The sequence below is a fragment of the Musa acuminata genome, chromosome BXJ2-4 (genome assembly GCF_036884655.1).
Source record: "Musa acuminata AAA Group cultivar baxijiao chromosome BXJ2-4, Cavendish_Baxijiao_AAA, whole genome shotgun sequence".
NCBI classification, from domain to species: Eukaryota; Viridiplantae; Streptophyta; class Magnoliopsida; order Zingiberales; family Musaceae; genus Musa; species Musa acuminata.
In genome coordinates this window covers 29,368,996-29,440,233 of record NC_088341.1, presented here as the reverse complement: position 1 = coordinate 29,440,233, position 71,238 = coordinate 29,368,996, and the positions used below count along the sequence as shown (strand labels likewise).

General features: G+C 38.5%; 6 protein-coding genes across 17 annotated transcripts in view; 4 read left to right on the top strand and 2 right to left on the bottom strand.

Moving 5' to 3' along the window:
• The window catches only part of LOC103982012 (serine/threonine-protein kinase STY13), an 8,908-nt gene extending 6,883 nt beyond the window's left edge, over positions 1 to 2,025 (top strand). For all 3 annotated transcript variants that reach the window (XM_065104460.1, XM_065104461.1, XM_009398805.3), the window contains one exon: positions 1,574 to 2,025. In XM_065104460.1, the coding sequence (XP_064960532.1) occupies positions 1,574 to 1,873 (300 nt within the window). In that variant the 3' untranslated portion in view covers positions 1,874 to 2,025. The remainder of the gene's footprint in view (positions 1 to 1,573) is intronic.
• A 718-nt stretch (positions 2,026 to 2,743) lies between these two features.
• On the top strand, positions 2,744 to 3,724 carry LOC135609084 (RING-H2 finger protein ATL74-like). Its single transcript, XM_065102173.1, has 2 exons — positions 2,744 to 2,788; positions 2,868 to 3,724. The coding sequence occupies exon 2, from the start codon at positions 2,944 to 2,946 to the stop codon at positions 3,475 to 3,477; it is 534 nt and encodes a 177-aa protein (XP_064958245.1). The 5' UTR covers positions 2,744 to 2,788; positions 2,868 to 2,943; the 3' UTR covers positions 3,478 to 3,724.
• Positions 3,725 to 7,063: 3,339 nt separating this feature from the next.
• Positions 7,064 to 11,898, bottom strand: LOC135610221 (protein FATTY ACID EXPORT 3, chloroplastic-like). The gene is made up of 7 exons (XM_065104459.1): positions 11,560 to 11,898; positions 10,496 to 10,886; positions 10,128 to 10,295; positions 9,635 to 9,681; positions 9,484 to 9,521; positions 7,386 to 7,487; positions 7,064 to 7,303 (listed from the first exon to the last, which is right to left on the bottom strand). Exons 1-6 carry the CDS (start codon positions 11,881 to 11,883, stop codon positions 7,397 to 7,399), a joined length of 1,059 nt encoding a protein of 352 aa, XP_064960531.1. The 5' UTR covers positions 11,884 to 11,898; the 3' UTR covers positions 7,064 to 7,303; positions 7,386 to 7,396.
• A 10,407-nt stretch (positions 11,899 to 22,305) lies between these two features.
• LOC103982008 (uncharacterized) lies at positions 22,306 to 26,123 on the top strand. Of its 3 annotated transcripts, none has more exons than XM_065104457.1 (7): positions 22,306 to 22,584; positions 22,666 to 23,191; positions 23,373 to 23,715; positions 24,519 to 24,617; positions 24,701 to 24,815; positions 25,646 to 25,881; positions 25,967 to 26,123. In XM_065104457.1, exons 1-6 carry the CDS (start codon positions 22,410 to 22,412, stop codon positions 25,858 to 25,860), a joined length of 1,473 nt encoding a protein of 490 aa, XP_064960529.1. In that variant the 5' UTR covers positions 22,306 to 22,409; the 3' UTR covers positions 25,861 to 25,881; positions 25,967 to 26,123. The 3 variants fall into 3 exon arrangements, with proteins under 3 accessions (XP_064960529.1, XP_009397075.2, XP_064960530.1); XM_009398800.3 differs by having other exon boundaries at positions 22,307 to 22,584; positions 25,960 to 26,123; XM_065104458.1 differs by having other exon boundaries at positions 22,307 to 22,584; positions 25,668 to 26,025.
• Positions 26,124 to 27,528: 1,405 nt separating this feature from the next.
• LOC135584384 (uncharacterized) lies at positions 27,529 to 43,101 on the bottom strand. 4 transcript variants are annotated; one of them, XM_065104454.1, is made up of 10 exons: positions 42,787 to 43,101; positions 42,432 to 42,709; positions 42,056 to 42,182; positions 41,723 to 41,800; positions 39,365 to 39,731; positions 39,147 to 39,259; positions 38,526 to 38,690; positions 38,274 to 38,410; positions 27,928 to 28,020; positions 27,529 to 27,848 (listed from the first exon to the last, which is right to left on the bottom strand). In XM_065104454.1, exons 2-10 carry the CDS (start codon positions 42,617 to 42,619, stop codon positions 27,689 to 27,691), a joined length of 1,428 nt encoding a protein of 475 aa, XP_064960526.1. In that variant the 5' UTR covers positions 42,620 to 42,709; positions 42,787 to 43,101; the 3' UTR covers positions 27,529 to 27,688. The 4 variants fall into 4 exon arrangements, 3 of the variants coding, with proteins under 3 accessions (XP_064960526.1, XP_064960528.1, XP_064960527.1); XR_010486076.1 differs by lacking the exons at positions 27,529 to 27,848; positions 27,928 to 28,020; positions 42,787 to 43,101 and adding exons at positions 31,274 to 31,288; positions 31,376 to 31,458 and having other exon boundaries at positions 42,432 to 42,764; XM_065104456.1 differs by lacking the exon at positions 42,056 to 42,182 and having other exon boundaries at positions 42,432 to 43,101.
• Positions 43,102 to 59,085: 15,984 nt separating this feature from the next.
• On the top strand, positions 59,086 to 69,879 carry LOC135584375 (RNA polymerase sigma factor sigD, chloroplastic-like). Of its 5 annotated transcripts, none has more exons than XM_065104450.1 (5): positions 59,086 to 59,713; positions 60,297 to 60,518; positions 69,011 to 69,190; positions 69,265 to 69,432; positions 69,539 to 69,879. In XM_065104450.1, exons 1-5 carry the CDS (start codon positions 59,147 to 59,149, stop codon positions 69,818 to 69,820), a joined length of 1,419 nt encoding a protein of 472 aa, XP_064960522.1. In that variant the 5' UTR covers positions 59,086 to 59,146; the 3' UTR covers positions 69,821 to 69,879. The 5 variants fall into 5 exon arrangements, with proteins under 5 accessions (XP_064960522.1, XP_064960521.1, XP_064960523.1 ...); XM_065104449.1 differs by having other exon boundaries at positions 69,265 to 69,459; XM_065104451.1 differs by having other exon boundaries at positions 59,088 to 59,713; positions 69,050 to 69,190; positions 69,265 to 69,459.
• The last annotated feature ends 1,359 nt before the right edge of the window (positions 69,880 to 71,238 follow it).

Here is a 71,238-nt window from a genome sequence, read left to right as displayed (position 1 = left end):
CATAATATGTTAGATTGCTATGTGAAAAATGAAAGGTGCAGAGTGCACAATTGAAAAAGTAGCTAGATTTGTTGTACTTGTATAAAGTAACTGAATTTGTTGTACTACCTATGAAAGTAATTAGATAGGATTTATCGATGAAGGTAATTAGTCTTTCATTAATGAAAGACTTTTGCATTGTGCATCTCATTACATTTTGCATTGTACCGAACATTCAAAAGGGTTTTTTGTGTAACAAACAAATAATAAAGTCTTGGAATAATCGGAATTGACATACCCCATGAAAATTAGTTTCATAAATCTTACCATTATATGTATAATGAAGAGGATTAATACTTTAATGATACTAAAGAATTATCCTAGTACCTGCTCAATCTTATGTATTATAAGATAGGGTTTATGCAGATACTAATATTGCAGATTGTATTAATATAGCAGATTGTAGAGTATTGTAGACCTCTGCTTCAACTATAGGTGCTGCTTCCATTTAAGTAATAATAATAGTCATACATGAAAAGTATTACTTGACTTGTCTGCTGCAGAATTACTTTAATTATCTTTTAATGATAATGTAATATTTGTTGTTCTGGTCTACGTCTGTATTTCTATTGGCCATATCAGTCTGACCTTCAATGCTTCTGTTGTCAACCAAAAATGTTACAAATTTTATGTTTACATTTGTTGTCAACTTTGCAGTAAATAGGCATTTCTTGTGAGTTGCTTAAATCAATGCTGTTTTACTTCAGTACTTGTATGAGTTGTATGGCAATGATAATTTAGCTTGCTAATAAAGATTCAGGTGCATGCAGAGCCAGAAACACATGGAAAGACAAGTTTGACTTATATAATTGGGAGGATCTGAAAAGCACTTAATAGATGAACAATGAGAAGATATGTTCAATTGCAATAGTAGTGAAAGTCAGATCTATTTATTGACAATAAGTGGTACAAGCATTATGAATCTCTGTGACCATATAACACTAATCAAAAGAGAGTGAGTTCAAGTGCTACAGCTTTATGAATCATTGTGACCATGTAACACTAATCAAAAGAGAGAGTGAGTTCAAGTGCTACAAGTTTTATGAATCTCTGTAATTATACAACACTAATCAAAAGAGAGAGTGAATAGTGCTACAAGCTTTATGATTCTCTGTGACCATACAACACTAATCACGTGAGAGAGTTCCAAGTGCTACGACCTTTCTGAATCTCTGTGAACTACTTTCCTGTAGTAACTTGGTAAATAAATAATCGACGTGTTTGGAGGATTGCTGACACTGATCCTTCAGGTGTTTGATTGTTGATTAGCAGGGACTATGTTGATGTAACTGATGGAATATGGATTAGTTGCCTTATTGTATGGTCACTGCCGTTTTGCTAGATATTAAAATGAAAACCCATTTAAGGTTGAATGTGCTTAGTGGATCAGAAAGTTAATTATCTTGGCCAGAGTTGTCACAAGTTGTTACTCACAACAACTACTACAGTTAATTCTCTGCTGTGCAATTTTTTTTTTATTTGTCTTCAAATAACTGGCTACTGACTTTGAGCTTGATCTTGTGTTCCTTTGAAGCAAATGCGCCCACCCCTGCCCGAGGATACTCCACCAGAGCTTGTGTTCATCGTGCAGTCATGCTGGGTGGAGGATCCGCATACACGGCCCACCTTCAGCCAGATTATTCGCATGCTAAATGCCGTCATTTGTACCCTCCCACCAGCACCAGCACCAGAACCACCAGAACAGGACACTGTTCCTGCTACGATGAGCACCAGAGGTACCATTACAACCACCACTTCCACACGCAGGGGAGGCAAGCTTTCTTTCCTTCGTCAGCTCTTTGCTGCGAAGAAGGAAGGTAAGAGTAGCACATAAGATAGTCGAGACTTATATTTTTGGTTCTGCCATGGGGTTGGCAGTGTAGATTACAAGTTATACAGGAAAATTCGGGCTTATGAAAACATTGTAAGAAAAATCAGTGAAGGAAGCAGTATACAAAAGCCACTCATAGCTAATTCTACTCTTCAGATTTTTCTCTTTGTTTCTGTGTTCAATTTTGCCTGATCATGGCAGCTAGTTGAGCGAGCAACTGGCACTGCTTGTGTAGGTCTGTGACCAAGAACATTTGGTCACCCAGTTTTCGTGCTTTTCATTAATGCAGTCTCCGCAGCATGTTTCAGAGTCCATACGTCAACCAATGCATACCGATGCCAAATCATAAATATGCCGATTGAATCAGAATTGTCGTCGTAAGATGATATCCTGGCTGACATGACATGCAGGTTGGCCCGAGTGATTTTGTCGATTTGAGGATATTTTAGGCATGCTTTCGTAGAATACTCGTTGTCGCTAAAGATCCTGGTTCGACCATCGCTAGATTCACACCTGATACGGTGGATTACGCTGTCGAGTGAATCTAACGTAGATATGTAGCTGGACTGCTGCTGCGGTCTCTCACCAACATACTGTCGATTGAATCAAACGCGGGCGTCACACCATATCAATCCGATGAGAGACACCGGATGATCTTAATGATTTCACCAACATACTGACCTGTGTGTCATATGCTTTAGTTATCACATCAAGGAACCCAACACAAGTCATTATGTTCCCCCTTTACCTGCTCCTATTTCCATCACCAAATCCACCTATTCACTAAATCCCCCCCCCACCCCACAAGTCTCACCAAGAGCACAAAGATAAATATCTGTCCTACGTGCCTTGCATGATTCCCACACAGCCGAGGCGTCCGATCGATCACCAGTGAATTCCAGAAAGAGGAAATCATAGGTAATCCCTACGAGTTCTTCTTTCTTCTTATCCCCGTGGCGTCATTTTATTGTCTGTCTATCTATCTTTACTGGTTTAGGCCAAAGAGATCAGTAGGGCTCTGACCATGATTCCAGAGCAGACCATATGAGTCGACCGGAGAGTTGGATAACGGAATGCGCCGGCTCGTCGATGCAGTCCCGGAGGCACCACTGCTGCCCAATGGAACAGAGCCGTATAATGAAAGCGACGGTGGCGCTGACGACAACTATTTCAATACTAGTTTGCTCGTCATCCTAGCAACACTGCTGCTTTGTACTCTGATATGCGTGCTTGGGTTGAATTCGATCATACGGTGCGCAATCCGGTGCAGCCACCGCCGTCACTTTGCTTTCGGAACTCCCGAGGCGGCAGTTGCCACCGGGCTCAAGAAGCGGGCAATCCGCCACATACCAATCGTCGTGTACGGACCGGAGACTACCGTCACGGCGACTACTGATTGCGCCATATGCCTAACTGAGTTTGCAAACGGAGAGAAGATTCGGGTGCTGCCCGAATGCTATCATGGATTCCATGTCAGGTGCATCGACGCATGGCTTGCTTTTCAGTCAACGTGCCCGACTTGCCGACACTCTCTGCTGCTTGACAAAGCTGGGCCCGAAGCTGGCGATCGGTTTCCACCGCCGGACGATGGCGTTGCGCTGAGATGAAGTGAGCTGACCGCGCGCGTGGCTAACTGAACTGAAGGGTCTCGCTGCACATTTCCTGTTGTTCGCTTGCCTCGAAGGACTTCATTATGTATGTAACTTGGAGAGCTCGCGAGTTTCTCGTGATGCCCCCCTTCTTTTTGCCTGTGTTTTAGTCTGGCAGGCTGGCTGATCAGGGAAATGGATCGTTGCATGGATGGATGGTACTTTTGCTTCCGTATATTATCTGTGCTATCTCCAATATCTTAGAATATCACTAGTAATTGGTGGACTAAATAATTATTTGACACTTTCCTCCAACGGAGCTGTTGAATCCATTCTCAAAGTCCTTCTTTTTGTGTTTTCCAAGGAAAACCCAAGTAGTTCAATATGTAAAAGAAAATTATGTGAGTGCAATTTAGGTTCGATGATCTGCAATCGAGCAAAGAGCCCTCAAAAGTGGCGTCACCAGTAACAGTCGCAATCAATTTAGGGTCGATATTAAGAGAGAAGAGAGTTGAGTTTAATTAAGTTCAGTGAAAAATAAAAATGATTGCTCCATAGAAGTGAAAGCAACCTTTAAATTGCTTCGCATGTCTCCATTCTTATTCTAAGCCGAGGCTATATACTTAGCACCGTGATTTTCCCACCGCCTGATTTTTAATTCTAATTCCCTCTTTAGCTTATTTTCTTTTTTTTACATGATTTAGTTGTGATTAAAGAATTAAATTTGATTCCTCTCTAATACTTTACAATAAAGTGTATTTCCCCTCTAATCAAAACAAAACAGGATACTAATATGACAATAAACTAAAAATTACTTATTTATTTATTTTAATATCTGCTTAAGTGTTTTGTTATTTGCTAAACAAGTTGAATTAAATATCGGGTTAGTATTTTGAAATAAATCTTTTATAATTATTATCATATTATTATTATTATTATTTGTTAATATTATAATTATTTCTTGATTGATTGTCCATGTAAATTTATAATTTGATTTGGATTTATAATCTACGTTGGACTTTTGAAATTTGTATTCTTTCATAATAGAAGTTAGCGAAGATATACATAAAGTTGACCACATTGTTTATATATATATATATATATATATATATATATATATATATATATATATATATATATATATATATATATTAGAATTGGTATTAGAGCAAGGTTCTCTTAATTGGATTAATATTCAAGAGAAATCTAATGGCTTTTTCAAGCAATCAAGAGGGTCACTCTATCACTCATCCTCCTATGTTCAATAAGATAGACTACACCTATTAAAAAATACGAATAAAGATTTTCTTACTTTCTATGTATTTTGATTTATAAAATATTATCAAGTTTGGATTTTAACTACGATAGCAAGGCATAAAGCAAAATGAAGTCTCGGAGTCAAAAACATAATTTTGTTGGGAGTTCGAGAGTTCGTCGGAAGTCCGGACGTTCGTCGAAAGTTTTGTCGGAATTGACCGAGAAGTCTTTGAGCTTGCCAAAGAAGCTCATTGAAACTCGCCAAGAAGATCGTCGTGAAGTCTAGGAGCTTACCGGGAGTCCGCCGAAACATTGCCGAGAGATCATCGAAAGTTCGCCGGAGGATTGTCGAAAGCTCAACGGAAGAAACCAGACTTATTTTACTTAGAATATGTCTTATGAATCGTAGTTAGCACATAATTAGAGTTGGGATTGGATGGTAATCCCATCAACTTTGTTAGGGGCCAACTAGGCCCGAAGTTGGGCTGGTTTGGACCGGATTCAAGGCCTAACTAGGATGCTGAAAGCCTGATTGACGATGGCATCGCCTAGGGAACAACACCCCAAGAATTCTGGGTGTGGTACCGCCCAAGCTGGGTGGTGGTACTACCGATAATGAATGCTGCCAACAGTGGTACCGTCCCTATTCGGCGGTGGTATCGCCCAGTGGCAAATCCTGCGGTGGTAGTACTGCCCAAGAACGATGGTGGTACAGCCAGTATCGAGGAAACTTGGGACGAGACCTTTTTAGGCTCCAAGTTTGAATCAACTTGAAGCCTATAAATACCCCTCTCATCCCTGGTTAACTAAAGCAAGTACAAAGAGTTTAAAAGTGATAAAACGCTGTAGAAATCTCTTGAGAAATTCCCTCCTCTTGCTTAAACTTGAAATTTTATTTAGAGAGGAGTGTGTGCTTATAAAGGTTGTCTTTTAAACCTATGAAAATGAGAACAGGAGTATAAGAAGGAGGTTGATCTTCACCTATTAAAGGAAGATCGATAGTGTATACCGGTGGCCTCGACGGAAGAAGAATCGGTGGAGTGGATGTCGGTCACGACGATCGAACCATTATAAAAATCTGGTTTACCTTTACTTTGAGCAATTTACTTTTATAAGCAAATTACCTCTCATTCTTACTATATTTTTACTATGCCTACACTCGCATACGCTTTCAATCTAAGCATATTTTCGAAATCGATTTTATCGTACGAAACGAAAGAATTTTCAAGAACCGACATGATTTTTACCGCTGCACTAATTCATCCCCCCGTCTTGTATTAAATGTGAATTTAGAAATATCTAATCTTAAACTTAAAAATGAGTTAGTTCAAAAATTACTAGATTACATGCTTTGAAAAATTAAAAGAATGACTTACTTGCTATAAATGAAATACTAAAACATTACTTAGAGGAGTCTATTAATAGTAATGATATAATAAAAAGAAAAACATATTTTGATAATTATTAAAAAATTTAAAATTAGAAATAAGTCACTAAATATGATTTTTGCTAAACAAGATTATGTATTTATATAAAAAATTATTGATTTGATAAGCAATAGCACACATATAACTAAATTTGTAAAAGGACCCACACTATACTCTATTAAGAAATATAATCATCCTAAAATAATTTATATTTTTTTATGAATCATAAATAATTTAAAGTTAAAATATAAAAAAGATAGATCTAAATAATATCCAAATTTATTATAAAAACTATACGAGGGACAGACTCCTCTCATCCTTAAATTAATAAGAGGGTTCAACGAGTTCAAAACTTTAAGGAAATTATTAGAGTGAGAATGTGAGAGAGAGAGAGAGAGAGAGTCGAAAACGACATACCTTAACCATGTTGTAAATATTTTTTTATAATGGTCAGTAGAAAGTAGGCATTTAATTGAAGGGGGATCAATGGACATTACTCTGGATGTGGAGAGTCAACCAATCCATCTATCAGTATGATCTCAATCATCTGTTGTATTAATCTAATGGGTCATTTAGTCGACATGCCAAACCCATGTGTGCCGATTGATGATGATGAGATATTTGATTATCCACGTGTCAAACCCATTATCACTTATAAATATGAAATAACTGCCCCTTTAAAGAGGTGGATTTCATTAGTCATTGACACAGAGGAAGGCATGGTTGTCACTGATAACATAGGCAAATCGAAAGATTATTATCAAACTGCAGCAATCTAAAGTCGCCCACACATCAACGTAACTAAGACTACAAAATATTTCTTTCCTAGTCCGGCGTAATGACTACAAAAGACCTCTTTGCAATCTGGCATGCATGTTATTTTTCGCTTACTTCCAGCAAATCGCAAAAAGCAGAGTATGTATAAACAAAATTTCTACAACTGATATGAGAATTTGAAGATTATGAGAAACCCGGTTCTGGTCTTTGGTCTTTTGTAAGTTCTATATATATATAATCTCGAAAAAATGAAAATGAAAAATGACAGGGAACTCCTCCAGCACTCGAATACTTTTGCAGACTTTAAGCTATTATTGCCCGATTGTGAGATAGAAACTTGGAGGGGGGACCGGAGCCATCCTTCAGACACACCACTTGGATCCCTGTAAAAACATAAAGAATGGCTCAAATGAAAATATTTTTGTAGCCAATACGTAATTTCCAAGATTTGGTGACCTGACTGACCTCTCCTATGGTCATAGACGCTCGGATCTATGTCCCAATCTCGATGCCTTTTCTTGACTGTCGATTCTGATTCTGTACACATAGAAAGCTACCATGGCACCACTGCTCACCAAAACTAAAATGGTTAGATACAGAAGTAAATCCATAACAACAAAAGACAAATATGAGATTCAAAAGTTACCGAATTTAACTATGCATATATAAAACAAAGAGAGACACAAGCACATGTATGCATATACATATTCTCTCCCAATCTCTTCTGCACTTGAACATTAAATTTTACCTTGTGGAACCAGAATGGGCTTTCAGTTTAAACCCTTCAATTAAAAGTACCCACACTGAACAATAAAGAGGATATGCTGAAGTCAAATGATTATCTTAAACCTGCTCGTTGCATGAAAGTCACATAGTTTATTTAGTTGGGATAAAGGTACTGCCCACTATCAGATAGCAGAGAACCAATTCAGACAGACAACTCTATCCTTGTGAGAGAAAGAATCCTTTTTTGTTCCACCAAAATCACATGGTAATTCCTCTGTTAGGAAGCAACATCTGTCACCCACTTGACAAGACCAGGATGACCAAACAGGGCAGCCTAAAAACTTTAACTGATTTAACAAATGCCAACAATTTTCTTAATATTTGGTTCAGACCCTTATGCCGCGAACCACCTCCATCTTTTTATCATGAGTTACACCAAATGCTCTCACCATCCAATCAAATTGTTAGCTCATGTATGGATTCTTTGACATCCACAGCTTTGTTGGCAAGGTTAGGAAGAGCATAGAGTTTAAGCATGCCCCCTAAAACAGTTGGACCATACTTACATGGACATGTACTGATATCTTTTCAAACTAGTAAAATAATGTATAGAGCATCAGTAAGCCCAGTACAACAGTTGGACTGGTCAAGCCAGCAGGACTAACATTTTTTTCTCAATTTTTTTTTTTAATGGCATTGAATAATAAAATACCATATATAATACATATCATGACCATGCGTATCAGCTAGGATATTATACTGTATCATGCATAATGTGAGATAATGAGTTAAGCAAACAATCACAATACGTTCATAATTGCGTGATGATGATTTAAACACATCTGAAATCTAATGCAACACCAACTTATAAGCCTAAAATCATATTAACTGGTGCCTAAGAAAAGAGCTTCTATTGACTAATATTGAAGCTGTCATTGTCAATTATGATTCAAAAACTTCATACCTTATGTGATGTTTCATGGTATTACTAAAGAAACTGAATATACTATTGTAAATATATACCAGATGGTACATGTCAACAAACTGAGGTTCCCTCAAGAATTAGGTTAGGTATTGAATCAGATTGGGACTAGCTAGGTGGGAAAAGGTGTGGAATTATACTAGTGGTTGCTATAATGGGTTAATACTAATCCATACAATCCTACATTAGTCGGGATATTGCACACTAGGTACAAGATGATCATTGTCTTAATAATTCATGAAATCACTATGACAACCCTTCCTACTTAGTCCATTAATGACCTAATTGACACAATGCAACATTAGGTGCTTCCAGTTAGAGTTTGTTTTATCTTGCATGAGCAGACAGTTATATGATCGGCTAAGCTGAGAAGGTTATTCCCTAGTCTTTATTTAGAACCCCGTTCACACTCCAACTAGTCTTTGTTAGAAACCTTTTCAGACTCCAATTCATCATAGCATGTTTCGGAGTTTCAGCAGAGTGCAAATGCTAGCTGATCATCACTGCTGAGTCAGGATAAGTTGTTATTAGTAATTAAGAGTTCCATGTGTAAAAGAACTTAGATCGAATACATTGAACATATAAAATGTTATCCATTTAGAAGTTTTTTTCTGGTCCGAGTTTAAGTCTATATATTTAGAGGTTACTTTGACTGGAAACCAGTACTTTTTATGTTCAAATTTGGAGAAGTTTTTTTCTCCGAGTTGCTGAGTTCTCTGGCTTCTATTTTTCCATCTAATCTCGTTCTACTCTGCTTGCAGTTGCTTCCAAGTATAAATTATAATTCTCTATAGTGGATATCATATCCCAAACAGTATCGATAAGAGCGATTAATTCAAACATCTTAATACTGACCTGATAAGAAGCATCAAAAGATTTAGAAATGATCCTCTCTGCAATATAAGAACTAACTCATCAGAACCAGTAAAACAAAAGAGATCTTCAGTGGCTATGATTTCCATTAATAGATTTAATATCGGCTTCCAATCAATGAAAAGAATTTCACCTGAGACCACAGGCGCCAGTGCCTAAAGAAGATAATAGCTGCAATTGCTGCACCAAGACATCTTAGCTCAATAAACGTGATTTTAGAGAACAATATGGTTGCGAAAAAAGAAAAAATAAAAAGTCCATCCAAAGATTGATTAAGAGGCGATTGATAATACCAACTGAAGTTTGACAATCAACAGAAGTAACTTTTAGTTTAAAGTAAAGGTTCTAACATCATGTTAAGGCCAAGTGTTAATTCTTTTTCCCATTAACACCCATCTCGTGCAAATCATTTGTTATTTATTTATCTTGACTATATCATGACAATAGTGTGGAGTCAGCCCCTTGCAATGGTTAGAATGAAAGTAAGTACATGTTTCAACTCACTCATTGACCAATAAAAGATATCTGAATATACAAATGTAACAAGTACTATTCCAGGAATGAGATCAGTTAGGTGCACCACTGAATGATGAAGTAAAACAATACTAGAATCTACACCTACTAACCAGTTTGGCTTTTCAGAAGAAGTAGGGTTGCTTTTCCACTTTTCCATGCCCGCAAGCTTGATATACTTAGAACAAAAATTGAAGTTCCAAGAATAATACCAAAACGGATGGCAGGAACACTTCCAGTCAGCATGAAGTGAAGAAATCCTCCAAGAGAAAGAAAAGCACCTGCACAGATTAGAATAACCCTTTTTGGTGAATAACAGCCAATAAAGAAACAACTTAATAATGTTTGAATGACCACATCCAAGCAGTACAATTGTATACATACGCAAGGAAACAGAAAGTTATCTAACCAGGAAAGAGAACTACGTTACAGGTACTTCCATGAAGAAATAAAACATATGGGCAGGTAGCCACTTACATACCATAAGGGATTCCGAGGTAAAAATCTCGAGTTGTCGCCATGCTTTTCAACTCATCTTTTGATTCATAAGCTTCTACAATGTCTTTGATGAAATCAGGAGAATTCTTTGCTGCTGCAGAAATATACCCTTTTCCTTCTTCAGATATCTCTTTTGCTACAATACTCAAATCATGTTGTGCTATATCTGATTGAATTTTCAGCCTCTCAGATGTTTCCATCAGTATTTCAATTGCCGTCTTGGAGAATACTTTGTATGCTGCTTGTGACATAGCCTTAACTCTATGAGCTTCTGTCTTAAATATTTCTATTAACATCTGCCATGCTTCTTGAGATACCCCAGCTTCTATCTCGTCTTCTCTCTTATCCTTTTCCACTTCGATATCCCTAGGATTCTATATATTAAAGATACCAAAATTCTGCCTCAACATATAAAGAATTTTATGGATGGTAAAGGCAAATTAACATGAAAAGCTATATGACGACTTAATACTATGTTGCCAACGAAATTTTGAAGGAATATACCAAGACCATATGTCATAAGTACTAAGTTATCTTTTAGTGGGAACAAAAAAACAATTTAGAGTTTACAGTTTGCTTATGAAGGAAAACAAATACTATATGGCTAAGTTAATTTTGTAAGCAACAGGGAAATATGTCACTCAAACGATAACTTGTGTCTATCCAAACACTCGCTTGCAACAACCAAAGCCGTAGAATTCACTATAAATCTTCCAATACGCACACAAAGATTGACAACTATTAAACGACATCCAAAATTTTCTCATCGAAACTTAAAATAACACAGATCTGTCATTGCACATTCATCAAATTCAAATATGAATCACAACCATCGTATCGAATAGTTAAAAGGTCAGATTTGTTCTGTTACGACTCGCCACATTTCTGTCAAGACGTTAATTCAAAGAAAAAATAGAAAACATAGAAATGCTTTCTATCAATCCCACAGGTTGACATATAGACTAGAAGAAAAGAAAGAAATAAATAAATAATCGAGAATAAATATACTTATTGAACACATCATCAGAGAATAGCAATTAGACTGACCGATTCCTCAGGCGAAGCGGCGAAGGGAATGATCCTCGGATGAGGCCCCAATCTGCTCTTCAACGGTGGGGAATGAGACAAACCTAAAGGGCATCGGATGGTTTCCGATGGGCAGTGGGAGGAAGAAAGAAAAGGAAGACGTGAGGCCTTGGTGGCTCTGTTTCCACGGAGCTTCTGACCAAGGTTTCCGAGAAGAAGGGAGCTATCGAGAGAAGCAGCAGCCATGGCGAGGAGGACCAGAGGAAGGACGCAGAACAGCCCAGGGAAGCGATACCGAGAGTGCGTAAGTGAGTTTATAAGGCCGGTGTCGCCCGTGGTCTTCATGTGTGTATATATATACACAGAGACGTCATCGACAGCTAGACTATGATCCAGGCCACGGAAGAGCCTCCGTGTTAATTGTATTTAGTTTCTTGAAACACGATTGGAGGTGTGCCACGTGTATATCAGCCTGCAGTGCACGACAGCGTAACGAGATCCGAGCTGTCACACAAACCACGTGTGCCAGGGATTACATTAAACAGGAGAAGAGGATAGAGCGAGACTACGAAGCTTAAGATAATATAGCAAATCCTTATACTGATGTGATCAGCCATTTTCTTTTTTTACTGATTGAAAACCGATTATTTTGCTCGTAGTCCGTCCAAATTGATATCTACTGCTTCTCTGTCTTCCAGCCTATCGGCAATTGTTTTTCCTTGCCTTGTCGATAGGGGAAAGACGTGCAAAGCCTCGAGAGCAAGCAAAGAACTGATGCCTGTACTTGCCATCACCCCTGAAGCAAAGTACAAGTGCCTCGAAGCAACGCATTGCAAAGAAAGGAATACCCCTTGTTGCAGTGCCTCCCCTCGCACACGCCTTGAATGAATCGTCGCCCGTCCGGAGGAGCTGGGCCGGATGGGCTTTATCCACGTTACTAAAGACTCCAGCCCAACGGACATTTCTCGCATATGTTGGACTTTGGCCCAACCATTCAGATTCGCGCACGCCCTGAAATAAAAGGAAGAGATGAGATGACGCAACTTGGCATGGAAGGGAGCTGATGTAAATATGTGAAGCTTTCGACAGCGCAGAGGATGAGAGAGACATAAAATGAGGATATTGCCCCTGCAATATGTAAAGCTTTCAACAGCTCAAAAGATGAGAGAGATTGCCAACGGCCGACTCGTTGATGGGATGCTTGTCCTGCTAAACACGGCAAACTGTCAAAGCTTCAGCAAATATGGCAATTAAGTGCGACCAAAAGCGTTAATTCGATAGCCAGCTCCCTTCTCTCACGTTGGCCTCGGAATCCAGAGGCCTCAGGAACTCACAAGATGGCAGCAACCACCCTTCCTTGGTCTTGGGAATCCAAACGCCTCAAGAACTCACAAGATGTCAGCAACCCGCTCAAGTGGTATTCGGCTTCCAAGCGCCTCGAGAACTCACCAAACCAAGTCCACAAACAAACACCATTGCTTCTTCCTCGTCATTACGGTGTGACCGCCGTCATGGAAGAAGAAGAAGAAGAGCGAAGAGGCAGTCTCGACGTATGCTTTGGCGAGCACCATACCACACTTTTGGATGAGTTCGAGCGGCTCACCTTCGAGATCCAGCTGAACCGGGCTATCCTCCGGAGGAGCTATTCCGAGCCAATCGCCGCCCGGACTACCCACCCGGCCCGGCCTCATCCCGCCCAGCACCCACCCAAGTGCGCGAAACCGTGGAGACCGCGGAAGCTCTTCAGAGCCCTGAGGAGGTTGTTCAAGCCCGCCATTTGCGGCCGTCGGACCAAGGGTCGACAAGGAGCTTAAGTGCTATACCAAATGAACCCGAGTCTGATCCAGCGATGAAGAAAACTGGGTTCCAAATAGTGTTCCTTCTTTCCGTTGTCACCCTTGTGATCGAAGTGTGTATATATACTGTAACATTTTAACATCTTATTCAGGTACATGAGTTATCTTTTCGAGAAGCCAGATCTTTATTTTCATCCCGGCCGTTTCTATCTTTAAGCATATTATGTCTCTGATTATCCAGTAAGTTGCATTTTTTCAATTCTTTTTCCCTTAGAAAAGGGTTAGACTACATGGAAACTAGATGTTTATGATACAGAATAATTCATTACACCTTTATCCTACAATTTTATAGGATTAATTATAGATAAAAATAATAATAATGTGATCGGTACCTTAATAGTCACATGCTCAACATCTCGATCTTATATAATCGATATCTTGGTACTACGTGATCCACACTTTGGTGCTATGTCGTTGGTCATAATAGTCATGTGGCCAACATCTCATTATTACTTGATTAACATCTCTATATTATGTGCTTAGTACCTCAGCACAATATAGTTGACACATCAACTTTACATCCACGACATTTCAACCACATATGATTGGTATGACATTATCCTCCAAACGTTGCCAACCACATCATAATTGTCACACGTGCTGCAAATTTGACGTAGCCAATGGCCACTCCCAAGAGGAGGATATCACGGTTTCATTCTGTATCTTCTGAGAAATCTCTTAAGCCCAACTAACAATCATAGTGGCCTAGTCGATCCCAAAGAATCCCTGCTACCCCTCTACCCATGTAGCTACTATTTCACAACAAAAGGTAATCAATACGGCATATGTTAAATGTGTTGATCAAGCTCAACTAACTAGGCCACGATGTTACGAACGGTCGTCGCGCACTCGCAACAACTTCGTTCAACGAATCGTTCGTCGTTCACACCTACATGTACAGCTTCTTGACAGCATGTTTTATCTTAGTTTTAGGTTATTTTGCTTGTAAAAATGTAATTTCGAACAAGCTGTAGCGTTACAAAGCGATCGCTCACCGAACCAAGCAAAATAGCCCTAAAACAGCTCCATTTTCGTGTGCCGCGAGCTGATTTTTGGAATCCGCCTCCGCTCACCAAAACGTCAGCCATCTCAGCCCCTTGGAACCCCCCGGGTGGCACAGGGCTGGATGGGGTTTCGGTATAATATCGGGCGTTGAACACTCCTTCGCAATTTCGCACGTTGCCTTGACGAGAACTTGTTGTCGCGCCCGGGACTTGGTGAGCAGTTGTTTGTGGGCTTGCAGATGTTCGTTCAACCTTCTAAAACCCTTGTTTTTCCCATCTCCCTCTTTTCTCTTGTGCACGCAAGGTGCTTGCTGAATTGCTTGTAAAGCTTCTCCTCTTTTCGCGAGACGTCAGGACTTGTTCGTCGCTCGTTCTTTCGAACTAATCAACTTTCTCTTTTATAGGTCCTTCGGGACCTGCGAGAGGTTGCAAGTGGGCTGATCTTTGCGGAGCAATATCGCAAGGGCGAAGCGCGACTTAGGCAACGCAAGCTAAGTTCGCATCTTTGCCGCAAGGGTGCCTCGCGACTTAGGCAACGCAAGCTAAGTTCGCGTCTTGGCCGCAAGGATGCCTCACGCCTTAGGCAATTCTAGCTAAGGCCGTGACATTGTAGTATCAGAGCAGGCAAGCACTTCGAGCGAGCAGCGAAGAAACTTCACAACTTTGCCATGGCAAAGCATCGTGGCGAATCAAGCAAGACGAGGCAAGTCGGACCCTTGCCCCAAGCAGCCGCAGGTGGGCTGTATGTGTACACTCGCTCTCATGATGTGGGAGCCGCTCAAGAGGAGCGCGGCAGCGAACATGATGAGCGAGAAGTTGGTTACTCTCCGCGAGCGGAGGAAGCGCAATCTGGAGCGCTAATTGGAAAAAAGAGTCACAAGGAGAGACTCACAACGGCAGAAACCCACCTGGATGTTCTTGAAGCAAGCGTGGAGGAACTCTACCATGGCCAACAAAGGCTTGTCAGGGTAGAGAGCTCGCAAGAGGAAGCGGAGTCTAGGATCGACAAGGTCGAGGCCCCTAGTCAACCGACTGTCAGATGACACCTAAGACTCTGTGCAACACCTGCAGGAAGTTGTGGCAGAACTCACTTCAAGGGTGACTATGCTCACTAGAGCACTAAATGCGGGAGGAAGCAACACCCGCGTTGCACCACCACAAAATTTGAGGGCACCCGAGCCTCATGGGTATGGAGGGGCCACAGATGCCAAAGAGCTCGAGAACTTTCTGTTCGACATGGAACAATACTCTCGAGCCGCTGTTGCTCTTAGTTCGAGCAGTTCTGAATCTAGCAGCGACGACGAGGAGTCGCAAGGACCCCGGATGGGAGTAATGCGTTTATTGAATGCCATGCGGGGTCAAGTGAGGGAGAACATAAAGACAAAGCTACAAAAAGCAGGAAGTAGTGAGCTGATGTATGTGGACATCAAGCTAAATGGCCAAACGACCCATGCAATGGTGGATACGGGCGCTACCCGCAACTTCATAGCCGATCGAGAAGCAAAGCGACTTGGGTTGATCTTGGAGAAGAGCCCAAGCCGAATGAAAGCGGTGAACTCGGAGGCCAGGCGAATCTCCGGGTTGGCGAAGAGAGTTCCCGTCAAAATCGGGACATGGAGCAGGAACACCAATATGATGGAAGTGCCATTGGATGACTTCTAAGTGATTCTTGGAATGGAGTTTATGCACGCGGCGAAGTTGATGCCAATGCCATTCTTGAACTCCCTATGTATGATGGGAGGTGACAACCCCTGCGTGGTTCCTATCTCTCGGAGAGGAACCAAGGAGCCCCAACACATATCAGCATTACAATTGAAGAAGGGGGTACGAAAAGGCAAACTAATATTCGTGGTGGCTATGAAGTTAGAGCCACTCGACAAGGAGGCCAATCATGAACCTGTTGTGGTGCTGAACGTCCTGAAAGAGTTCACTGACGTTATGCCACCCAAGTTGCCGAAGACTCTTCCATCACGCAGGGGCGTGGATCATAAAATTGAGCTGGAGCCAGGAGTGAAGCCTCCAGCAAGACCACCCTACCGCATGGCCCCGCTAGAGTTGGCAGAACTCAGAAAGTAGTTAGGTGAACTGCTAAGCGGTGGTCTTATCCACAGTTCGAAAGCACCATTCGGAGCTCCAGTTCTCTTTCAAAAGAAACAAGATGGGAGCCTCCGACTATGCATCGATTACCGAGCCCTCAACAAAGTGACGGTGAAGAACAAGTATCCCATCCCGCTCATTGCGGACTTGTTCGACCAATTGGACAAAGCAAGTATTTCTCAAAACTCGACCTTCGGTCGGAGTATTGGCAGGTGCGCATTGCTGAAGGCGACGAAGCGAATACTACCTGTGTAACCAGGTATGGAGCGTTTGAGTTATTGGTGATGCCTTTTGGCTTAACCAACTCTTCGACCACGTTCTGCACTCTCATGAACCAGCTATTCAATGAGTATTTGGATAAGTTCGTGGTCGTCTACTTGGACGATATCGTCGTCTATAGTCAAACACTCGAGGAGCACGTTAAACACCTTCAGACAATTTTCAAGGTTCTCAGAGAGAACACTTTGTTTGTGAAAAGGGAGAAATGCTATGTTGCTCAAACTGAGATCTTATTCTTGGGGCATCGAATCAGTGATGGCTCCATTTGGATGGATAAGTCAAAGGTGCAAGCGGTTGCGGAATGGCAAACTCCAAAGAAGGTGCCAGAGTTGAGATCCTTCCTTGGTTTCATCAACTACTATCGACGCTTCATAGCGGGATATTCGAAGCATGCAACTCCACTGACAGAGTTGTTGATGAAGGAGCAGCCTTAGAAGTGGTCTGATAAATGTGAAATAGCATTCCAAGATCTGAAGGCTGCTGTTTTGGAAGAACCGGTGCTCAAATTGCCAGACTATGGAGAGCTCTTTGAAGTCCATACAGACACTTCAAACTTCGCTATTGGGGGAGTACTCATGCAAGAGGGTCATCCGGTGGCCTACGAGAGCCGCAAACTCAACGAGACCGAGCGACGATATCCAGTGCATGAGAAGGAGATGACAGTAATAATCCATTGTCTACGAGTTTGGGGACACTACCTCCTCGGGTCACGATTTATGCTGAGGACGGATAACATCGCTCTGAGCTATTTCCAAACTCAGAAGAAGCTCTCCCCAAAGCAGGCGTGATGGTAGGACTTCCTGGCTGAATTTGATATGGCAATGGAGTATAAGCCCAGGAAGGCGAATGTTATGGCCGATGCGCTGAGTCAGAAAGTGGAACGCGTGAATGCTGTACAACTGGAGAGCAAAGGCCAAGCAAGTCAGTTACACTCCAACTTCCTTTTCAAGATCAAGGATAGACTGTATAGTGACCCCCAAGCAATCATCCAGATGCAGCTCATTAAAGAAGGCAAGGCCCGACGATTTTGGGTCCAGAGGGACTTGTGTACACAAAAGGGAATAGGGTTTATGTTCCTCGGGTGGACAATTTGAGGCATGAACTCCTAAAAGAGTGTTACGATTCCCTTTGGGCTGGACACCCAGGTATTCATCGAACGTTGGCTCTCATGGAGAGGGCCTTTTACTGGCCGAAGATGGGGATTGATGTGGAGGAATATGTTCGAACGTGCTTTACTTGCCAACAAGACAAAGTGGAACAATGGAAGCCGGTGGGACTTTTGGAGCCGTTGCCCGTACCAGAAAGGCCGTGTGAGAGCATTTCCTTGGACTTCATATCAAGCTTGCCACTTGTAGGGAGACTCGAATCGATACTCGTGGTGGTCGATCGGTTTTCAAAGTATGCAACTTTTATTGCTGCTCCCCTATACTATTCAGTAGAAGAGGCGGCCAAGCTGATGATGAAGGATGTGGTGAAGTATTGGGGAGTCCGACACAATATCATCAGTGATCGAGACGCTCGGTTCCTGGGACGATTCTGGACCGAGCTATTCAAATTATTGGGGTCAAAGTTATACTTCTCCACAAGCCTCCACCCATAGACGAATGGCCAGACTAAAAGGATAAACTCGCTCTTGGAGCAATATCTTTGGCACTATGTGAGTGCCAACCAACGAGATTGGGTGAAGTTGTTGGACATTGCCCAATTCTCCTACAACTTACAGCGGAGCTCTGCATCCAACAAGAGCCCCTTCAAGATTATTACAGGACAACAACCGTCAACTCCTCACACCATGGCAATTGGGTATACTAGGAGTAGTCCGTCAGCTTACCACTTCGCAAAGGAGTGACACCGAAATGCAGATATTGCGCGGGCTTACTTGGAGAAGGCAGCAAGAAGAATGAAGAAGTGGGCAGACTTGGGAAGGCGAACGCAAGAGTTCAAGGTCGACGATTTGGTGTTGGTAAAGCTCCAACTAGCATCACTCCAATTCTTCAGGAACAAAATCCACAAAAGATTGGTGCGCAAGTATGAAGGGCCCTTCCCAATTATCAGTAGGGTAGGCAACGTCTCCTACAAGTTGCAGTTGCCGACGTGGTTCAAAATTCACAACGTTCTTCATGCCAGCAACCTAAAAGTCTACCACTCGGATCCGCAAGATGCTTCCCGAAGTGTTCCAACTCGGCTACCTCCCACCACTGCCTCATACGAGAAGCGAGTTGAAACCATTCTGGCGAACCGTAAGATAAAGCTACCCAATGGAGCTGAGCAGACAGAGTACTTGGTAAAGTGGCGAAAGCTTCCTCGAACTAAAGCCAGTTGGGAGCTTGAAGATGCCCTACGACATGAAGAAGCAATCATCAACAACTACCAACAAGTGTCGACGAGGGCATCGATAGTTTAAGTGGGGGAGAATATCACGAACGGTCGTCGCGTACTCGCAACAACTCCGTTCAACGAACCGTTCGTCGCTCACATCTACATGTACAGCTGCTTGATAGCATGTTTTGTCTTAGTTTTGGGTCATTTTGCTTGTAAAAATATAAGTTCGAACAAGCTACAGCATTACAAAGTGACCACTCACCCAACCGAGTAAAACAGCCCCAAAACAGCTCCGTTTTCGTGTGCCGCGGGCTGATTTCTGGAATCTGCCTCAGCTCACCAAAACATCAGCCATCTCAGCCCCTTGGAACCCCCCAGGTAGCACAGGGTTGGATGGGGCTTTGGTATAGTACCGGGCGTTGAACACTCCTTCGCAAATTCGCACGTTGCCTTGACGGGAACTTACTGTCGAACCCGGGACTCGATGAGCAGCTATTTGTGGGCATGCAGATATTTGTTCAACCTTCTAAAGCCCTTGTTTTTCCCCTCTCCCTATTTTCTCTTGTGCACGCAAGGTGCTCGCTGAATTGCTTGTAAAGCTTCCCCTCTTTTCGCGAGACGTCGGGACTTATCCGTCGCTCGTTCTTTCGAACCAATCAACTTTCTCTTTTACAGATCCTTTGGGACCTGCGAGAGGTTGCCAGTGGGCTGATCTTTGCGGAGTAATATCACAAGGGCGAAGCACGACTTAGGCAACGTAAGTTAAGTTCCCGTTTTTGCCACAAGGGTGCCTCGCGACTTAGGCAACGCAAGCTAAGTTCGCGTCTTGGCCGCTAGGGTGCCTCACACCTTAGGCAATTCTAGCTAAGGCCGTGACAACGGGGAAGGGGTGGGAGTTGGTCGATCACTTTGATATTGTAGTCAAGTGATGGTATCCTTCCCATCTCCCACTATCTTGGGAGCTCTCGACCACTCGAGAGGATGATGGTGCTTCTGTGCCTCTTTGACGCTAGCTCAATGGTGTCTCTTCGACCACCTCATAACCTTAATTGAAAACTCATCTTGCCTCTGCCCCCATATGGTCACCTCGAAACATTAGTGCGGAGGTGGTTAATTGGCCATACACTTATGTTTATGATATTGAGGGACCTTAAATGCCTTAGTGGCTTAAAAGATGTTGACATGAAGGTCCATTTCTACGTGAAAGATGCAAGTAAGATTAGATTCAAGTCAAAAAAAATAAGAGGGTCATATACCAATACGAAGGCACAAGGTTGATTCCTACTTCCACAAGTCAATTGTCGCTTATTTGCAAGATTGTCGTAGTCTCAGACAAGGTTTTGCTAGTTAGCAGTATTGCTCCCACTCAACCTCGAGATGATATTCCGAAACTTTCTACTGGACCACGTCAAATTAATAGGCTACACTCTTTATGAATAAATAAAAAAATACTGCTTCTTTCACCCTTTGTTAGAAGACCCAACTTGCCATTAGAAGAAACAGAAGATCTAGATGAGGAAGACATGTTGGACCTTACTAGAGGTTCTGAAGTTGTTGAAGGACCAAAGGCTTTGAAAGTTTGAAGGTTTCATTCTCAAAAGAATTGAAAGTATAAAAGGAGCAAATTGTGATGAGGGGATATTTATATCCACCGAGCAGCCTTTCGATTAGCCACCTCACCGCTTGTCACTTTGGCTAACTAGCAACATGAAAGCATGCTATTGCATAAGGTTGGGCATCGTAATTATTATAATCTTTTGAATCCCTAATAGTACAGAGAATCTTTACATGTAGATGCTCGAGCGAGTGTCACATGAACATAACAATAGACCATCATTACGAAGATATTGGAGATCAAATCCTATTAAATTCAACGAGCAACTGAACCGGCACAATCGTCAGGGAATGGAGTGAAATGGTGCATGTGTGCAGGTGTGGCCGAAACCCGGGAGGCAAAGTGACAACTCTCGCACAACCGAAAGGTCGAATGTGCACTTTGACAATGCATAACCAAAAGACTGAACGTGCATCTCTACGATGCATAGCTGAAAGACCAAATGCATACTTCGATAATACACAAGTAAAAAACCAAATGTGCATTTTAATAACACTTAGTCGAAAGGCTAAATGTGTAATACAACATCACATAACCAAAAGATCAAATGTGCATCTTGATGATGCATAGCCAAAAGGCCCAATGTGTATCTCAATGATGCACAATCTAAAGGGATGATATAGAGTTGAAAGGCTAAATGTGCATATCGATGATGAACAATCAAAAGATGGAATGCATATTTCGACGATGCATGATTGAAAGGTCAAGTGCACGTCTCAGTGGCACTCGGTCTAAAGGCCCAAGGTAAGGCATCCTCTCATCAAAGTCCATGGTGTCAACCAAGATACTTCTTGGCTCAATAGCTCTACACTCTAATGAGCTAAGAAGTGGGAGGACTAATGGGAGGGCTAGTGATCGGTGATGAATGACATAAAAGACACATTATTGTCATGTGGCTGATAAATTGACCACCCAAGAGCACATCAACCCCATGCAATCGACAAACAACAGGTTGTTCGAGTAGTGCATCAACACCATATGGCAACACATGGCCAATACACTAACTACCCAAGCCTGACAACGATCACACATGGCCATAACAACGTGTCTCTAGCCTAAATTGAGCCAATCAAGAGGCACATCAGGTACATGACACCATTATCTTGATTCAACCCGAGAATATTGTACACGATATAATGATATTTAGAGTTACATATAAAAGGGACCCCAGGTGCATTCATTCATGATGTACTGAATAGTTCCCTTAATTAGAATTGTTCAACTAGTCTAAACTCAAGGTTAACTTTAACTATCAAAAAGGTATTTGTCAAGAATGCCCTCTTTGTAGGTTCAACACTTTGCAAATAGAGATACGGACTAAGACCGACTAAGAAAAGACCTCTATCGAATCTGAATTTATACTAATAAAATAATAACTAGAATCACGATGGACCAGAAGCAATGCCCAAGACACAATCGAGCCATTCCCACAAAAAAGGTCTCCAACTTATTGATCCCAAGCCATTCCCATCGCTTCCCCGCTCGTAGCCACAGAGCGTGCGTCCGAACAAAATACATGTCTTAAACGACCCAAATAATTTTCATATCAGAAATTGTGTGTGATCCATATTCAAAATAATTCTCTCACTGCCTTGCCATGTGGGGTCGGACAATCCGACCACCCAACATCCGATCCATATCCTTCGTTTCTTTAACTTGACAAATATCCTCTGTTCCCATTTCACCGATCGCCGGCTAATGTCTCACTACGGAGCCCTGTGTCTCTCCCCACAAGTCCAACCCAAGCTCATCAACTCCACCGCTAACGTCCGCACCCACCGGCCCTCCCTCCCTTTTCGAAGCCACCGCCGCTCCCTGCCCCTCCTTCCACAAGCCACTTCTATCACCAGCTCTGCCTCAGACTTTCCCGGTGGTAACGAATCGTCGATCCTACCCTACCTGGTTGCTCTTCCACATTTCTTTTTTTTTCTCAGCTCGAAGGCGAATTGTGCAGAACATGTGGTGGGCGACCCCGAAAGGAAGCCCACGGCGAGGAGGCCGAAGCGGCGTAGCGTCGCAGGCGTTGATCAAGAGGAGCTGGTGGAACCCAGGGAATTAGCTGATGCCGATAGTTTTTTCTGCGAGTTTAATGGGGTTGAGATACATTATAAGACATGCCACCATGCAGAAATCGTAGAGGAAGAGGAGGTAAGAGAGAAGGATCGACGGGTTTCCCCAAAAGTCGCGATAACATTTCCCATCATCCTGCTGCACGGTTTCGGAGCCTCGGCCTTCTCGTGGGATCGAGTGATGAAGCCGCTCTCTCGGTTGGTGGGGTCGAAGGTCCTCGCATTCGATCGCCCTGCCTTTGGACTTACAGCGAGGAGGACCGTCAGAAGTGGGGACGACGATGATGATAGTCTTGCTAGGCCTTTAAACCCCTATTCCATGACCTTTTCTGTCCTCGCTACGCTGTTCTTCATAGACCTGTTAGCTGCTGCCGGGAAGAAGAAGGAGGAGGAGAAGGCCATCTTAATCGGGTCGATCTGTCTGTCTGTCTCTGTCAAATTGAAGATGAAATCAGTCTTCTCTATTGTGAAATCTCCTCTTTTTGTTATAAAGAGAAAGAGCATCCGCTTAGCTTTTGCTTATTCGTTGAACACTAGTTGGTCTACATAGTCTGAAATAGTGAACTGAAACTATGATTTGGGATCTTCTCAGGCACTCCGCTGGTTGCCTTGTCGCGGTCGAAACCTACTTTGAAGCTCCTGACAGAGTTGCTGCACTGATCCTGGTTGCACCAGCCATAGTTGCTCCTCTAACCCTAAGGAGAATTGACAAGGACAAGGAAATGCGAAAAGACAACGTGAAGGAAGATGGAGACTCCAATTTGTTGATTGCTTCATTGAATCCCTTTATGAGGATTTGGAAAGCCTTGAAGAATTTGTGTATGCACTTGTTGGAGGGAGTTTTGAGTATTCTGAAAGGGATGAGGGATATGATTTGCTCCTTTTATACCAAAGCCTTATCTGCACTCTTGCGATCTGCATTTGCCGCAATGCTGGTATGTTGATGCATCAAAGCTTTTCTCCTTTGTTTATAACACAGTTGTTGGCATAATTAATTCTGACACCTCAAAATTTGGTTACTTACAACGAATCCTATTCTGGCATACATTCCTCATCTCAACTTTTTGATTGAACTAATTAATTCATGATTTTAAATCAGATTTAACATGTTTCTTATACTTGATCTTTCATGGTTGTTTAGTATGTTGCTCATGTAGGCCTTCAACCCCTAGAGATAAGCTCTCCCACAATACTGTTTCACATAATGCTTATATAAATAAATGAACATGTTACGTTTTGATATTTAACTCATGTGGTAAGCTGTTTGTGGACATTTAGTGTTTTAATGTTAGATAATCAGGTGACCTCTCTTGATAGTATAAATCATGATCTATTGTTAGTAATCTGCTCTGGACTTGTAACATACTTTATTCGCTATCCACTACAAAGACTCTCCATCCATGTGGAAGCTATGTACTATGTTGATCCTTACATGTGCATGAAAAGAACAGAATGGAAGTTTTTTTCTCCAAAACAAGTCCTCCTTGCATCGCAATTATCACATATTCTACATAAACATCAAGTTTGTTATGTACTAACTAATATTCAATATCAACATTTTCTAATGCTTTACATGTCTTGTTATAAGATTCAACATATTAGCATATCCATGTCATCTCGCATCAGCGTCTTGTTTTCTTCCCTCTTATCCAGTTTTAGACTGCTCTTTGACAAATAAATTTATTTATTCCATGCATCTCAAGGTTGTTTAATTTTGATTTCTTCATAATGGTTCCAGGTAAGAATGATAATAGATAAGTTTGGAATACTGGCTATTCGCTATTCTTGGTTTGATCCAAGCCAGGTCACAGATCATGTCCTTCAAGGTTACACAAAGGTTAGCTTCTAATGTATGTTATAACAATAAGAGATACATTTGTTATGTGTGGTTAGTTTTCTAAATCCATTGCATTTATGCAGCCATTGAAGACAAAAGGTTGGGAGATGGCACTTTTAGAGTACACTTCAGCATTGCTTACTGATTCTTCATCTAAGCCACCATTGTCTGGAAGACTTGCTCAGATTTCATGCCCTGGTGAAGTCTTTTAATTTTAATTTTTTTATTGTTGGTAATGATAAGTTACAATCATTCGGTGACATTCAGCTTCACCTCAATGCTATTGATGGAACACTAAGAAAATTTTAGAATTCTCTCGTGTCTGATTTTATCTAGGCTGCATAAAGAATTAAATTATTTAAATCTTAATCAAATGCCTTACTTGTTCTTGCGGTTGGAGATCATGATATGATATATTAGAACATGGAGTAATTTCTAAGTTAAAGTGTTGTGCTTGTCTCGCAAACTACTGCTGTTCTAGTTTCTAGTAACTTCCCAATAACTTTTAATTGTTATGTTACCAGGTACTCGAGGGGGTACTCATTTTAACTGTTTTAGCTCTGACAAACACCCATTTACCTAAATGTTTGCATTACTTAGAAAAATAGGTGGGGCAGATCTTAATAAAACTATAGGCCTAGATTTAGGAGCGATAGTTTCCTCTTAGGAAGAGGGATGAAATTCCTACTAGATAAATAGGACATATAATTCCAACATCAAAAGAGCACTTACTCAAGCAATCAGGTTAGTTTTATTGATCTTCTTCTCCATTAGTACAAAGATGAATTTATGTAAACATGCAAAATGATTTTATTTGTCTTTCTTGATCTTTAGGAACTATGCATTTATCATGTACGAGCTTTGCGCTAAGTTATCCTGTCTGTCCCAAGTTAATGCTCTTCCACAAGCGCTCACAACATATGTGTGCATTTTTGTTTATATAACTCAGTGCTGATCATTACTGGCAACAGCTCACTCATAACAAATGTGATTCTTCTTATTTGTGCATTTTTGTTTATATAACTCAGTGCTGATCATTACTGGCGACAGCGACCGCGTTGTCCCATCGTGGAATGCTGAGTGTCTTTCACGAGTCATACCTGGTTCCAGCTTTGAAGTAATCAAGAACTGTGGGCACTTGCCTCATGAAGAAAGAGTGGAAGAGTTTTTATTTGTCGTTGAAAATTTCCTTAGAAGGGTTTGTGGATTTTTGGATGAGCAATTAATCCTGGCAGCAGCATGATTTCCTCCAATTCTGAAGCAGGTGCACGGACAAACTGTGAGCTAGTAAACTAAAACTTAGTAGTATTTTTTGTGGCCTTATGAGCCTACACTTTTCCAGATTGCAGGAAGGGATCAGCTTCACAGTTGATGAAAAGAGTATAAAAAAAAACTATCGTTTGTACCATACTGGGGTTAGAACTTCCTGGGTCTGTGACTGGTATTGTGACAGCTACTGAACTTGTACATGATGATTCTGTTCCATGCTCGTAGTCCTTGGATTAATTTTTTGGTATCATTTGCACAAAATTATAAATTGTGATGATCATAGGTGAATAGAATGCAGTGTTGATCATCGAAGGATTATGAAGACAATTAACGTTATTATCAAGCTGGCATACGCCAACAAGATCAGTTCCTCTTTTAACTTAAGAAAGGAGGAACCAAACTTGCCATGACTAATGTTCTGGTATAAGAGCAGAACCTGGACCCTATCTATGAGCGTTTTCTATTTGTCAGTCTTTTACCTACCAATTTATGACACTATGCTGTCGGCAGTTCCTTTTTTATTTCCATACTGGCAGATGGGTATTTTTTTTTCTCAAAAAGAAATCTTCCTTTTTAACTGTCTGAAACATCCGGAGCTGTTCTTGTTGCCAAAAATAGAAAGCAGATCATATCATGAGCTAAATCTGACCGCCAGATCTAATTGGTAGCTAAGCAATGAGCATCATAGTTTTAGCATTTCTAAATATGTGAGAAATTTTATATTCATGAAACATTGACGGTTTAGAAAAAGCATTCTGAATTAGATTGGCGAAAAACCAAAAAGGCCAATTCTTCCTTGTTAAGAACTTTAACCAGCAGTTCATGATCCATCGCAATCACTATCCTCTGCACTCCTGAGATTTCAGCTTGGGTTCCTTATCAGCAACTCATTAAGTTTCCACCTTCCATGTTGAACTTGCTTCCAGCCGTCGCATACGAACCATCACTTCAAAATGATCCTGTCAACAAGATTCTAAAACGCATCAGCGTTCAATTAAATCCGCCCATGCAGTAGTTTGTTCTATTTCACCAGAACTCGATATATCTCACAATGAACCCTATCAAACGAGTGCAAAGCTCTATAACTGTACATATCTCACCAAGAACCCCATCAGGTAGGGGCCTGCACGAACCTTACAATTCATAACCGAAGCCGTAGTTTTGCAAACACTGGAAGTAAGATCACAAAACACCATTAAAATAGAGAGATCATTTTGGCCTTCCATATCAATCAGAACGTATAATCAATCAAGGCTCTGAAGGAGAGCACCTAGCGCAGGATTTGTCTTGCTCCTAGACAAGGGTGACGCAAATTCTCTAATCTGTAAAATTTACCATGCTCGACATTCCCTAAAGCCACAAAATTTATAAAAAAGAAAAAAAAGACATTTTTTTTGTCTCGTTTCAACCCTGTCACTAGACTTTTTTTTTTACCACTGTTACTGGACAGGGAACAGAGTAGTGAAAGTGATGACAGCAGCAAGTAAGATCGCCTGCAGTATCTAGTTTGAAAGTGATGGTGGCTGATGGCAATGTGCATTGCTAGGTTGGAATCCCTGACCGTGCTCTTAATAAAGCATTGTGTTATATCCTGATGATGGCCTCCATCAACAGACTTGAGTTTCTGCAAAAACTAGGAAAATTGAATCTCAGTAAGGCACATCATCGTCCTTGTATCTTATTGCGTCTATACAATTTTGAGTGATCTCCACAACGACATGCCACCAGCACTGACAGATTTCAACATTAACAGCATTTGCATGGCTGCAAAGGAAGAGTGAACCAAATCTTGTGTAGGCAATTCATGAAACCGGCACTGAGTCAGCTTGATCCAAGCACTCCCAGGATGACAAAAGCCGCAGCAGGTGCAACTTCTCCACGAATGGCTCCAGTATCTCAGCCTCCTCTTCTGGTGCAAAAGCCATGCAAATGCTGAGTTCTTGAACGGCTTCAACATACCTCCTGAAAATACGACTCTGAAACATTTGTCCTGTGCAATTACTGGCAAACAGGGAATCTATATAGTGCAAATATGGTTTACCTGCTGTAATACAAAAGCAAACCATGGTCTCTCCTTAAAGTCCAATTGTCAGGCTGAAGAATCAGCAGTCTTTCTGATGCCATAATGGCCAACCTTAAAATCCAGAGGAAAAAGAAAAAAGACGAAAGAGTTGTTAAGCATTGCCTCACTAGATTATACCACAAAGTACTCTAAACGTTGTAGAGTTTTAAACATTAGTCTGAGCTGGAAAAAAGATAAGTCTCCAAAAACATGCACAATGGAATCAATGTATAAATTTTTCCATAATTAAGTTGTTGGACCAAATGAGACCTTCTGAACATGTACACATCTTTGAATAATGAGGCAGCAGAAGTAGATTTATTACATAACAAAGATTTTATAAAGTACTAGAGGAACAGGAAAGGAACTTTCATCAGCCTCCTAAATAACCACCAATTCTCTGCAAATTGCCATTTATTCAAATGGCAATTGTAGCAATATTGTTCTGCTAAATTATTTAGCTCTTAGTCACTGACTACAGTCTACAATTCCATGTACAAGACCATGACAGACGGAAAATATCTAGTAATGAACAAAATATGTATCCCTCAATTTTCTTATCCTTTTCAAGCATTGGTTCTCATCTTATTCTCCTTTACTTTGTAAATTATCCTTTAGATCTTTAAATCTAATATAATTTGACTCATTTATTATAGTTAAGTAATTTACTTAAACATAAACTTCTCATACCATCTATTCATATAATAATCTTCCTTCAATCTTCTCATATCAAGGTTATTTTAAACAACTTTTAAATGTTATGTATAATGACTAAATACCACTCTGTAGGAAGAGTCCAAGATCAATTACAATTGTGAAAGTTCCCAATTACTAATGCAATCAATTTTACAAGTGTATATTAATTGGTAAAATCAAACACAATGAAGTACTAGCCAAGTCATGAAGTGATACCAAAGCTTCAAGAACAAGATCACGATAGGGTTAAGTAATTCGATATTAATTTCTGAATACACTGCTAGAATCTTGCCATTACATTTTTTCTCTTCACAATTATTGCACCATTAGTTATACATTCACATTAACACTATACTCAATTTTGGCTTCCCATTCACATGATTCCAATTCATGATGCATCAACCATGATATCCAGCTTGGACTTTGTCAGACACATTGAGCTAGGTGTCATCTTTGGATGGTAGATGAAAGGTTTTCAATTTCAGGTGTCGACCCATGCCAGGTTCTTGGCCAGACCAGTACGGGTCTGAGTTGTTCGGGCATACCAGAAAATACCACAGTACAGAGAAGGGGGGAGGACAAAGAGGAAAGGGGGAAGAAGAAAAGGTGGTGGAGGAGGGAAGGAGGAGAGGCAAAAAAGAGAGAGAGAGGAAGAAGAAGACAAGGTGGTGGAAGGAGGAGGGGCGAGGCAGAGAAAGAGAGGAGGGAAGGAGGTGGAAATAGAGGGGCAATGGCCAAGGAAAGGTGGCAGAGTAGGAGAAAGGGGGAAGTAAGGGTTTCCCCTCTCTCAATCAAAAGAATATGTGAATCATTACCGATATCAAACAGAGTTGCTTTTCCTTGCTCCAGAGGAGATTGGTAGAGTCCCTTTCATCATAGATATAGAGACATTCTAAGAAGAAATATTGCTTGAGTTGAGATACTAGGACTTGCAGCTCTGGTGTATTTGGCAGAGGCATAGACCCAAACTTGTAGGCTGCGGAAATGTTTCCTTATAGGATTTCTTTTTTCCATGGCTTGCATGCACCTACATAAGCTATACTTCCATAGTTACCAATAGGATAAGCTATACTTACATGGTTACCAATAGGAGCTCTTGGCTTTTGTCCTGTGGTTACTGAGATTATTGGTGACTGACCCATGTGAAATAGACAAACTTCACCATTGTTGGGTTCCCCTTGATCAACCAAGGGGAGGCAATAGTGGAGATGAGGAGGGGACGGGGTGATGATACCGAGAATTTGATGAATGGAATTTGAAAAGTTGATAGTTGTATTTGCTTAAAATACTTTTAGAAAATAAATGGATTCACTAAGTATAAAATCACAAAGAGATATAGAAACTCACCACCCTAAAGATAATTAAACAAGGATACATAACTTTTAAAAAAACTCATCACTCAAGGAAATATCCAAGAGATACAGAGACTAAATCTACTCCTCTATGGTAAACCAAAGAGATACATAGTTAAAAGAGAGAACTCAAAGAGTTTCTATCAAATACAATCAGATTATGAACTGTTTCTAACTTTAAAACACCAAAATAAATACTAGCACATGAAACAACTCTTCATGTATAGGGAACTATGAAATTTATTACTTTGCAATTTATTACTTTGCAGCTAATAACAAAGTCCTTTAATGCATTCCTTGGTCCTGAAGATAAGATGAATTAACTCTCCCTTTGAATCTGCCCACTAGACCATCTATTAATGAAACAGTTGAAAAGTTAAGAGACTAAGCTTTTTCAACCTATAAAGGCACACCCCTTAACCCTTTAGCAATCAATTCAAGCTATTCAGTTGGGTCATTTGCAGGTTTGGAAAATGAGCTTGCAACTTATTTGGCTTATGAGCTATCACATTTGAGAGGTCAAGATTAAAGGGTGTGGGACAAGCATTGTGAGCTGTAGAGAATACCATAGGATCAGCAAGATTTACACGAGCTGATTGTAGTAAATTAGGCACCCCTGTGTCAATCTCCCCTAGTTGAAAAAGACTTGTCCTCAAGTCCTCATTTGTTCCATCAACATGATAAGGACTTACATCAGCCATATTAAATGTTGGGGACACTCCATAATCTCCTAGTAACTCGATCTTATAAGCGTTTTTACCAATTCTCTTTAGCACCTTGAATGGACCATCAACCTTTAGTTTCAATTTGCCTGGTGGAAACCTCTCATTCCTTAGATGAATCAGACCAAGTCACCCTCATTAAACTCTACATGCTTTTTGTGTTTGTTGTGTTTGTTAGCAATTCGCATGTACCTCTCATTTTGTTTCTCAATGATTGTTTTAACACTCTCATGCAACTTAATTAAGTCCAAAGGACCAATAGGATTAGCACCATAAACAATCTCAAAAGGACTCTTACCAATGCTATGATGCATAGAACGATTATAGACAAACTCGATTTGTGGAAGAATGAGATCTCATTACTTGAGATTCTTGCCAACATAACTTCTAAGCAAGTTTCCCAAGCTTCTGTTTGTTACCTTTATTTGTCCATCGGTTTGTGGATGATGAGAGCAACTGAAATTCAAATATGCACCTAGCTTCCTCCATAGAGGTCACCAAAAATGGCTAAGAAATTTTGAATCTCAACCAAACACCATAGTTCTTAGAATGCCATGAAATCTCAGTCTCCTTGAAATACAAATCAGCAATATGAGATACATCATTTGAATTATTGTAGGGAACAAAGTGAGACATCTTTGAAAATTTGTTAACAACCATGATAGAATCCTTGTTCCTTTAAGTTCTTGATAATCCCAAAACGAAGTCAAGACTCACATCCTCCCATGGAGCATTAGGCCCTGGAAATGGAGTGTACAAACCAAAATTTTAGCTTCTTGTTTTTGCTAAATGACACACTTGATATTGCTTCACAAGTCTCTTCACAACTCTGAACATCTTAGACCAATAGAAATTTAATTGAACAAGAGCTAGAGTTTTATCCGTACCAAAATATCCTCCCAAAACACCACCATGAGTCAGAATTACTTATCTTAAAGAGCAAGATAAAACACACAAGACATTAGCTTGGAAAAGAAAACCAGCAAAGATAGAGAATTACTGAAAAAAACCTGATTTGCAACCATATTGAGTTTAAATTCATATCATTCTCATAAAGATCTTTGAATGTTTCAAATCTAACTACTTTGACTTCCATGGCTAATAATAAAAAATGCTTTCTACTCAATGCATCAACAACTACATTTTGAACACCAAATTTGTGCTTGATAGTAAAGTTATAACATTGCAAGAACTCTACCCAAGCTGCATGCCTCTTGTTTAGCTTGTGTTGGAAATTAATGAACTTCAATGCCTCATGATCATAATATAGGACAAATGACTTGGCAAAAAGATATTGACTACAATAACATAATACTCTATAAATGGCATAGAACTCCCTATCATAGGTAGAATATTTCTTTCTTGTATCATTCAACTTCTCAGTAAAAAAAGCAATGAGCTTTCCTTCTTGACTCAAAACAGCACCAATACCCACATTAGAGGCATCACATTCAATTTCAAATACCTTGTCAAAATTAGGCAGAACTAAGATAAGAGCTTCGGTCAGTTTTCTTTTTAACATCTCAAAAGCATCATTAGCCTCATTAGTCCACTTAAATTTATCACCTTTTAGGCATTCGGTGATTGAAGTAACAATAGAGCTAAAACCCTTAATGAATCTTCTGTAAAAGGAAGTTAAGCCATGGAAACTCCTTACATCGCAATGAAGCTAGTGTTGGCCAATTAAGAATAACCTCTACCTTACTTTGATCCATCATGGTTCCATCTTTTGAAATAAGATACCCCAAAAACACTACACTATGAGTAAAGAAATCACACTTATTTAGATTAGCATAAAGTTTTTGCTGCCTCAAAATAAGAAAGATCTCCTTAAGATGATTCATATGCTCTTCACTCTTACTATACACCAATGTCATTAAAATAAACCACAACAGAAGACCCAATGCATGACTTAAGTATGCGAGTCATAAATCTCATGAAAGTGCTAAGAGCATTAAATAGCCCAAATGGCATAACCAACCATTCATACAAACCATCCCTAGTTTTAAATATTAGTTTCCATTGATCTCCAGGCCCCATTCTAATTTGGTAATAGTCACTCTTTCAAATCAATTTTAGAGGAACTAAAAACACCACAATTGATCAAGTAAATCATCTAGCCTTGGAATAGGAAAATGATAATCAATTGTGATTTTATTGATGGTGCGACTGTCCACACACATTCTCCAAGAACCATCATTCTTAGGCACCAACAAGGCTAGGACCATACAAGGACTCATGCTCTCCCGAATCAACCCCTTTTCCATAACTCATTCACTTGCCTTTGAAGTTCTTCATGCTCCTAGAGGCTCATTTAGTAGGCTGCTTTATTAAGTAGCACAACCCCTGAAGTAAGATCTATTTGATGCTAAATGTCTCTGAAAGGTGGAAGACCATGTGAAATCTCCTCTGGTATAACATTTTTATACTCCTCTAGGATTGGTTTCATGATTGCTGGTGGCTCCTTGTGTTTTTCATTCTCCTCTACTACTACTGGAGCCAAAACATCACCACCTCTTTCTAGTACACTCTTGCATTTACCATAGGTCATAAGAGCACTAACTTCCTTCCTTGGTGGATTGGTTTCAGAAGGTTGTAATGGAGCTAAAACAATATTCTTTTCATTCACTTTAAAAGAATAAGTATGTTTGTAATCATCATACAACACCCTCCTATCATAATGTCAAGGTCTACCCAATTAGTAAATGACAAACATCCATAAGAGCCACATCACACCATACTTCATCTTTATAATGCTTGTCAATAGTAAACAAAACTAAACATCTTTTAGTTACTTTGATGTTATTCTCCTTTTGCAGTCAGCATAATTGGTAAGAATGTTGATGCGAGATTGTGTCCAACTTTAGCTTCTACACTATCTCCAAAGACACCATATTCTCAAAGTTGCCACTATCAATGATCAGCAAGCACATCTTGCCATGAGAAGTACATTTGCATTTGGTGTGAAACACATTCTTTCTCACCCAACTTTCATCCTCAACCACATAGGACACATTTAAGCTACGTTGTAACACAATAGACAAACCATGATCAACAAAGTAACCTCTTCCTCATCATCATCATATTCTGATTTGTCGTTGGCTTCATCTCCTTCTCCATCACTCTGATCTCCAACCACAATAACAATTCTTCAATTTGGACAATCTGAAGCAATATGCCCAAAGTCATGACATTTAAAGCATTTTCGACCACTTGGTGTAGAAGAATTAGGTGTTTGTTTGCTGCCAGCAGATCCTTCACCCGTGTCTTGCACCTTTGACACCGCCTTTCTTTGAAGAGTAGGCTTAGAATTTTCTCCTCTCATATAACCTTCTTTTGACCCATACCGAGAACTCTTTTCAAACTTCTATTGCTTCTCAACTTTTAAAACCAACTTGCTCACATCATTCAAAGACTAATATAGCTGGAGTTGAACCACATTAGCAATCTCCCTAAGTATCTTGCAATGATTTGCTCCTCTGGTTTTACAAGCTCTCCTTTTAACATGAGATTATCGAACTATGTTGTATACTCCTCTACACTAAGATCTTTTTATTTGAAATCATAGATTTTGAGAAAGATCTCTTGCCTATAGTTGTCAGGCAAGTATTTCCTCTTCAACTCCCTTTTCATTTTCTCCCATGTCATGATCTTACTCTTTCCCTCATGTTCTCTTTGTTTCTTCAGGTTTTCCCATAAAAAAGATGTATTCTTTTTTAGTTTGAGTGCCACAAGCTTTACTTTCTTTTCTTCTAGTGGTTCATGAAACTCGAACTTTCTTTCCATTGTATTAAGCCAATCAATAAAGTCATCAACACTGATTTTACCTTCAAACTCCGGAATATCCAACTTTGGATTGTATTTATTCTGTCACTCGTCTTAGTCTCTGCACCTTGCTTGGTATCTTCTCAACTCCCTTGGGTGAGTAGGTGTATCATCGTCAGAATCAAACTCTTGGGCATCATTTTCATGCTGGTTGTTTCTTTTTATGAAGTTCTTCAAGGATTTCATTCTTTTTCTATAGATTGCATAGCAATCTTTGAAGTTGCAACCTCAAGAACTCAACATCATCTTCATGGCCACTACCTTCACCAACTATATCTTTTCCATTCCGTATTGTCATGCTCTCCAGCCTTTAGCTTTAATACTAAACTGATACTGGGGTACTGAGGAATGGACTTTGAAAAGCTGATAGTTGTATTTGCTAGAAATATTTTGGAAAGAAGATAAATGGATTCACAAAGGGATACAAAAACTCACCACCCTAAGGATAATTAAATAATGATACATAACTTAAAAAAAAGACTCACCACTCGAGGAAATATCCAAGAGATATAGAGACTAAATCCACCACTCTATGGTAAACCAAAGAGATACAAAGTTAAAAGAGAGAAATCAAAGAGTTTTTGTCAAATACAATCAGATTCTAAACTGTTTCTAACTCTAAAACACCAAAATAAATACTAGTGCATGAAATAACCCTCCATGCATAGGGAATTACGAAATTTATTGCTTTGCAGCTAATAACTAAACCCTTTAATGCATTCCTCGGTCATGAAGATAAGTTGAATCAACTCTCCCCTTGAATTTGCCCACCAAACCATCTATTAATAAAACATTTGGAAAATTAAGAGATTGAGTTTTTTCAACCTATAAAGTCGCGCCCTTTAACTCTTTAACAATCAATTCAGGCTATTCAATCAAGTTGGGCCATCTACAAGTTTGGAAAATGAGCTTAAAACTCATTTGGCTTACGGGTTGTCACATTTGAGAGGTCTGGATTAAAGGCTATAGGACAAGCATTATGAGCCGTAGAGAATACAATAGGATCAGCAAGATTTACACGAATTGATTATAGTAAAATAGACACTCCCATGTCATGTGACAGAGCAGGATAAGGAGTGTACTAATCTCTCCTGACTAATGGTGGCGGATGCTAATGTCGTTAGATGCAAGCAACCAATAATGCAAGCAGCGATGAACATGAGAGTAGGGGAATTGAGAGAACACACAAGAGAGGTTAAGTGTTAGGGTTTTTTATTTTTTAATTTTTAGGTTTAAGAAAATATAAAAATCAAGCCAGACTTAGCCCTCGATCCAGGCCCACTATTCTTAGTTCAAGCCAATTACCAGACCAAAACTAGGCAACAAGTCCGGCTCATAAACCTTACCATCCAGTTAACCCTGCAATGTATCACATATAAATCACCCAGAATTGTGCTATTCGTGTGGAGTGAATATTGACCATACCATAATGTACTAAATCGAGTAAAATTGGATTGCTTGGATGGATGCACAACATTTGTAATCACATCATATAGTGTGACATTGATACATCTTTAAAAAAAATGAACTGCCTAACATTTACAAGGATAAATGTTAGAAGTTAGGTCAAGAAGTGGATTTTCTTTCAATGAACTGCCTTATATTAGTCATGCTTGGAACCAAATTAAAGCAATATAGCTTCACTTAAAAAAAAGTCCTATACTGAACTAAAATCCAGATAAATATATATTGTCGTTGGAACTAATAAAGGGATGAACATGGCTTCTAGGCCCCCTCAATTTTTCCTCTTTTTGTTCTAGAACATAATGCACAAGAAACAACCAAAATGCCACTACTAGCAACCTTCAAAAAAACAAATAAAAGATGTCTGACAATGTACACAATACTATTAGATAAAAGCATTTTAGTTTATTTTATCCAAAAATATGGGTTGATATGTCTGACATCGGTAGTCAAAATCTTAACCATTGTTTAATTTAGATAGGACGAACTTTCATAATTGTTTGATCAGTTATATGAAGCAACAATATAAATGAATCCAGTCTTTTCAAAAGAGGCTATAAAGACGTGAAATTTTGAGGATGAAAAACCCTACAAAAGCAATCCACCAGCTCATCAATCAACAAAAATTAGGTCTTACTATTTCATTCCAGTGCATGTTTCAACCATCACTGCCAGTGCTGATTGTATGCACCGAAATGCAACTACATTAGTTTATCTGTAATTGATGAAGGTCCAAGTTAGATTTTTAGTTTCCTACAGTGCATCCATATCACACCAACTATGACATAATAATCTTCATTTGATCATTGACCAACTCGTATCACAAAACTACTGACTTCAAGAGGAATATATATATTGTAATGGCATCACTAACATCTTCATATCCACCCTTACTGAGCATCTGTGGACCAGACAACCACATGACATTGCTTATATTAGTTTTCTAAGGAAATGCAACACAAATATCCAGTCTCATGTGGTCCAAAGAGGCTGGTAAAACAATTGTAAAAAATATGGGGAAAAAGGCCAACCTTGCAATTCGCATTCCCATATGTGGAGAGTAGACAAAATATGCAACCATGATTGTATCAGTCAGCAACTTAAAAAAAGAGAATCTTCTTCTAGATGCAGTAATAGTTTGACACTTTTCTTTGGGCATGTAAATTTGACAAGACTGCTCAAGATTCATGAATAAGCTCCTACTGGATTCATATACAAAAGCAAAACATCTCTGGTTAGCTCTCAATGCACACCTTAAAGAATCTTGTCAGCTACATTTCAATGACTAGTATTTTCAAGGATTAAAGTTTTGGCCATAATAGCCGTATAGACTGTATTTACTGGTTTGATGGTCAATTCAGCATGTGGACTGGACAATTTCACCTAATCCAATGGTAAACTAAGATCATTGTCTAGTAAACTAATTGTATCAGGAGATATGCCAACCACACAGTATCGAAACAGGAGTTTTTTCCTTTTTCTGTTTCTGTAAGTTGTAAGTAGCTGCCTTCTTTCTTACTTCTATACCTCTTGTTCTTCTCTTCTTCAGCCACCTCCTCCTCCACCTTTGCCTCCTTGTCTACATTGTCGTCCCCCCTCTTCAACCAGTACACATCGCCACCTCCACCATTGCCTCCTCATCCCCTCTTCTCTGTGTTTCGGACAAAATAATCTCGTACCAAGTGTCGATATATTGTATTTGTACAACACTAGTCCAACCTTTGATCATACTGGTATGGATCAAGATTTTAATGCTTAAGCATATTTACCATTTTATTGACTTGTATTTAGCATTATTTTAAAAAAATGGCTATTAAATAACTTATAATACTAAATATTGGTCAAGATTAGACTATCCCATAGCTATTATAATGCATAATGATACCACAACATAGGACTCTTGTTCTTCAATTACTCAATGATGTTAATATAATTTTAATAATAATGGTTTTTTTTTTTCCAATGTTCCCCTATCTTTTCTTCTTCTTTGTACAGAATACTGAGAAACACAACAACAACAGCAAAGCCATAAAGTTCCAACTATATAGGTATCATTTGCCACTTTTGAGATAGAATACTGGGAAACACATTCATTCGAGTTAACTGTTGTGTTTGTGCATCCAACAATCTATGTGAATATGCTCTAAGATAATTATAAATTTTAAACAACCTTGATGACAAGAGAACATTGATTTTGATATTGAAAAGCCTGATGATTGCAAAAGATCACTTAAGATTAAATGTTGTATTTAAAACATAAAAATACCTGAGTTCTTGGGGCCGCAACAGTGGAAGTGACGTATCCCCCATGTTAGCCTTGTCTTTTCCAGGATGAACTGGCCTAAGTGGAGAAGTTAACATCAAGCCATGATTTGCCTTCGAAGCCCGTTTCCAGTGAAGTCTCTGCAAATGAATAGAAAAGGCTAGGGTCATGTAGTCGAGTCGTGATAAATTAACTAGGCAAAACGTCCAGCGTCACAAAACATAAGTGGAATCTGCTATGTTTGTCATCACATACAATCAGATTAGCTAGAGCAATTCCAATGATGTCTCTGTTTGTAGCTATATCAAGCCTTAAAAGTGAACCACTATCCAACTCAGAAGCCTTTGATCTAGGATCCTTGACACATCTGCCATTTATTGTAGCAAACAGGCTATGTCCTGAAGCAGACCTGAACAGTTCCTGTGGTAGCAAGGAAAAAACTTAGCTTTGACATAATAAAACATTAAAAAAATAACTATTACTTGAATGACATGATCCTTGTGGCTTTAGACGATGATACAGTTGAATTTTAGGAAACAACAGAATACTCTCAAGAAGGTTTGATCCACTTTAACTTGTCATAATCAGGCAACAAAGACTTGTGACATTTGGTGGCTGGTTGAAAAAGTACTCAAGAAGGAAAAACTCCATATAGTATGTTTAAGGAAAAATAGATTAGGAAGAGCTAGCAGGCATAATAAATGGAGTTAGATACAAAACCGACTGATAAACATGCTAACCATAAAAAATGTGGAGATAATCCAATGGGAAACAAACAGCTGGAACAAATAAGAGACACATGTTTCTGTATTACAAGTATAACAGTTGTGTGCAAATATATAAGAACAGGAGGAAAAAAACCAAAGAAGAACACACCACTAGATTCCCTGATTGCGGCCAAATCAAGAAATCTTCCCCAACCCGAGAACCCACAACAGTAACACCAAGCCTTCGACATACTTCAATATATATGATGCTGAACATTATGGCTGTTGACAAAAGAACATTCCAGAGAGAAGTATAAGCAGAAGAAACATTTGGTTATTATGAACAATTGCTAATGTTGCAGTGTAAAGCCAGAAAAGGTGACTTACCACTGCCACATCCATAGCTAAGCACTGTGTGCAAGTATGAAAACTTTGAATCCACAAGAACAGGAAATCTTCTAAAACCTCTTGAATCAAAAAGAACAACGTTTACAGCCTCCAACACTTCCAATAAATGACAACCTATTTCCCTTGAGATCAACTCTGCTTTGACTTCTGCTGCTATCACATCCAACTCTTTCAGCCACCCAGATATGGTCTTGCCTGCTAAAGAAATATCTTCCACATCTGTAACTTCTGAAAGAGCCTTGAATTGACCAGTTGCACCTTTCCTTTCACTTAGCAATGAACAAGCATCCATGTCTCGATTGAAAGACAGGAAAGCTTCATCTTCAGCAGCAACAAGTAACAATGCCTACAACAAAGTTTACAGTAAATCATTAAACAATGATAACACCTTGCATGTCCTAATCAGAGTTGGTACAACAGGCAAAGAAGATAATTATTTATAGTAAATAAAAAAGATGTTGCATGTACTTCCTTTTATCTTGATTATGCAAATGATACTGATTAAGAAATAATGCAGCAACTGGCTGCATTTTGCACTGTGCTAGGCTGACAAAGCAAGACATGTCAAATGCCAACACAGGTAGGTAGATTGCAGCACAGGTAATAAACACAAAAGTAGACTCAAAGGGAGCACAATCCTTAGTAGATAGTCTAAATTAATGTACATTACAATAAAGTAACCTAGTTACAAAACCAAAAAGGTCAGATTTATCAGTTGATATGTAGCTAAAGGGGAATATTCAAAAGTCAATTTACAGATGTGCAACAAGTTTTCAGCAGTACTAGAATAGTTGGACTGAGCTTTGCAGTAAAGTGATCAGCTGTTGAGACTTGCAAAGTAGGTATTCCCACGACATTGTGAGATTCTTGATTACAGTTTCTTTGTTTTAGTTTTGTGAGATGTGACTGGGAGATGAGATTGTCTTTGTTTTATAAGATGCGACTAGGAAATAAGATATATGCTTCGGAAGGTTGATTATAATTCTCAGTTTTGATTGGTGAGCTGTGGTGACAAATTGTTTCCTGATGCCTTATGGTATGACAGACTGAGTGATGTATTTCTCAGAGTATGGTGATTAAATGCTTGTTCGGTTACCCAAACATAAAAGAATAAATGACTATAGCTATAACTTAGAGACCTATGTTGCACACTTTGACAAGTTGATGCTTCAGATCATCAGATGTGGGAAACTATAGTTTAAGATGCCATTTGAACTTGCTCGTGCTGCTGGATTCCTGATGTGTTTCATGGTACTCAATATCACATGATTCACAGGCCTTCTCTCAGCAGGAACAATGGGTTGTGGGCAATGTCCCAGGTACATTCTTCATTCTTCTCTTCTTTTTCTTGTTCTTATCTAGCTTCAAAGGGATAATGGTTGGTAGCAGCTTGCTGGTACTGGTGCTGACATCTTCTTTATCAACACAACAGCTGGAAACCTAGACCAAACAGGTCCTACCAAGTGTGACAGTGACTAGCTGAGTTTGACTCATGCCTACACCCTTGTTATGTCATGTAAACATGGGTTCACAAGGTGAAGCGACAAGTTCAATCACCATTGCAGAAAATACAACCACATCGAAAAATTAAGGAAAAAAATGAAGTTCATACTTAAATAGATAAAGTTCACATATTATGAAGTAGACACTTGTTTAAGAAGAGAAAAATATGATTCCAGGTGGTACAGATGCCCTCTCCATCAGTGAATATGAAAATGGTAGTCACTAGCAAGACATGCTACCGTACCTTAGTGTCTATGTGTGATTACACATTACATATGTGATGATAAAGAGGCAATAATAGTTGTACACCATTATACACTCCATTTCCATGAAATTGAGGATACTCCCAGAAAAGTATTGGGCAGCATAGAAGATACAAAATAGAACCAATTGAATCAAGTACCAATCTTTCAAACACCATTCTCTACAAAGCCATCCTACTTTCTAAGGATTGCAATGAAAAAAGAAATCAAATTATGATGTTGAAAATCAAACTAGAGGTGTCTATGATGCTTCCGGGTCATTACTTTTCCAAAGATATGGCTCATGTGCCAAATGTAATGATGGACAAACAGAAAAGATAAGAAACCTTAGTGATTGATGAGGTGTTCCACAGTAGTGTACTGCAAGCGTAAGATTGTGACTAAGGGCACAAAAAGAAACGTCACACTAGTTATTGTTTATATAAAAGGTATTGCTACAAATACAACTTCATCCACATGAATCCTCCTTGGAAAGATAATGAAGAAGAAATAAGTAATTAGTTTAACACTAAACTGCCAAAGCAGATTATACTACCAGAAGAACATGCTAGTATCAGCTACATCACATTACCTTGGCTAGTGAAAGATCTTTATCCTCAGATCTAAAGGATATCTCCTGGGTGAACTTCTCTCGGGCAAGCCTGAGAATCTGCATTCATGATTTTATTATCCAACCCCGTGATGCCAAGAAAGGGAGAAACAAAAAGACTCCATTAGTAATAATAATTAGAGAGGAAAAAGAAACAGCAAACAGAACACCAACAAAAAAACAGGGAAAAAAAAAAGAAAATCAAGATAACAGAAGGGTAGGGTTGGCATCTGTGCATTAGGATCACTCCATCGAGAGTAACAAAGCTGCTGCCATTCATAACAGAGGTGAAGGCGGTGGTGAAGGGTAACAGACCTTGAGGTTGGGATCGGACAGGTGATCCCTCTTCTGACCGCACATGGTGGGCGAAGCCACGGACGGGGGAGGACTCCCCACGTGCCTCGTCTTTTTCCCATTCCCGAATCGGCGATCAAACCCAAACCTGATCGCAAGAAGAAACGGTGGGTGGGGTAGCAGCATAACCGACTCTCTATCTTTATCTCTTGCCATCTCTATCTCTATCTCTACGTCTATCTCCATCCTTTTTACAACCGACACTCTAATCTCTTCTTGCAACTCCTATCTGACGCTCGCTCACTTTTTACACCATAATTTTTATTTATCCTCAAAAGAAACCAGACAACAGCAAAGCAAGAATGAGGGTTTGAGAAGGAACAGAGATGGTGTGCACCTGAAAGAAGACGGAAACAAGCCGTCACCCTGACACCCAAGGAAGCAGAGAGGCTGGGAGCGCGTAGCAGAGAGGAGCGACGCCATGGATGGATGAAACGATCGGATCCAGGACCGCGGCTCGAGGGCCAACAATGGGAGAAAACAACTTTGACAACGAAAAGGAGAGAGTGAGGCAGTGGTGCTCATGCGTCGGACATCCCCTTCTCGAAGGAGGGTGAGCGGTAGGCGCCTCTAGAGCAACTGCAGGAGCGTCGTGCCTCACCTGGCGCCATTTCGCTGGGAAAGGACGGATAAGTAGAAGATAGGGCAAAAACTGCTGCAGAACTATCCATATCCGTCCCCCTGTAATATACCACTGCTGATGATGAGGCTAGTGACGATGATGATGTAGCATCGCGCTCGCGCTTTACCACCATTAAATATCCCCGAATTATTTTCTTGGTTTTTCTTGCCTCTTTTCTGCTACGAGGGAAGGACAATTAAGAGGAAAGGAACTAATCCCTTTTTTCTTTCACCAAGACATTGGGTGGACACGCGATCCATTCTTTCAAATAATGGAACGAAGAAGGTAGAAGCTAAATGCCGGCCACCCAGTCAAGCGAGAGAGAACAAGGGGAAAAGGGCGGAGCAGGATGAGGATGAGGATGAGGATGAGAGTGGAGAGACGATGTGGGGATCGTACTCGAACAGGGAAAGAGGCGTTTTCTGATGTTCCGGAATATACCCTGGTATCCACGCGCAATCTTTACGCGCTGTAGTCATTTCCTAAACGCCCTTGAAAGAAAAGAAAGGTAATGATACTTATCCACGCCACGCCACGCCACGCCACGCCATGCCCGTTTAACAGCGACGGTGAAGAAGCCCATGGAGGCCCTAACAGCAGTCGACTTCTCTGCTTCCGATCAAGATTTAAGAAGTTTCGCGATTAGATGATCGGTCTTTCTCGCTTCAACAAATTGCGCGTAAGTGCCTTTACTAATTAAATCGCATACACAAAGGTAAACATTATAGATAGTTAATATGTTGACAATGATGTGAGTCTCTTGTTCTAACCCCATGTTAACACTAACCCATAAAAATCTTGATGCACATTTTATACGTTGGTGTAGCAAAACTTAATGCAGCCTGTCGTCACAACATCTGGCATTATTGGATGCATCTGTTGCTTATGGTTATCGGGAACATGGAAAGCCAGAGGAGATACTGACGTTCCACAGAGGACATGATAATTTGGTGGGGACGCCTCGACCATGTTGATGATATCTTTTAGGTTGATTTGGTGCTTGAATCTGCTCGAAAGTTGATCGTGGTTGTATGTGCTATTTGGATGCGATCTCTGCCGTTCACGATGTTTGTCATCCATGATAAATAAAAGATAGACCATGATCACGCATAATATATTGTTAACAGTGATCAAACAATATACTATCCATGATATTTTAAAACTCGACTAGATCATTCTTGAGATTGATCGATCTTTTCTCTGGCCATTAGCGTCGTCACATGCAATTTCTTTGTTTTATTCAAATAAAATATGGGTTTCATAACATTTTAGAGATCAATCTTTACCGTCCTTAATATTATTCATGATACTTTATTTTACTAAAAATGCTTTAAATGTGATCTTTGGATATCTCATCAAGTCTTTAAACGCTGAAAGGGCACCGAATTAACTTAAGATCGCTCACTATTTAAAAAACCTTTTAACACAAAAAAATATATTTCTTTGTCTTCTCAGTAGCACTCGAGTGATTGAACACTTTTTCGACTAGAAGAGGATCTTCCTCGTCGACGCCTGTATCGTCGATACTGACAATCATCTCCTCGATGTTGGTGCTAGTGCTGGCCCGCTCGCATGAGTCCTTACTTTATAATAATATTTCAATCTGACTTGTGGTACAAATCTTAAAAATGTGATTGTCAATTAAAAAATTAATTAATTATACTATTTATTATACTATTAGTTAAAATCTTCAACATAGCTCTTTAGATGTGAACTCCTAAGTTTCTTAATGTTATCATTGTATTGAAAAGTTTTTATTTATGGATCAGCTCACTAATGGAGCGCATTGGATGTAAACAAGTATTTTTCTCAATAATGTTAAAAAGTATGCTGTAAGGCTGGAGTACGATTGCAAGCCGATGTTCACATTGTTATATTCTTGAACTTGCCACCAAGAACTAAAGTAAACACACAACTAAATAGGTCTCGAAGCAGCAGATGACTCTTACTACTATCTCACCTGTGTCAACGGAGATCCTTTCCACTACTTCTATGCTAGCCACACATGATATTGGTCTTTCCATGCCAGCGACTTCTGTGTCAACTATGTTATAGGCGAAAGACGTTCTTTTATCAGTTGTCCGTGATATTCATCCTACTATGCCAATGACTCTTATGCTATCTGAGTCTATGCAGATTATCTCTACTATCTATATGTTAATTATATATGATATTATTATGTGATCTTATCAAATTAGATAAGATATATTATAGAGATGATTGAATTTTGATTATGGTTATCGGTTAATAGAAAGAAATTTTAATTATAGTAGAATTTCTTATGAGATAATTTTAATGGGAGTGACTTTTCTAATTATTTACCTTACACTTTCTATTCTTACTAAAACAACTAGTTATTGAGAGATTATAAATCATCTATCATTTCTCATTTGTCCATAATCCATTACTCATAATGATTCTTTGAACGATAGAAAGAGATGAAAAGATAAGTCCAACTATTCTTGTAAACCAACATCACTATGGCTTTCAAATCCGATGAAAGTGTGCCTACATATCAAATAAAAACTTTCTAAGTAGTATCGAAAGGTATGCATCATATATTTAATATATTATTATTTAATTTTAATTTTTGGTATTAAAATATTTGTATAATAATAGTATATTACAGTTTTTATGCTTACAATTAGTATTAGAGCCATGTTTTGAAATCAAATACTTTAGATCATAAAAATAATTTAAATATATTTTATATTTAAATCTATTTATTAGCATCATTCACTTGTGAAAAGGTGTTATTCAATTTTGATTTACGATACTTAAATGATTTGTTTGTGTTATTGATATGCTTTTCGATATAATCCATCCTATCACCTACTTGTAGGCAATACGAGGTTCCTCGTATATAATCTATGAATCATTATTGATAGCTTATTATTGATAATTGTATTATTGAGGGCGACGACCTTGTTGGTGATTGTCAGCCCAATCGCAGGTAATGACTATGTATGTAATAGAAAAACCGTGGGGTGCGACAGCCTTGTAGTGGCCGACCTACCTTGGTCGCAAGTGGCTATAACAATTCCACTACATGCAATGGTTGCAGTAGCATCGCTGTTGCCTACGGTGACTGCAGCAACATTACTATGTGCATCGATTGCAGTAGCATTGCTACGTGTATCGATTGTAGTAGAGTTGTTGCATGTGACGGTTGTAGAAGTGTCGTCGCCTATCGCAATTGCAACAGCTCTGCTACGTGTAGCAACTATATTAGTGTTGTTGCTTATGGTGGCTGCAACAGTGTCATTGCCTGCGACAACTTCGACAACACCATTACAGCATTTGCTAGTCGCGATCAATGTCAATTAAATGCCAAAGCCACGATTCCCAACAATTGCATAGTGTACGCATGGGCACAATCGCACACCACGATGACCGTAGGGGTCGCTAGTTGGTGTTTGTGCATGGTCGCATGGTGAGATGATCCATCATCAACGCTCACTCAACGGTGTACCATGGAGGTATTCCATTAGTGAGTAACATAGCGGTAGGTTGCGGTGACTAGTGAGGTCGCTAGTCACTGAATGAGAAAGGGTCTCTTTCTTTGTTTTGTTGCTTCGAGTTGAAAGAAAACATAGCAGAAAGAGAATATGCAATTGAAGTTTTGATCAAATTGGGGAAAAGTCAAATTTTTATTTTGATAGACTTAATTGGACGAATGATTGGTCTAAATTTTTTATCCCAATTTGGATAATTCAATTCTGGGCCTATCTAATTAAATAGGGTTGACTAGTTTAAGGGTCTCATGTGTAGTTTTAAAAAAAATATAAATCATGATTTTTTAATAGTTTTCTTATATGACATATTAATAAAATTTTACATGTGATAATTAAAAATATAATTATTATTCTTGGATATTTATTTGATTATTCACATGCATATATTTGAAACTATGAAATAATATATATTTTTCACATAAAATACATGATTTATAATTTATCATGATTACAGTTATCATTTGAGTTTTTTTTTATATTGATTAATATTCAATAATTATTATGATTATTATTATTATTTAATTGTTTCAATATAAATTAGGTAAAAAATTTAAGAATATTATTTGTAACTCATATCCCTTAGTTTTATCTAATTAGTAGTTGCTAAAGTAGTTAGATGATAAACTTATAGGATATAAATTATAATAAATATTTTATCATTTATAAAATATTTTTAAATTATATTTTATTATATTAGTGTTGTAGCCATTAAAGTGGCCTAAACCAATAACTTATAAAATTATATTAAAAATAGTTCTAAATGACATTAGAAAGATAATATTTATAATGATACATAATTATAAGATTTATATAATCTTAAATGAGTATTTACTTCAAATAATTATATGACGAGATAAAATGATATTATTTTGAATATTGTTATAGCTCAAGGTTGTATATTCAAATGTAGTAATACTATTCTACAAGAATGATATCATTCCTTCATAAATAATTTTATATGAATACTAAAGATATTAATATCTCACCTTTGGGTGAAATAGAGATGATATCAATAGTTTAATATTTATTAAAAAATAAAAAAAATATCGATATTATATTATTTTGTTATAGTGTTACTTTCACCGTTGCATTCTTATAAATAACACTATATTATTTTTTAGATTAGATTATTATAAATAGCTTGAACATATGCAATTTACACTTAGTGTGTTAGATCTTATTCAAACTCGTTGAAAGGATCATAGACATAACTATTGAAATCCTATGAAATAAATAATTAAGATAAATGATCAAAAAATATGTAAAGACTTAGTTTTATGATAATTACTAATAATATTTAGACTTTATTATAGTCTACAACTAGCACCATGGAATATTTAAAGTTTAATTTAAATTTGTTAACAAGTCATTGGTTGATATATTAATGAAAGAACTAACTAAGATTTAGTATGACCATATTTGATAAATTCAAGATTATATCATTAATATGCATGACAAAGCTATAAGCTCAAGAACATTATACATAAATGTAGTTGAGTTCTTTCTTATAAAATTTTGTTAGGATCCCCTGAATTCTCTGAGTCTTAAACTAATATAAAGAACATATTCTCTTGAGTTCTGTAGTTCCAGTAAGAGTTGGCTAGGCCTTCTAGTTGGCTAAGGGTCTAGTTGAGATTTGTTATTTTGATTAGGAGTCTAAGTCCTAGTGGACTAAGGGGTGAAACTCTATAAATATGGATGTATCTGCTTTTTTTCGTTATCAAGGAAATACTTTGTAGCCTTTAGCAAACCCTAGGAGGTCGTTCCCCTCAAAGCGATCAAGGAGGTCGATTCTCTTAAAATGATCTTATCCCTTTCTTCCCCTTCTTCTAAGGTAAAACCCTAAGGGTCTTATCATCCGGTATCAGAGCCATGATCCTTGATGTTTCTATTGTAACTCCCCACACCAATCGCTCGACATTCCTACTATAATGATTGCGCCTCCACCGCTGCCTCCTAGTCATGCCATCGATGCTACCGACTAGCCATGTGTCCTCCACATAGCGATCGTAGTGAGCCCTCACACTGCTCTTGACTCCACGCTGCTTCCCAACTATGCGATCTTGCTGCTCTGCCCGCTGCCCGTTGCCCGCTAACTCATCCATGTGCCCTCCCAAATGCCTCAAACAATGGCGACAGCCAGTGCACCACCCCCCTTCGTCGGCCCGACTAAGATCACCGGTGTCTTGTCCTAACTATAAGATCTCCAGCATCTCGTCCCAACCATGTGACCGAAGCTGCCCCCAATCGTGACCCTCGGCGTTCCCACTACAACAACCACGCCTCTGCTACTACCTCCTAGCCGCACCATCGACGCTGCCCTCCAATAGTGCATCCTCCACGCAGCGACCACAGCGAGCCCTCCCAACTGAGCCACCAATGCTGCCCTTTAGCCACGCGCCCTCCACGCAGCAATCGTAGCGAGCCCTCATGCTGCTCTCAGCGTCCAAGGCTACCTCAGCATCCTTGCAGCGATCTTTCATGCCCTCGGTGCTGCAACCGACCAACATCACAGTAGCTGCACCAAATAGGACAGTGCTGATGCCCTTGACTTGACACCAGAAATAGGAGTTGGGAATTATAGATTTGTAGTCCTACGCAATGGCTACCAACAATTCAATGAAAGCCAACTAGAAGTCTTGGAAGCCAAAATTGAGAACTACCTATAAAAAAACCCTTAATTATTTCAAAAGGAGCCTATTGGAGAACTTCAGCAAGTTTCAACAAGTTGAGAGCTCAAGTTCAACATTGAACTGATCTGGAGACATAGGAAAAAGGCACCAAGAACATGACACAAGCTACACACGCATGAGGGTGGAATTTCCAAGATGGGAAGATGGGGATCCAACCAGTTAGATCTCTATGGTAGAAATTTTTTTTCGCTTTCATGGAACTCTAAAAGAATCCAAGTTGAAAATAACTTCAATTCAATTAGATGGAGATGCAATTCAATAGTATAATTGGTACATAACCTATCACGGGATCCCCTCGTGGGAGTAATTCAAGAGAGGACTTCTTGTTCGTTTTGGACCATCTGAATACTAGAATGTTGATGGGCAATTCGCCAAAATTCGTCAGACCTCTATAATACTAAAATACCAAAGTCGATTTGAATGATTGTCAAATCAAGCCAAAGACTGGTATGAATGGCAACTGGTAGATACATTTATCGAAGGACATAATCCAGATATCTGGTGTGAAGTTAAAGCTTGCCAACCCCGCTCTATGACCATTGTGATCTCATTTATATGTTTGTATGAGGAAAAATCAGTATGAAGAATTGCCAAAATAGAAGTGTCAACAAACATGTGATTAGCAAAACGCCCACCCCATCTACTCCCAACCGAAACCCTAACACCCAAAAACTAACCCGAGAAGAACTCAAGGAAAGATCAGTGAAGGGTTTGTGCTGGTATTGTAATGGAAAGTGGAGTAAGGAGCACCGATGCAAACAAGGAAAGCTTCTGATGATTGAGCCGATCGAGGAGGAACCAAAAGCTAATGATGTGGACTTTGATCATGAAGGTATGGATACAGATGAAGATGTTGAACCTATCACACATACAATGCATACATTAGTCGGCTACTCTAACCCGCAAACTATGAAAGTTGGAGGAATTTTGAGACATCAAACTATTACTATTTTGATTGATACTAGCAGCACTAACAATTTTATGGATAATAAGATTGCTGCTCGATTGACTTACCATATTGAAGGTTGTGTCAAATTTGAAGTAAAGGTTATTGATGAATGGATTCTAACTTGTGATAACAAGTGTTCGAAGATAAAACTAATTATGTAGGGCTAAAAATTGCTTGTTTTCTTTTTGCTACCCTTAGAAAACTATGAAGTGGTGCTTGGAATTGAATGATTATCAACCTTGGGTGATGTTTCTTGAAATTTTTCTGAACTAATCATGATTTTTTTTTTATTAATGAAAAGTAGATGATCCTAAAGAGAAGACATGGAAGTAAGGTCATAACTATCACTAGCCATTAGATGGAGAGGGTTCTTCGAAAGACACACACCGGATTATTAGTACAATTGTAGAGCATTGAAAAGGAAGCAATAATGCACAACCAGATTGAAGATGTCGAATCATTGCTAAAAGAGTTTGCATATATACTTGCAGAGCCACAAAGACTCCCACCTCTTCGACCTCATGATCACCGAATTCCGATATTACCCCGGAGAGCACCAACCAACGTCCGACCCTATAGATATCTACATTTTCAAAAGGCAAAGTTAGATAAGATTATCAAAGAGATACTAGAAACAAGGGTCATGAGAGCTAGCATCAGCCCATATTCCTCCATAGTCCTACTAGTAAGAAAGAATGATGACTCATGGCAAATGTATATGGACTACAAAGCACTAAGCAACATTATGGTGAAAGACAAATATCATATTCCAGTGGTATATGAGCTTTTGGATGAATTGGGAGGAGCCCACGTTTTCACTAAATTGGACCAATAATTGGGCTATCACCAAATCAGAGTACATGAAGATGATATTAAGAAAACTACCTTCAGAACATATAGTGGCCACTATGAATTTCGGATAATACCTTTTGAGTTAACCAATGCACCCTCTACCTTTCAGAGTTTAATGAATGATATATTTCAGGCTCATCTCTGTAAGTTTATTATGATTTTTTTTAATGATATTCTGATATATTGTCTCTCCTTGGGGAGTCATTTATTATATTTACAAACTGTCTTTACTATCCTTCGTGAGTATTATCTTTTTGTCAAGAAATCAAAATGCAGCTTTGTGTAACTAAAGGTTGAGTATCTCAACCATATCATCTCTTAAAGGGGTGTTACAGTTGATCCTTAAAAAATCCAAGTGATGAAAGACTGGCCAATTCAGAAATCAATCAAAGCTTTAAAGGGATTCTTGGGACTTGATCTATTATCGAAAGTTTGTGAAGAATTATGGCAAAATCAATGCCCCCTTGACATCACTTCTGAAGAAAGATGCATTTTGATGGTCAGAAGAGGTAACTCAAGCATTTAACTCTTTAAATACTATAATAACTACTACACTAGTGCTTACTCTACCTGATTTTAATAAGTTATTTATGATTAAGTCTGATGCTTCTAGAGTAGGTATAGGAGTTGTATTAATGCAGGAAGGTCGCTCCATTGCTTATACTAATAAGGCTCTTTCCCCTTCTCATTTAAGTTTATCTATTTATGATAAGGAGATGCTAACAATTGTACATGTAGTCACAAAGTGGAGACCCTGCTTAATTGTTGGCGGTTTCAAATACACACTGATCATAAAAGCCTAAAATATTTCCTAGAGCAAAATATTTCTTCTCTAGAGCAATAGAAATGAGTCACTAAGCTATTGGGATTCGATTATGAGATTACTTATAAAAAAGGGAGCGAGAATTTAGTTGTAGATAAACTCTCGTGCCTTCTAGAACAAGTTGAACTGGTAGCTATCTCTATTTCTACTTGCGAGACTTTAAAAATTATCAGGAGGGAATGGTCAAATGATCTTGAGATCCAAGATATTATTAAAAGACTAGAAGAAGCTATAAGTTATGTTCCAAATTATAGTTGGGATTCGGTGGACTTGCGCTATAAAGGCCGAATAGTTGTAGCACCACATTCTTCTTGCCATGTTATAATTCTGAAGGAGTTCCATTCATCATCAATTGTTGATCATTCCGGATATCTCCACACTTATAGATGAGTCCAACAACTTTTCTACCATAAGGGTATGAAAAATTTTATTAAGAAATTTATTGTTGAATGTGATGTTTGCCAATGCCACAAAAGTGAGACAGTAGCTAACCTAAGTTTGCTTTAACCCCTCTCTATTCTTGATGTTGCTTGGACCGACAAATTCATGGACTTTATTGATGGCTCCCACCATCACAAGGAAAAAGCACGATATTTGTAGTTGTGAATTGGCTTACGAAGTATACTCATTTTTGTGCTTTACAACATCCTTATACTGCCACAAGTGTTGCTCGTATTTTTGTTAAAACCATGAGATTCTTCATTCTATTATTAGTGATAGAGACAGGGTTTTTACTAGCAACTTTTGGATGGAGCTTTTTCGTTTATAAGGTACCCAGCTGAATATGAGTACTACTTATCATCTACAAACATATGGGCAAATTGAAGTAGTAAATAGGTGCCTAGAAAATTATCTTGTATGCTTTACCAATGACAAGTTGAAGGAATGGACTAAATGACTTCTCTGGGCAGAGTGGTGGTATACTACTTCCTACTATTCTTTTATTAAAATAACTCCCTTTGAAGAAGTTTAGTCAAACCCCACCTATAATTATAAAATATGTACTTAGCTCCTCTAAAGCTGATCAAGTGGATAAGAAATTGCTTGATAAAGATAAGATTATTTAGCTTTTAAGGGATAACCTTGTAGCCACACAAGCAAAAATGAAATAGTTGTTGGGAAATCTGATCAAAGCATCATATATGCAATGGAAGAATAGAAAACGAAAACCTAGATCTCCCAAAGAAAAATATCTTATCGTTGTGCAATAATTGGTGCGTGAGAAATCGTAAAACCGAAAAACTACGCATATCATGTGAGATGTATTACCTAGGGAGATCATATATCCCTGAAAAGTCCTAGATCTATAGGAGAGGATGAATGATATCAACCGTCCTCCTCTCTAGCAGTAATCCATATGGTAGATGCGACGATGATGCTCCTCAAATCACAACACGATCTTCCTCTCCACGTGCACCATAAGATTGCGTTGTCTTCAAGAAGGGGCCAACTCTTCTTACTGTCCACATACCCCAAGTAAGGACTGCTGACTAAGGGGGAGAGGAGAGGAGGAGAATAGGAGGGGTGGCCAAGAGGAGACTAGCCTGTGTCACCTTTTGGCCCCTCCTACTTGTAGAGGTTCCTGCTACTTAACCCTAACGGATTGGGTACTGGATCTATATCCAATTACCTAAACCTCTTAAATTAGTGGATCTCTATCCAATAATCTCTTATTAGCTCTTATTTGATTTCATCCACAGGATCCAATAATTGGATATCCAATTATTGCACAATAAGATATCCAATAATTTAGATTGGATATCCAATAAGATATGATATCGAATAATTCAGGGACTTATTGGATATCCAATAAGATCGGATGTTGACAAATATCTTATATCTAAACCTCTACTCGTCGCAACATGTACCATATGTGTATGACCATCTAAGCCCAGTACCAAGCTGGTTGTGAGTTATACCTATTAGAACTCCTGATTCAGTGAATTATTATCTTCATAATAATTCACTCAACTTATCGATTATAGACATACTAGACCACTATATCATAATACGTAGACGATACAAGGGGATATAATCCTTTGTACCCGTTTGCCTTTAGTTGTTGGGAAATCATTGGGGGGCGACATCATATGCGCAGCAGAAGAACAAGAAAATAAAATCCCCGATTCCCAAAAAGATGTTCGTCGTCGTGCGAAGATTGGTGCGCAAAAATCCGCAAAACACAAAACTGCGTATAGAGATTATGTTACCTAGGGAGATCGTATATCCCTGTTTCCTTGCAGATCCTTAGGAGAGGGTGAAGGAGGTCAAGCGTCCTCCTCTCTAGCGGTGATCCACACAGCAGGGTTACGACGACACTCCTCAAAACTCCAGGCCTACTCTGAGGTGGAGAGGGAGAGGAGAATAGGAAAGGCAAGCAAAGACTCTAGCCTATGAGGCTGTGAATCCCTCCTATTTATAGAGATCCCGTGTCAAACCCTAATGGGTCCTTCCCTAGTGGGTATTGGATCTGCATCCAATAAGACAAGGGCTCCGTCGGATATCTCATATCCGAACCTCTACTCATCGCAATGCCTACCATATGTGTGTGACCCTCTAGGCCCAATATCGAGCTGGCCGTGAGTCATACCTGTCAGAACTCCTTCTAACTCAGTGAATTATTATCTCTGTAATAATTCACTCGACTCATCGACTACGGACGTACTAGGCCACTACGCCGTAGTCCCCAGACGATACAGGGGAATCCAATCCATTGGACCTATCTGTCCTCAGTTACCATGTACCTATAGTCCCTCATCCATCTAATATCCCAGAGACCGTATATCGAGCATGGTGCTGTCAGACCCATACGGTTTCTACTCGAGTCTCGCTCTAATCGGATTCTCCCAGAGAACTCTTTCTCTCTCAACCCGAATGACCCTAGCCAGGGATTTGTCTGAGCAAGAACACATAGGATATTCCTCTCATGACGCCGAGAGTGGATGATCCTCTATTGACACTCAATAGCCCTCGTAAGGTCGACTACCACTCCCAATGACCAGCTGTACTAGATCTGGGGACAGCCAAACCTATAAGTCTGGTATCAAAGAGTGGAGCACTCATATAGGACACCCTTGGTGTCTCAAGTCTAAGGACCAGATACACCACTAGGACTACGGAATCGCTGTCTCACAATAAGGCATCATCAACCATCCAGCATTCCGTAAGCGGATCAATCAATGAACTCATTCTCCAATGAGCACCTGTACTGTATCCCTAGTGTCCCTACACGAGCAGCTATGAGACCAGCTGCATCCATCATATGGACGGGTATACAGCACACCAGTCTATCCGGTTATCACGATGTCCCTCTCGAGTAACCTATGACCGGGATTATTTAGGATATGTGTTTAAAGGTGAATCGATCTCATTATCGTGATCTCATCACGATCCGATTCCCATTGCACAAATCCAAGGACATCACAATATATATATGCATTTATGCAATAGTTATAAAGTGATATACGCCAAAATATAATAAGCAAAAAGATTCTGTATCAAGTCACACGTGCCATCACTCACGTGATTGGCTTGCTGGGCACTTATGACTAGCATTAGTTACGTGTATTTATAGTCTCTCATTCATCTAATATCCTAGAGACCTTGTACTAGACATAGTACTATCAGGCCCATATGGAATATACTCGAGTCTCGCTCTAATCGGATACTCTTAGAGAACTCCTTTCTCTCTCAATCCAAATAACTCTAGCTAGAAATTTGCTTGAGTGAGAATACACAAGATATTCTTCTCTTGACACCGAGAGCGGATGATCCTTTATCGACACTCAATTGCCCTCGTAAGGTTGATTACCACTCTCGATGACTAGTTATGCTAGATCTGAAACTTCTAGACCTATAAGTCCCATATTAAATAGTAGAGTATTCATATAATGCATCCTTAGTATCTCAAGTCTAAGGACTAGACACATAATTAGGACCATGGAATTGTTAGCTGATAATGAGGTATCATCAACCATATAGTATTCCATGAGCGGATCATTTGTTGAATTTATTCTCCAATGAGCACTTATACTATATTTCTATTGTCTCCACATAAGCAGCTATGAGACTAGCCGCCTCCATCATATGGACGGGTATATAGTACACCGATCTGTTTGACTATCTCGATGTCCATCTCGAGTAACCTATGACCGAGAATATTTATGGTATATGTTTATAGGTGGATTGGTCTCATTATTATGATCTCATCATGATCCAATTCTCATTACATAGATCCAAGGACATTATAATATATACAACAAGCAACATAAATTGAGAATATGTCAATAATAATAATAAGCAAAAAGACTACGTAGCATGTCACACGTGTCATCACTCACGTAATTGGCTTGTAAGGCACTTATGACTGGCAATCTATCACTGGACCTAAAGCCAATTACATATATGTATAATCCCCATCAAACTTCGATGACTCTTAAAGATAATCTACGACAATGGCTTTGTTATTAGATTTGTGATGTTATCTTTAGATGAAACTCTTTTCACTGCTATATATTTATGAGCCACGATCTCTCTAATCAGATTGAATCTCATCAGAATATTTTTAGACTTCATGAGACATAAATTCCTTTGCTTGAGCAATCGCCCTGTTGTTATCACAATATAAGAGGATCAACTCCTCACTACCTAGTACGACTCACATATCTTTGATGAACTTATTCATTTAGATTCCTTCCTTTGCTACTTCTATCGTAGTAATGTACTATGCCTCTGTGGTCAAGTCAGCAATAGTATTTTGCTTAGAATTCTTCTAGCAAACTGTTCTTCCATTCACGGTGAATATATATCTTAAGTTAGACTTGCTATCATCGACATCAGACTAGAAACTTGAGTCTTGCCCTCAATCTTGAGGCTACTTTCTCCATATACTAGTAAAAGCTCATTAGTCCTTCTCAAGTACTTAATGATATACTTTACTACCTACTAGTGTTTTAAACCTAGATTTGCTTGATATCTGCTAGTAACACTTAGAGCATGCACCATATCAAGCCTGACATATAGCATAACATACATGATAGATCATATCGTTGAGGCATAGGGTATCCTATCCATGTTTGCCCTTTCTGTAGGAGTCTTTAGGGACATACTTCTGATAAGACCTATGCTAGTCATAGGTGCCCTACAAGTCAATCACATGAGTGATAATACATGTGATATGATTCACACTCTTTTTGCTTATTATTTATTTGATATTTTTCTCACTTTATATTGCCTATTAAATATATTATGATATACATAGATTTGTGAAATGAGAATCGATAATGAGACCGATTCATCTTTAAACATAAACCCTAAATAATCTTGGTCGTAAGTTACTCGAGAAATATATTGAGATAACCAGATAGATTGGTGTGCTATATACCTGTCCATATGATGGATAGATTGATGTGCTAGCATGATCGATTATCGGGAGTGACAACCAACCTTACGAGGGCAATTAAGTGTTGATAGAGGATAATCTACTCTCGGTATCATGATAGAAATATCTCATATATTCTTGCTCAGGCAAATCCCTAGCTAGGGTCATTCGGATTGAGAGAGAATGGGTTCTCCGAGAGAATCCGATTAAAGCAAGACTCGAGTAGATTCTGTATGAGCCTGACAGTACCATGTTAGTATATGGTCTTTGGGATATTAGATGGATAAGAGACTATAAATACATAGTAATTGAGGACAGATAAGTCCAATAGATTGGATTCTCCTATATCGTTTGGGGAGTACGACGTAGTGGCCTAGTATGTCCGTAGTCAATGAGTCAAGTGAATCATTATAGAGATAATAATTCATTGAGTCAGAAGGAGTTCTGATATGTATAACTCACAGCCAACTGATTTTGGGCTTAGAGGGTCACACACATATGGTAGGTGTTGCGACAAGTAGAGATTTGATGGAACCCCTATCTTATTGAATATCCAATAAGCCCTTGAATTATTGGATCTTATCTATAAGATCCAATAAGAACGAATGAGAGATTATTTGGTAGAGATCCATTAATCTAAGAGGCTTGGGTAGTTGGATGGAGATCTAGTACCCAGTAGGGCAGAATCCATTAGGGTTAAGTTGATAGAGACATCTATAAATAGGAAGGAACTAAAGGGGCATAGGCTAGACCCTTTTGGCTGTCACCTCCTATACTCTTCTCTCTCTCTTCTCCTCAGGAAACAGTCCTAGTCCTAGTTTGGGATGTGTGGCCAATAAGAAGGGTCGGCCTCTTCTTAATCACGTGGTGCGCATGGAGAGAAGGATCGTATAGTGATTTGAGGAGTGTCTTCGCTATATCTATTGTGTTAATCACCGCTAGAGAGGAGAACATTTGACTTCCTTCTTTATCTCCTATAAATCTATAGGTTTTCAGGGATACATGATTTTCCTAGGTAACATATCTTTTATGTACACGTAGTTTTCGGTTTTGTGGATTTTTACGTACTAATCTTCGTACAACGATGAGAAACTTTAACTACAGAAAATTTGGAATTTTGTTTTCTATTCTTTCGCTGCGCATATGATGCTACCTTAGGTTTTCCAATAATGAGCACCTGTACTATATCCTTAGTGTCTCCACACAAGCAGCTGTGAGACTAGTTGCTTCCATCATATGAACGGGTATATAGTACACTGGTCTATCCGGCTATCTCGATGTCCCTCTCGAGTACCAATGACCAGAAATATTCATGATCTTTATTTATAGGCGAATTGGTCTCATTATCATGATTTCATCATGATCCAATTCCTATTACGCAGATCCAAGGATATCACAATATATGCAATAAGCAACATAAAATGAGAATATATAAATAATAATAATAAATAAATAAATTATGCAGCGTGTTACACGTGTCATCGCTCACATGATTGGCTTATAGAGCACCTATCATTAATTGATAAACACTAAAGTGAATGAGAATTTACCGTGGGTGATTGGGTTTTCCTTTATCTTCAGCCTTATAAGTAAACTTCCATAAAGGTCTGGTCTTATATAAAGTTATCTTCTCAATTTTTGGGCCTTATAAAGTATTAGAATGTATTGGACCAGTTGCCTACCGTCTGGATTTGTCATCTAGCTCCAAGATACACCCAGTTTTTCATGTTTCCTACTTTAAAAGGAAATTAGGTGAAAATGAGATAGTATGACCCCAGTTGTCGGAGATATCTAGTGAAGTTCAAGTTCAATCGTAAGCCATCTTGTGATTGAAGTACTAAAGCATGGGCTAACTTACCAAAAGAAAATACAACTTGGGAGTCCTACAAGATGCTGAAAGAGAAGTTTCCAGATGATGCTCAGTCTTGAGGACAAGACTGAATTTAAGGGGGAAGAAATGTTAGAATCCCTTGAATTCTCTTAGTCCTGAACTAATATGAGAATGGAGAATATTTCTCAAAGAAAATTAAAAAAAATATTTTTTAAAAAAAAATTATGCAATAAAAACAGATTTTTATAGAAAATTCACATTTATGTAATTGAGTTGGGATAACCTTATCTACTTTAAATGTGAACAAGTGGCGTGAATGCTCCGTGAACAGGAGATATCCCGCTACATAAACCCACGCCGTCAGCCAGCCTCCCTTTCATCCGGCTAATGATAATGTGTGCATGCTCCGTGAACACTTCTTCCGGCGCACCCACAACCCTGTCACTCCCAACCCACCGTGTCATGCTCTCGAAGGCCTCATCATCATCAGCTCAGGCGTCACAACCCACCACCGTCATCTCCTCACCTCCATCAAATTATTGTTCCTCGCATGGTTCCAGAGTAATTTCCAGGACTCCGACGACGATCACCGCCATGAAAGACGCGGTCGATCTCTCACGGGCGGCCGCGCAAGTTGCCAAGGAAGCAGTGTCTTCAGCGACAGCTTTCGAGGAGATAACGCCAGTGCAGTCTGGACGCGAACTGCTGCTGCTGCTGCGAAGGAAAGAAGAAGACTCCGATGAAAGACGTTGTGGGGACAACGCAATGACCGAGCGGCGGAGGCGTCGGAGGAGGAAGAGGAGCAAGGCTGCTGGGTTGTCAGGCGTTGACGACGACAGTGAGGAGGATGGGATTGCGAGCAGGTTTCTCTTAGGTAAAACATGCTCTTCGAGATCGGAGCGATCAAAATATCTTACATCCCGACAAGAAGCCGAGTTCTCTCGCTATCTCAAAGTAGGAATCATCTTCTATCCCAATTTGCATTTCGTTTCCAGTTTAGAAACTTGATTGTGTTCATCTTCTGTCCTCAATTTGTAGATCGATTCCAGTTTTCAATCTTGAATGTGTTTGATTCGAATAAAAAGAACACTGAACTCACCGTCTTAGCAACCGAATCGAAGGATACATGCAAGAAGAAGTCATCAAAATTAGCTTTGTCCAAACACACCAACCAGGCTCGACTTGAAGTGATCGAGCCTAAACTAAACTAACCGTGTTCTAAGCAGAGTCGAATATGAACACTGTGGAATTAGCTCGATAAAATTCATCCCATGTCTAACTAGTTGAATTCGAGTTTCATTCATAGCTTCAATCTCAAGCCTAACTAGTTTATATTCCAAGCACAACATAGGGGTGTTTAAGCTCGTCCTCTCAAATTCGAATCAAGCCTAATAAATTACAGGGCCTTCCAAAGAGATGAACTACTCTTTTTGTTTTCTCTAATGCTTCGTTGGTACCTTCAATGTTAATCCAATTAAAGCTTTTTTGTCTGCTCGAGCACTATACTGTTCAGTTACATCTGGAATGGTGACGCCAGGAAGAGGCCATGATGGATGCTGAAGCGCAACTGTTGAGGGGATGCAGTTCACTGGATTCAGAGAATGTTGCACAATATGGTAGGATGAAGAGAAGAAGTGAAAAGGCTTTTCTCAGGGCAAGAGAGAGTAGAGAGAGAATCACCCTGAGTTATAAGCGGCTTGTGGTCTCGATTGCAGCAACTTATCAAGGGAAAGGCCTGACCATCCAAGACCTCATCCAGGTTCGTCACAATCTTATTTAGATAAGATCAATTCTTATTTCTAATTAATTATGTTTGACTCATCCACCTCACTGGAAGGAAGGTGAGCGATGCTTAAATTCTTATTTCTGAAAGTTTAGTACAAGTCTAAACTTTCAGAAATAAGATAGATAAACTCAAAGGTGAACGATGTTTTCATTTTGTACTCATGGTTTTGACCATGATTTTTTGTTTGAGTGCATGCTTGTTTATGTAAAATTATACTAGGCCTGCGAATATAATAATTCTATATAAATTTAAGCTAGATCTTTGTGAATCCAAGTAAGATTTGTGCTGTTTGGTAAGGATTCAATCTAGATACCTACCTGCTGATTCAAGCTTGATCTTCTTAGATTTAAACTAGTTGGGCTGCAAGATCTAGCCAATTTTGGCATTGATATCGTCTAAATATGTATCCACCTTTGTTTCACATGGATTGATCCCTAGCTATATAAATTTAGGCTAAATGCATAGAGATTCAGTGAAAACGCATGTAGATACGATCTAGGTTGTATTCAACTATGGTTTATAAGTTTTAATCATGTCTTGATACTTGTTAGACAAAGCACCGGGATAGCGTACTACCATGTCCATTATCGGGACACCATGATCATGACTATTATGGAGGAAAAATATAGCTGATGCAACATCTCACTGCAAGTTTTTCTGATATAGAGAAACGTGCACAAGTCCTCGAGGAACCCAATGTTTTGTCAGGGCAAAGTTGGATGCCTAAGAAAACTAAATTTACACGACCTTGATAGTAGCATTTTAAATATATTGTTCGAATATGAGATTGGAGAGATAATGTTTCACTGTTTATGCATCATCCGGATGATTACTAGGACAATCACCATAAGTGCATAAAACACTGACACTTGTCTATTTCATCCAATTTACCTATGGTATTAACTAATTGTTAGAATCGATTTTAGGTTAACTGAGTTGACGCTAACTTGGGTCCAATCAGATTCTTTTTTTAAGCTGGTGTTACTAGTCAAGTTAGATATTAGATCCTTGCAAAACTAAGTCAGGTGTTATCCTGACAATGCCTCTTTCATACTTTGGTTAGAAAGTCGATTCAAACTAGTTAAATAAGTCGAATAAGTAAGATGGATTGGATTTTTTTTTCTTTTTTTTTTTGTATCTCATGCTGCAACTCTTTTTATAGTAGGAATCCTAACAATGCATCTTTGATACTTAAGTTAGGAAGTCGATTCGAACTAGGGATTCTTTTTTTTTTTATCGTATCTTGAGCATACTTGTGTGACTCTTTTTATACTTGTTTGTCAGTTTACTATGTCGCTCATAAGAAATCATCCTGGACATATCAATTAGTGATTTGGACATGTGGTAAGAAAGCCATAGCCAAACAAAGTATCATAAATGCTGATATGTCAGTCACATGATATTGACATGTTAGTCAAGTCATATTTGTCATAACACATGCCCCCCACTTCCCCAAAGAGCATTATAAAATTTGGTTAGGAAATTATCAATGTCATGAGCCTCATATATGTCATATATGTCATTAATTTAACTTCAACTAAAAAATGAAATCATATATGTCAATCGCCAATCAAATCATTTTGTACTTATGCTCGTGACATCTAATGCATTTTAACTTTTATTATGACATCATAACACATGTCCCTCACTTCCCAATCCATTGAAAATCTCTCAAGCATTTTAGAATTTGGAAGAATGGTAAACATCAATCACCTATTTAAGATAGGAATCGACTAAGCATTGCGATCCAACCAGTTAGTTGCTAAACCTTTTTAATAAAGCTTCGAGATATCATGTTGATAAAGGCTGAGACCTTTTGGATTGCATCTATCCCTTGTTGATGTATCATGAACTGTAGGAATTCTTATGAACTTACACTGAATGCATACTTGGTAAGATTTTTTTCTAACAACATCCAATATTACTTGATAGTGGCAAACATTTACCCGAAATCGACCAAGTGTATGTCGATAGTATGACTCTTTACCAATATATCATATATATGGGTCTCTATGTTTCTCTCAACTTGATGCTAGAACATTTTATTGACCATCCTTTAATAGGTGCCCCCATATTTTTAATTGATATGGCATTATAATAATGTCTTTCTTGGTAATGAAGGTAGTGTGTTCCTTATCCTCCAATGTTATTTTGATCTGGTTATATCTAAAAAAAGAATTCATGAAAGTTAGTAGCTCATGTCTAGAGGTGGAGTCGACAAGCTAATCGATTCGAGGAAGAGAAAAACTATCCTTTGTGTAGGCCTTATTGAGGTTAGTGTAATCGACGTATATTCTTTATTTTTCATTACTCTTCTTGATGAGAACCACATTAGCAAGCCATTATGGGTAGTGACCTTATGGATGAAGCTAGCCTACAAGAGCTTTTCAACCTCCTCTTTTATAGTAAATTGGTGGTTGGGAGCAAATCTTTGAGGTTTTTGAAAGACCATTTTATGCTATGAGTTTATATTGAGTTGATGCTAAACCACACTAAGATCTATTTGAGGCATATCACTAATTAACTATATGAATGTTTCTAAGTTAATAAGCTCCTTCTTCCTATCTTAGGTAAAGGTTGACCATCTGGTCGTTCCACGTTCAAAGGAATTTCTTCCAAGGGTTCCCTTCATATGGTGTAGAGTTAATGGTGAGAGATATCACGGGTTCATTTGATGGATCGATAATGTTCCTTTCTTTGGAAGGATAACTAATGTTAGTAGCATTTTTTAGATTTTCGAGGACACTTTTGGTCTCCCCTACTCTCGAATTAGTTGAGAACTTGAGTGTCATATAATAGGTCGATATAACTACTTGGATTCTATTGAGAGTAGGTCACCTAATAATGGTGTTATAAGTTGAAGAGATATCGACTACCAGAAACTTGATTTTTATAATCTTGGTATAATCATTAATCTAAAAGTTACATAAAGATTGATAATTCCTATCAGGGTGATTGACTCTCTTATGAACCTAATGAAGATGGAAGAGATAGACTAAAGGTCCTTAGCTAACAAGCTATTTTTTTTAAAGACATTATGATATAATATATATGTTGAGATCCCTGTATCAATTAGAACCTTTTTAACTAATGAATTTGCAATCTTGAGAGAAACCACTAACGGATCATTATACTCTAGATCTAGGTACTTAGTTTCTTCTTCCCTAAACACAATGGGCAAATCTCCATTCGGGTAGAACCTTTTTAATTGAGGCTCTCTTGTATATATTTTTTGGGTGGAAAAACTATGGTCCCACAATCAAAACCACTTATCGTTCAATTGGGCCTCGAAATTTTGGCAAGGATTCTTAAATCCGATGGAGGAACTTTTTAAGGTATCCCTTTTTGACCAAATCTTCAATTTGCTCCTTCAAGATAGCAATTTTTGATATTATGTCCATAGTCTCAATAACATGATAATATTTAGTCATACCTCTCCTCATTGGTGGAGCCCTCAGGAGTTGAGGTGTCTTTAAGATCTTTTCTCTCGAATATGCATAAATATTTCAATGTAGGAAGTATTGAGTAGCATGAACTCTTATTGAGGAGGGGGTTGATCTCCTCTTGGCTTATCATATATTAGCTTTTCTACAAAATTTGGATGTGAGGCTTTTCCCTCTTTTATTATTTTCTTAGCTTCACCCTTCTTTTTTCCAGCAATCACTGATTTGACAACAATGTGATGGTTGGCTTCTTGCAATAGCTCTGAAAAAGTTATTGAGGGGCTGAATGATGACTTTGTAAAAAAACTTTAAAGGTTAGAAGCCACCAATATATGCATTGATGAGAATAGAGGGGGTCAGATCTATGACTTATCAGACATCATCATTGAACCTCCTTGTATAACTTTCTAGAGCTCTTTTTCTTCCTGATGCATAGTAAGGAAAGAAATGATGGTTTTCTTTGGGAGGCTATAGTTGATAAAACTGTGCTCAAATTCTCTAGTTAATTGTTTGAAGGATGAGATCAACTCTAAGGGAAGCTTGACAAACCACTCGTGTGTTGCTCCTCTTAAGGTTGTCGGAATAGTCTTACACATAAGGGAGTTTGTACTCCATAAATAGTCATTTGTGAAGTAAATGTAACTATGTGCCCCAAAGGATTAATTTTCCCTTCGTAGACATCCAACATATGAAGTATAAAGCTATGAGGAATTGGCTCTTTATTTATATCTTCTATCAAACAAGATCATGAATATGAATCCATTTGTGGCTACTTTCCGTGCTTTATTTTCTACGAATGTTTACTAATTACTGGTACATTTTATGTAAGTGGTCTCAATGTTAGAATCTTAATGACACTAAGAGGGGGGTTGAATTAGTACAATTATATTTTAAATTGATTTTAAAACTCGATCGATAAATCAATATGTTTAAGAAACTCGATTGATCAAATTAAAGTTGTAAGTAAAGAGAATAAAACCAAGTCACAAGTAAAGGGCAAGTACAGAGAAACAAACTAATTTATAGTGGTTCGATCTTTCTGACCTGCATCAACTCCTAATTCCTCTTCCCTTGAGGTCACCGACTTTCACTTCCGATATTCTTTCCAATAGGCAAAGATCAACTATCCTTGTTACAACTTTCTCCTTTTTTAAGCTAAGGAGATAACCTTTACACTCTCTTTTTATACAATATCCCTCACCTCCTATAACTTAAAATTATAACTAAACTTAAAAGGAGGAAGAGACTCAAACTATACTCAAAATGAGAGTTTATAATACTTTTTAGCTTAAGAATAGATGCTCCATCAACTAAGCCTGAGTGAGATATTTATAGGCTCTAAAAAGCATAAAAAATTGAGATAAAAATTTAAATCTCCAAAATTTTAAGGTACTGAGTGGTACTACTACTGATATTGGGTAGTACTACTATTGTAACCAGGCTACAAATATGGATTATAGTGATATTATCATTGGACTAGGTGGTACCATCATCGAACTCAATGGTACTACTATCCGAAAGGCTGCATAGGCAGTACCATAATCGGTTGATAAAATACAAATAATGCTTGTCGGCTAACTCAAACGGTACTACCGCTTGGGTCTGGTGATACCACTACCAAGATATGGTTTAGATCACTAGTTTAGATTTCTAACAGACCTAATTCAGCTTAGGTTCAAGCCCAATTGCTTTCTTGACAAGTTGTCATGGTTTCAACCCAATACCAACTCAAATTGACCCAAAATGAACTCGATCAAGACTTTGATAAATCAACCACACGTACAACATATTTATAAAGCTTTTAGCATATTCTACGCTATTCCAACATGTCGTCTGATTTTTCGGCACTTTATCCGAACCTCTAGCACATCACCCTTTCCTTCGGTATATTGCCCATTCCACTAACATGTTGACTTTCCTATGACATCCAATTTTCTAACGCAATATCTGATCTTTCCGGCATGATACCCGAACCTTTAGCACGAAGTCTGATTTTTTGCACATTGACCAATATTTCGACTCGATGTCTAATGTTCGACACGATAATTTTTCGACATAACATTCAACTCTCTTGCTTAACAATTGGTCCTTCAATGGTCCGAGTCCATAATCAAAGTATTTCCTACATCACTTATCTCAAAAGTATATTAGTCTAATAAACTCATCAATTAGTTTCATTATCGAAATCCGAGATTCAACACTTGGGCCCAATCGGAAGGTTGATCGACTAACTCATTCATAGATTTTGGTTCTAGCAATGAGATTTGGCTTTGAGTTACTGGTGGAGGAGGTGACTTAGGTGATGCTTGGGTTTGAGCTAGGGAGGGCTCAACTACTACGCTTAGGATGGGTATAGGTTGTGGAGTAGGGGCAAGATCAAGAGGCATAAATATAGGTGGAGTTTGATAAGCTGATTACGTAATTTAAAGAAGGTATAAAGATATGATGTAGACTATTCTCGTTAGAACTTACATTTGCTTTGCTAAAATAAAGGGTAGAAAGTTTATATAGGAATAACCATGGTTACTGTAGAAGGTGGTTGGGTAAAGGTTGGATCTTGAAAAAATTGATGAAAAATGTTGGGGCTAATGCCCGCATCAAACCCTGATTACCGAAATTGGGGGATTCAGACTGAGAGCATTCAAAGATACTGAGGTCAGGCCATGAGGTTTAGGGATTCGGGTCCTAAGGGTTCACCCAAGATGGTCTCACAAGATTCCCTTGAGACATAATGGTTAACCCTCCTTTTAGCACCAAAATATTAGGATCGATTTTGGGTTGTCGAAGCTAGAGGCCAACTCTGATCTAATTGGGTTCCTTTTCGAGTTGGTCTTGGGGGAAACTCACCAAGCTAAACTTGTCAAGTTAGACATTTGATCCCTACAAAACTAAGTCGGGGGGGGCTATCTTGACAACACCCCTCCGGCACTTAAGTTAGTATGTCAATTTGAACAAGTTAGACTAGTTGGAGGAGTTAGATTTTATTTTATTTTATATCTCGAGTGTACCCGTGCAACCCTTTTTATAGTGGTCACGAGGCTAGGGGGGTAGAGCACGTTACACAGTTCATTAATAAGAATCAATCGTAACCTCTTTTGTCGATCATGGGTTGTTGCACTTGTTTGTTATATCGATTATAACTACCCTCAATAGATGTTGAACCATTTATCAATTTACTATGTTGGTCATACGAAGTTAGCCTAAACATATGTCAATTAGTGATCTAACCACATAAGATTTTGATATATTAGTCAAATCATATTAATCATAACACAGACAATGCTAGTCTATCACAGTTTATCATATCTCAAGTAATTTTTAAATTTTTTCTTACTTTTTTTTTTTTTGGATTTGCCCCTTTTTAAATTTCTCAAGGGTCTATCTTTATATTGTTCATAATCCATAAAATACTCTACTATCCATATTAAAAAATAATATTTTTAAATAAATTTATAATATTTTTTAAAACTATTAAATTCCTTTAATGAGCAACATTTTGAGAAGGATGACAAAACTTATTCTTAATTGACTTAAACTTCCGAATAAGATGAATAGTAGCACATCTAACAACAACATCGATAGTGGCAACACTATCGAGCTATTCAGAAATCGAGAGAAAGAGTCTGCATAGAACAATAATATTTTACTAATGTCATCCACGTAATTAATTTAAGGAAAAAAATAAGGATAGAGAAAACTTAGATAATAACTCTTCAGAATTGAGTTTTGCTGAGATCGAGTTTAAAGTGTGTCCATCATCTCATCACATCACAACAATGTTGTCTATTCATACCTACCATGTCGCCATAGTGCCTACTGGTTGGTACTGATATTGTGATTAAAATCAGAAGTAAACTTAGTAACCAAGCTATCCGGATTATAGCTTGTTTGATTTAGTAGTGACACAAATCTATCATTGTCAAAGGCCATAACAGCAGTAGACTTCATGGATTCTTCAAGATTATAATATGGATCTCCAACCAAGTGATATTGTGAAACTGTTCCACTTTTGCAGCACAAATTGTTTTGACAGCACTAATTGCCCTACTAAAAGGTGTGACTTGTTTAATTATTAAGTTCATTATTTACAATTTTTTTGATTTAATATACTTGTGACGTATGTGTAATGTATGTGCTAACTTCATGAAATTTTGAAATTCTTTACATATATATGTATTAAATATATGATTCATAATATAAAAAACAAATTTTGTTTCATTACTGATGTTAAAAATAAAAACAGATCAAGAACTGGTTTCTGTGGGTCCAATCAATTGTTTTAGACCTGGATTGAACTAATATAAAACAGTAAAGAAATGGCTAACAACAAATATCAAAGCTAGAGCAAGATTTTAAACCTTAGTGCTTAGTGCCTGCAATCAAATTCTCTTAAATCATCAAAGAGTATATGATGATGATTATTAGTGTTTTTCAAAGAGAAAAGCCTATCTGAGTTGACATCATCACCAGCAATGTTTGTTGTTATAAATCTATTAAACTTGCCTGTGACCTCCTTTATACCCTTATTTTCTTTGTGTAAATTTAAGTTTTGATGTTTCTTACATGAAACAAATTATAATTTTTTTTTTTCTAAATATTAGGAGGCATGCTCCCTTTTAATGTTTTCCCAAAATCTTTCCTCAAAAATTGGATAAATGAGCAAGAATAGAATAAAATTACAGAAATCTTATATCAAGTTCATGTTTACTGATAGTAAATGATCATTCAGATGAGATAACTTGAACAAAATGGAAGGTAATATTCACTTGCAAATATTTAGATTTGAGCACCATGAATGAGGGACTTTAGCATACAGTTTTGGCTACAGAAACTTACTATGTTGAATTGCCTTTTAAGCAGAGCAGACAGCAAGATCATACAAAGACAACCAAGGCCTGTAACAAATCAATTGAATCAATAAAAGGCAATAAAATTCATTACTTTTTTTCAGAAGAACAAGAGTATGTTTCTACTGGAGATCGAACAAAGATAACAATAAAACTAAACTTATGATCTCTGCAGAAAATTTCCCAAGTGATTGATCATACAGCACTATTTCAGGAAGGATGCATAGGACTCCTTCGAGGCGCACAAAGATTTGATCATATGAAAGGATACAAACTCTCAACGTATGTTTATTGGTGGATCAAGCAGGGAATTGTTAGAGCTATAGCTAACAAATCAAGACTCATCAGATTGCCGGTGAGTGGTGATACCCTTAGTACATAGCCCCTCAAATTTGGACATGATAAATGTGCATGTAAGGATTTGTGCAGGGGAACTTGTGTGAAGCAATGAACAAGGTTGCAGAAGCTAACTCATCGTTGAGAAGACGACTAGGGAGATCGCCTACTTATGAAGAAGTAGCAGACCTCATCGACATGGATGTTTCCAACGTGCGACTTGTTTCTGAGAGAAGTAGGCCTCCAATCTCAATTGATCAAGTAGGAAAGGAGGGGCTTCGTCTCATGGTCATATTTACTGTTTATTCTTTGTGAAACAAAATAGCTTTTGCTCGCACGATTCTTTACTTGTATCCCTTGGTTTCAGGATATCATCCCTGCACAAGATGATCGTAGACCGGAGACAGTCGTCGATAGACAACTACTGTTGCAAAATTTGGAGAAAGCTCTCAAGACTTTAAGCGATAGGGAAGAGTACATCGTAAGATTGCATTATGGTTTGAACGGTGAAACTGTTCGATCATGTGATGAAATCGGTAGACTGATGAATCTGTCGAGGGAAAGAGTCCGACAAATTCATTGTGGTGCGTTAAAAAGACTCCGGGAGGATAAGAGTTTCGTCGAATATGTTCATCATAATGTTGTATAGATATTTCACAAACATGTCTGCAGGTTTATTATTGGAAGTAACAAAGTATGTGGAAGATATCCCTTTTCTTATAAATTTTTTTAATTACAAAATTTTGGAAAATATCCCTTTTTAAAATTTAAATCGTAAGCTTTGAAGACTACTAAATTACAAATTTTTGGAAAATATCTCTTTTCTTATAAAATTTAAACTATAAAATTATTTTTTTTCAAAAAAATATATCTGGAATTTTTGGAATTAAAATTTTTGTGGAGAAAAAGAAAACATTTATTTCCTATCTAAGGACATATGAATAAAAAAAATCTAATTTTCTAAATTAAAAACAGAACTTTGGATTTTCTTAATTATAAAACGATTAAAATAAAAATAAGAAATTTAATAGACCAGCAGCATCCTCATTTACATAAACAACGTAAAGACGAATTGGAAATGTTACTCAAAGATGCCGATAAGTATTTAGGTGGCTATTACATTATCGAAAGATTCATGTATTGATCTTTTAAGTCGATTCCTTAATGTGGCAAAGGTACTCTTTTCACAGTATCGATGTTCCCTGAAAAGAGGTATTCCTCACTTCGGAACACCTTGGCTTAGATGATGTGTATTTTTGGTGACAGGTTACTGTGCCAGGAGGGAGAAATAGGGATGGAGGGAAGGATCTTCTAATCATACGTGAGTGATGGTGGAAATAAATCTATTTAAAATTATTGATAAGGTACTGTGATTTTTTATGGTATTTGCCGAATGCCTGTAACTTATTTTAGAGTGAAGGGGATGATCCAACCAATGTTATGGAGAGATGGAGAATCAACTTCTAAAGCTTCGAGACTCGAATGTTTCAAACTGATTTTGAGATTTAGGTCCTAACTCTTCCTACATATGCATATGGGTTAAGACTTGTACATCGATTGTGTGAGTTGTAGATGCGATACTCATATTTAGATTTCAGATTGGAAGGTCAATGACAAGATCGTGTGGCTGAATATTATCTTCAACTTAAGCCTGGAAACGGAAGGATTTGATGTATTAAAAATTATATATAACGAATATATATTAAAAAAAAGTTACTTCAAAAATCATGTACTTTGAAAAATAAAAAAATATAATTAACATGAATGAAAAACTAGAATATTACTTAGAAGAATCAATAGATAGTAATAATATAATATGATATATTAAAAAATATATATTTTTATGATAAATACTAAATATTTAAAATTAAAAATAAGTTACTTGATATGATTCTAGTTAAACAAGGTTGTGTATTTAGAAAAGAATATATTGGTTTCACACGTAGTAACACACATCAAAAGCCAATTAAATTTTTAAAAAATATATATTATATATTCCTTCTAAATTTAAATATAGTTTTTATGAAAAGTTTTGTCACTATTCCTATATAAGCTCTCTTAAGAAAT

Bases quoted from the DNA above. Each gene is read 5' to 3' on its own strand.
- LOC135610221 (XM_065104459.1), bottom strand. From the start codon at position 11,883: ATGAAGACCACGGGCGACACCGGCCTTATAAACTCACTTACGCACTCT. The intron at 10,296-10,495 runs GTATGTAAGTGG...TAATCTGTGCAG, and splicing joins TTACCTCGGAATCCCTTATG to GTGCTTTTCTTTCTCTTGGA. The intron at 9,522-9,634 runs GTGAAATTCTTT...CTTATATTGCAG, and splicing joins ACTGGCGCCTGTGGTCTCAG to AGAGGATCATTTCTAAATCT.
- LOC135609084 (XM_065102173.1), top strand. From the start codon at position 2,944: ATGCGCCGGCTCGTCGATGCAGTCCCGGAGGCACCACTGCTGCCCAAT.
- LOC135584375 (XM_065104449.1), top strand. From the start codon at position 59,147: ATGATAATGTGTGCATGCTCCGTGAACACTTCTTCCGGCGCACCCACA. The intron at 69,191-69,264 runs GTGAGTGGTGAT...GGATTTGTGCAG, and splicing joins CAAGACTCATCAGATTGCCG to GGGAACTTGTGTGAAGCAAT. The intron at 69,460-69,538 runs GTCATATTTACT...CCTTGGTTTCAG, and splicing joins AGGAGGGGCTTCGTCTCATG to GATATCATCCCTGCACAAGA.
- LOC103982008 (XM_065104457.1), top strand. From the start codon at position 22,410: ATGTCTCACTACGGAGCCCTGTGTCTCTCCCCACAAGTCCAACCCAAG. The intron at 22,585-22,665 runs GTAACGAATCGT...CGAATTGTGCAG, and splicing joins TGCCTCAGACTTTCCCGGTG to AACATGTGGTGGGCGACCCC. The intron at 23,192-23,372 runs GTCGATCTGTCT...GGATCTTCTCAG, and splicing joins GAGAAGGCCATCTTAATCGG to GCACTCCGCTGGTTGCCTTG.
- LOC135584384 (XM_065104454.1), bottom strand. From the start codon at position 42,619: ATGAGCACCACTGCCTCACTCTCTCCTTTTCGTTGTCAAAGTTGTTTT. The intron at 42,183-42,431 runs GTGCACACCATC...TCTTGCGATCAG, and splicing joins TTGTTTCCGTCTTCTTTCAG to GTTTGGGTTTGATCGCCGAT. The intron at 27,849-27,927 runs GTAAACCATATT...TCGTATTTTCAG, and splicing joins TTGCTTTTGTATTACAGCAG to GAGGTATGTTGAAGCCGTTC.